This window comes from Alosa pseudoharengus, unplaced genomic scaffold (assembly GCF_046254945.1).
Source record: "Alosa pseudoharengus isolate Yale_2024_CS ecotype anadromous, Long Island Sound unplaced genomic scaffold, YU_APseudo_1.1 YU_APseudo_1.1_scf_16, whole genome shotgun sequence".
Classification (NCBI taxonomy): domain Eukaryota; kingdom Metazoa; phylum Chordata; class Actinopteri; order Clupeiformes; family Clupeidae; genus Alosa; species Alosa pseudoharengus.
The window spans coordinates 6,735,975-6,790,974 of NW_027468630.1; the positions used below are offsets into that span (position 1 = coordinate 6,735,975).

General features: G+C 44.4%; 3 protein-coding genes across 4 annotated transcripts; 2 read left to right on the plus strand and 1 right to left on the minus strand.

Annotated features, from left to right (window-relative positions):
* The first annotated feature begins 18,626 nt into the window (after positions 1–18,626).
* On the plus strand, positions 18,627–26,310 carry e2f8 (E2F transcription factor 8). Its single transcript, XM_076286889.1, has 14 exons — positions 18,627–19,061; positions 20,343–20,427; positions 20,594–20,839; positions 20,935–21,130; positions 21,275–21,601; positions 21,874–22,035; positions 22,149–22,286; positions 22,434–22,646; positions 22,737–22,821; positions 22,941–23,451; positions 23,768–24,082; positions 24,260–24,392; positions 24,582–24,934; positions 25,294–26,310. The coding sequence occupies exons 2-14, from the start codon at positions 20,350–20,352 to the stop codon at positions 25,453–25,455; spliced, it is 2,919 nt and encodes a 972-aa protein (XP_076143004.1). The 5' UTR covers positions 18,627–19,061; positions 20,343–20,349; the 3' UTR covers positions 25,456–26,310.
* Positions 26,311–26,706: 396 nt separating this feature from the next.
* On the plus strand, positions 26,707–35,735 carry csrp3 (cysteine and glycine-rich protein 3 (cardiac LIM protein)). 2 transcript variants are annotated; one of them, XM_076286890.1, is made up of 6 exons: positions 26,707–26,826; positions 27,751–27,882; positions 29,286–29,457; positions 30,065–30,194; positions 34,158–34,251; positions 35,210–35,735. In XM_076286890.1, the coding sequence occupies exons 2-6, from the start codon at positions 27,771–27,773 to the stop codon at positions 35,281–35,283; spliced, it is 582 nt and encodes a 193-aa protein (XP_076143005.1). In that variant the 5' UTR covers positions 26,707–26,826; positions 27,751–27,770; the 3' UTR covers positions 35,284–35,735. The 2 variants fall into 2 exon arrangements, with proteins under 2 accessions (XP_076143005.1, XP_076143006.1); XM_076286891.1 differs by lacking the exon at positions 26,707–26,826 and adding an exon at positions 26,892–27,135.
* A 451-nt stretch (positions 35,736–36,186) lies between these two features.
* Positions 36,187–50,123, minus strand: zdhhc13 (zDHHC palmitoyltransferase 13). Its single transcript, XM_076286892.1, has 17 exons — positions 49,963–50,123; positions 48,822–49,042; positions 48,377–48,499; positions 44,921–44,998; positions 44,347–44,491; positions 43,250–43,314; positions 42,859–43,021; positions 41,629–41,754; positions 40,662–40,795; positions 40,189–40,289; positions 39,056–39,180; positions 38,751–38,813; positions 38,431–38,524; positions 38,172–38,255; positions 37,725–37,882; positions 37,509–37,606; positions 36,187–37,289 (listed from the first exon to the last, which is right to left on the minus strand). The coding sequence occupies exons 1-17, from the start codon at positions 49,984–49,986 to the stop codon at positions 37,145–37,147; spliced, it is 1,947 nt and encodes a 648-aa protein (XP_076143007.1). The 5' UTR covers positions 49,987–50,123; the 3' UTR covers positions 36,187–37,144.
* Positions 50,124–55,000: the final 4,877 nt, after the last annotated feature.

Here is a 55,000-nt window from a genome sequence, read left to right on the forward strand (position 1 = left end):
CACCTTGGTGTTTTTATGAGAAAAAGATTACAAATGATGATATTTTAGTATGGTCTGATTCCACTGGCAAGCCCAGGGTAGATAGGCCCTGAGCTTATCCTTCCCCCTCATCTCGTTTGGCTTGACTGCAATCACGCCTCTGCACGAGGGAAGCTCCATCACGCGAAACGCAGTTAAGGCCCAAACATATTAGATTTCCTCACCGCCCCTCAGTAGATATAATCTTCAGTATGAAGTTATCTGCTCCTGACTATGGTGATGCTTCAGAGACCCTTACCGGCGTCATCAATACTACCCACCGTACCGCAGCGGACAACCGCTCTCATAGGCCATCCACGGGGGATGTCGCTTCAGAGAGGGGGGCGCTCTGATTGGCTGAGATGATGTTCCTCATTAGAGGACCACAAGGCGCACGGAAGGTTCTGGAACATTCGGTGATAAATGAGTTCCGACCGTGTGCGCTATACCCCCCCCCACACACACACACACACACATCCCCCCTCGATTGAACATCTCCAATCTCCTGCTACCAGGAAGGGGGTTTTGAGAAGAAGAGAACAAGGGAGACAGCCAGCGTCTGTGCCTACAAGCCTCCTGCTCCTCTGCTCATTGTGAGGCTGACAGAGAGGGGAGCGGGCTTCTTCAGGGACAAATTAGCCACTCCGGATGGCCAAGTGCTGGATTAGCATTCGGCACGAGGCTGCGCTCTGCTCCCTGGCACCTTCCACAGCACTGCGGCCTGACCTCCAAGGCAGACACACACACACACACACACACACACACACACACACACACACACACACACACACACACTCACACTCACACTCACACTCACACAGACTCACTGCACTGAGAGAAAAAGGCTCTGTTGCCAAACACACACACACAGCCTTGCTTCTGTAGCATTACCTGACCACAAAAAGAAAGAGAGAAAGAGAGAGAGAGAGAGAGACTGATGGAGAGAAAGAGGGAGACAGGGAGTGAGATATAAAGAAATAGGGAAAGACAAAAGAAGAAAATAGGAAAGTGAAAAGGGGAGAGCATGAGAGAGGTGGAGAGAGAGAAATACATTTAAAGATCTCCTGTGGCCCTCCAAGTTGCCTGTGAATCACCTCTCTCTGCAGGGAGTATAAATAGCTTCAGTGCCACCCCCTCACTTTCGGAGAGTTTCAGGTGAAGGAGTCTTACTGGCAGGAGACTTACCTGGGGTATTAGAAAATAGAGATGATTTCGCAGTTGTGCCAAAATCCTGCTAAGGCTGTTAGACCGCATGTGGTTTTTTCGCTCTCTATCTCCCCTTCTCTTTCTCTCTCTCTCTCTCCCTCTCTCTCTATCTCTTCCTCTCTTCCATTTTCTCTCTCTCTCTCTCTCTCTCTCTCTCTCTCTCTCTCTCTCTCTCTCTCTCTCCCATACAGCAGGGGAGGGCAGCAGCAGTAACCTTCCCACTAAAAAATGTACAGCATTGAATTTCATTCTTTCTCCCCCCATTTGTTTAAAGAATATATTTTATGCTGTTTGGAAGTGTGACGCAAAAGACAAAATCGAATCGAAAAGAATTTGGGGTTGGGGTTGGGGGGGCGAGAGATGTCGAGCGTGGGGAGCGATGGGAGCGAGGAGAGTGAGGAGGCGGCTCAGCTTATGGGAGGGAGGCGTAATGCAGCGGAGGGGCCGGAGCAGTGGAGGAGATCCATCACTTCACCAGGGTCTCCAGAGGAGGCTGTGGAGGCCATGAGCTTTCCCAGGACACCGAGCAGAGATATCGGGCTGTTTCTGCGCCTCCCCTCCCCCCTCAGGAACAATGAGAGGAGGAGGTGGAGGAGGAGGAGGACTCCTCTTCTATCTATCTCTCTCTCTCTCTCTCTCTCTCTCTCTCTCCGTCTGCCCTCCCTCTCTCGTTCCTGTGTACTCGCTGACCGGCCGTAGCCTGTAGGGATTGCAGTGTCCTTGTGTAGCCTACTGGGCTGGACAGCATCCTGGTGCAGGTGTATAGAATTACAGCCCTCTCTGCCGATCTGCAAAACCACAGCCATGCACAGACAAAGACTGCAGATATTACTCAGGTGGACCCACACCTGAGATTACATACACTCATCAACCCAAAGTAGTAGTTAAAGAACCACCAGCGATGGGTTTAAAAGCCATAGTTGAGGAGCTGCTCTGTTTGCATGCTGGGCTAAACAGTGAAAGAGCCCAGTGAAAGAAACGCTGTAATGGCCGTGTCCGAACACGCTCCCCTCGCTAAAGCCTCTCGGGAACGAGGGAGAACGCACCGAGAGAGAGAGAGAGAGAGAGAGAGAGAGAGGGAAGGATTTTTATTATCACTACTGTTATTATCAAAATTATGTCATGCTAATAACGCCAATTGAATTGAACTGAATTGAGAGACAGAGGGAGAGAGAGAAAGACAGAAACAGGGAGTAAAGAAATAGCAAGAGAGAGATAAGGGCACTTTCTGGGCCAGAAAGCACACACTGCCACACTGCTCCAGTAGGGCTTGCCAACTAGAGGCGGCAGGTCCTGTGGAGGGCTACATGGGTTAGCAGTAAATAATAGAAGAGCAGTGTGTAAAAAGGGTGACCGGAAAGGCACTGGGCATAAAAGTGCTAGACTGCACAGAGTCAAAGTCGAAAGGTGAGCGCCGGAGATCGGAAGTTTGCACATCGACGGGAGTGAAACTTTAGCCCCCGCGCACGAGTGTGATAGCCTCGGCCGGCCTTGATGAAAAATGACACAAATTCATTGGAGGAGACGAAGGCTGCCAAAGCCCTGCGGTTCGGTGAGAGGTGTCCTGAGGTAACCTCGGAGCCTGGCCTCGCTTCATCGTGCCTCTCCCCTCTCCCCCTCTTCTTCTCTATCCCCCTCTCCTTCTCCCCTCCTCTTCCCTATCCTCCTCTCCTTCTCTCCTCTCCCCTCCTCTCCCCTCCTCTTCCCTATCCTCCTCTCCTTCTCTCCTCTCCTCTCCCCTCCTCTCCTCCTCTCCCCTCCTCTTCCCTATCCTCCTCTCCTTCTCTCCTCTCCTCTCCCCTCCTCTTCCCTATCCTCCTCTCCTTCTCTCCTCTCCTCTCCCCTCCTCTCCTCCTCTCCCCTCCTCTTCTCTATCCCCCTCTCCTCCTCTCCCCTCCTCTTCCCTATCCTCCTCTCCTTCTCTCCTCTCCTCTCCCCTCCTCTCCTCGTGCTGCAGCGGATGGCTTGGGCGCTGTGGTACCAGAGAGCTCCCGCTGTGGCCAGGCTAAAGGCTCCATGAAACGGAATCACACGCGCAGGCCGTGACGCGCTATTCCCAGCCAGGGGAGTCCCGCGAGGGAGCTGAACGAATCGAGCAGAGCGCGAAGTGTGTTTGTTGGCGTGCCATTTGCACACCTCTCAGGAACAGATCAGATAGAGGACAGGTGGGAAAAGAGGAGGAGGAGGAGAACGAAGGAGGAAGGTAGAGACGAGGAAACGATTACAGAAGACATCCCAGTGAGAGGGGTCCGCTCAGCAGAGCTCGAAGGTGACCCCCAGGCTCTAATAACCACACACACCCCTCCCCGCCATGCCCCCCTTCCCCACCTCCTGTCTCTCTCCCCTAGCTCAACCCACTCCACTCAGGCCAAAGCCAGCCAACGTTACTAGGAGGCGCCTGGCTCTTAGCAGCAGTCAATAGGTCTCTCTGGGCCCCAGAGCAGGAACAGTGGCACCACCTGCCATTAGCGCTCATGTGCATGCTTTTTAGCTCCTTGGATTATCTGGCCTAGAAATGTATCAGATTTCTCAGATCTAGGGGCAAGGACTGGTGCAACCTGAGGACCAACACTGTTGGATAGTGAGAATGCAGCGTGGTCAGTAAACGTTACACGTGAGGCTTTGGAAACGAGTGGCCACCAATGTGTGGTCTCACTATGACGGCAGAAGAAAAAGGAAACAAATCAAGGACAACATCATTGCTGCCAGCACAGCTATGTTCTGTGTGTGTGTATGGGTGAGTGCAAGACAGAGAGAGAGAGACAGAGAGAGAGAGAGAAGACAAGAGCGAGGGAGGGAAGAAATCAGTACAGTGGGCAGTGGAGAGAGCAAAACAGAGGAGGCAGAGGGGACAGACAAGGAGAGAGAGAGAAAGAAAGAAAGAACGACAGAGAGGAAGAGGAGAATCAGTCCCTTATCAGGACCCAGCACGCAGCACCCAGCTGCCGCCGTCCACTGCAGCAGTCACAGACACTATCATTCCCTTATCAGCGCAGCTACAGGGGGCTTTTACCCAAACACAGTCCGGCCCTCCTCACACACACACACACACACGCTCACACTCACACACACACACACACACACACATGCACACACGCACGCAAACACACACACACGCACACACACACACACACACACACACACACACACACACACACACACACACACAGTAAACCTGGAGGGAAGGAGAGGGAGCGAGAGAGACGCAGAGAGTGTAAAAGAAAGGTAGAAGAGAGTGAGTGAAGAGGGAAGACCAGAAGGAGGGAGAGAGAGATGGAGGGATAGAGGGAGGGAGTCCTCTTATTTCTCACTCGTGGCCACGGGCCTGTGAGGAGATGTGAAATGAGCGGGAAAATCGAGGGAGCAGCAGGTTAACTCGCTAACGCGCTGGAGCTGTGATGGGTGTGTGGAGAGGGCCGCTCTCGAGCAGCAAGAGGGACCGTCACACCGCTCGCACGCTTCTGAGAGACCCGCTCTCGGGGTCATCCGGGTCGCCGACGACGGAATAAACATCTCTCTCCCTGATGAGCAGGCAGCTCACGCTCACAAATCCCATTTGTTTTCACTCGCTCGATTTCATATAGACATACTCTGAACACACTCTGCTTTACACACACACACACACACACACACACACACACACACACACACACACACACACACACACACACACACACACACACACACACACACACACACACACACACACACACACACACACACACACACACACACACACACACACACAGAGCATAGCAGAGAGTGAAGGAGACAGAGAAAGAGCCGTTACTAAAATAAGTTCATTGAACTGAACTCAGACAGTATAATCGGACGTCTCCTCCTGATTTCCCCATAATCGTCTGATAAATGTTTACAAAGACAAGACGGCGGCCCCGCTCCCAGCGGCCAATAAATTAACATGATTTTACATTCAATTAGCATGAATCATTGCAGGGCCTTGCTCCACAGAGCCGCACCACATTCTCACTGAGACCGGTCCGCCGTCTCCTGACAGAGTCGGCATTTGGTTTGAATTCATTTGAAATGAAAAGGGCTTGTAAGGCCCTCTTACAGCTCTCAGAAGCCTTAATCAACACTAGGAGCTCACAGACAGACAGACAGACAGACAGACAGACAGACAGGCAGGCAGACAGACAGACAGACAGACAGACAGACAGACAGGCAGACAGACAGACAAGCTGCTACTCAACGTTCCCCCCAAGCACCATACACACAAACGAACACCCACCGGCCCACTCTCTCAATAAATATTTGATTAGCACAAAACACGGCCAGTCGGTCCTGATGTCCCTGGCACACATTGATCGCCTCCATTATCCCTTCGTTATGGTATTGATTACGGACCCCTACCTCTCAGCCAATCGGCGCACTTAATCTGGATGGATCTCCGCCAGACGGCTTGTCAGTGTGAGTCCCGTGCGCGTGGAGGCTGGTGCCTTGGTTGCTATGGCGCATGCTGAGAAAAGGCATCATCAACGAGGTCTTTGCCGACACGAGCGGGCAGGTTGCGGGCAATAATGGACGTGTTTGGCCTGCCAGAGCACGGCCTTAAAAGCCCCACCTCTGATACCGGGGTAATTAAATGGGCATTTTGGCTGTGGTGGCTAACCCCTACACATGATTTCATTCATCGCTGGACTCCATATACACTAATGGAGATCAAGTTACAAGGCTTCCCGCATCCTCTGACCCCCTCCCTTCCCCTCCACAACTCATCTCTTACCCCCTCCATCTCTCTCTCTCCTCCACTCTCTCTCTCGCTTGCAGAGGGGCTATTAACAGTTACGATTACACCGCTGCAAAGTCCTTGAGCACCCCCCCACACACACACACCCCACCCCACCCCACCCCACCCCATCTCTCCCGTGCAGGACGGTCCTCCCCTTTTGTGCTAAGACAAGCACTTCTCTGTGGAAAATGGCCTGAGATTAAAGGGGGTAAGAAGAGGAGGAGGAATCTTGTTTTCCCAAATTGCTAGCACCCAAACCCATTGTTAGCAGCTCAAGAGGGAGGTGTAAAAAGACAAGAGAAAATGCATTTAACCTTTTAAAACCCTGACATCCCTCCTCCTCCTCCTCCTCCTCCGTCACCATCCTCCCTCCATCCTTATCAGCACAGAGGGGTGGCTGCTCAGAGAGCTAGGGGGGAGGAGGGAAGGCTAGAATAATGGCTGCTTTTGTGGAAGACGAGTAGCCTAGCGCTCCTTTTCCCCTCATCTCCAGACGGTATAGTGTGGAACTGCATCTCCTCCGTATAGTGTGGAACTGCTTGAGGAGCTGTGCTGGGTTGTGGAGTGCAGCCGTACTGGGGAAGGAGCTTTGGTCGGGTCCGGGGCGAGTCAGTGTGTGTGTGTGTGTGTGTGGGTGTGTGTGTGTGGGTGTGGGTGTGGGTGTGTGTGTGTGTGTGTGTGTGTGTGTGTGTGTGTGTGTGTGTATGTGTGTGTGTGTGTGTGTGTGTGCGCGCTGTGCTTGCAAGGCCTTCACTCAACATCAAAGCCATTCAGAAGTGTAAGGAGAGCAGGCTGCCTCGTCAGGCTGATGTTGCTATGATGAAACAACTCAGACACATTCAGACACACAGGCAGGCGCGCACACACACACACACACACACACACACTTAAGTCTTTCTTCCCCCTGGCTAGACATCAAGCATCAATCTCTCATCCCTCTCTTCCACCCTACCACATCCCCAGCACAGCTGAGAGAGAGAGAGAGAAAGAGAGAGAGAAGAGAGAAAGAGGGAGAGAAGGTGGCAGGATGTCAGCTGCAGTCGTGCAGTCCTCCATGAGGTTCTACGTGTAACACTGACCTAAGAACACGGTTCTGGACTCTCTCTGGCCATGCTGAGAAGGTGCTGTGAGTGCAGAGTAATGACACTACAGCACGGTCAGTTCAACACAGTGGACTTTATTTAAAGATCACCCTGACTTTCATTACATGTTAATCAGCAGTGATTATAAGCCATGGAAATCAAGCATTTAGGTCCTCTGCTTGGGTCTGGCTGTGGTGTCGTTGGGCAGCCAATAAAATACATAACCATGATTTCAATTAGAATAGTTTTATGTTGCATGAATTTACAACTGGCAACAATCTTTCAGCCTTAAAGGTACCAAAAACAGCTTCTCAAGGCATTGAAAACCAAACCTCTTCTGAGTATTTCCAGAAGGTTGCTGCAGTTAGGGGAAACCTTGTGTGGACATAAACCAGGCATGGAGACAGCAGCGAGACAGGGGGAGCATGTGAGAAACACACCCCAGGAAGAGCCACTCTCTCTGGGCAAGCAAGCGACTCATGGAGCTGGGATCAATAGCAGCAGAGCGCGGGTATTGATTACGTGTGTACGTTATATGAGACTGGTGAGTTTTATGGCAAGGGGGCCTTGGTGGTTTGGGATGGGAGGAGGGGTGGGGGGATGGATAGTGTGTTCAGGGAGAGGGAGGTTTGTGGGCTGTGGTGGGTTAATGAGAATATAGTGACAGTAGAGGCATGGAGGGGGGGGGGGGGGAGGATGGGAATAACTAATTAGTCCCCAGCGCAGGTAATTCCATATGTGAGGATAACCTCTTCCTCCCACTCCCCCATATGAGGTCACTGGCTGTCACCAGACTCCACAGACAACACAGACGAGAGCGTTCCTTCAGTGGGAAGAGCGGGAAGTCTGTCTTGAGGCGCTCTCATAATCCGCATCCATCCAGATGGAAAACCCCTGGGACACTGCCACCTGACAGGATCCAGCTCCGGCGTCTGATATCCGATATTAAAGCCCAGAGCCATTTAAACCACATGCTCATCCGCTGTAATGGATGCTTCTTGCTCATACCCAACCAAACACTGAGAGGAAAGCCTATTTAGCCTATATTCACATACATTGATCATGGAGATGTTTGCCTTGTGGGGATGCTCACAGCTACGGGAGCATTAATAACATATGTTCCTGCTAAAAGGTCCAATTACCCACATAGGAACTAAATAGTGCAATTAAAGAGCAGCTTTTAAAACATCTTCCTGAGGGGATCCTGAAACATGACATCCCATCAGAGGATAGAGCAGCTAACCTCACCTCACCTCACTCAGCCAGATACATCCAGCTAAACTAAATGCCTCGCAGGCATTTTCTGCTCAACAACATCATTTCACATTTCTTCCTTTCTCTCTCTGACCGCCCAATATTGCCTTCTGTGCTCAAGCAGGTTCACCACCTGCTCAGTTGAGACACGGAGACACACACACACACACACACACACACACACACACACACACACACACAATAACCTCCCCCACCGCCCACCAGACATAGCCACATTGAAATGCAGCATGCTCACCTGCACATTGCCGAGGCCAATGGGTGACAGGAAATCATTCAGTGATTCATTCCGGCTCATTCTCATCTGATTGCATTGCATTGTGGGGGAAAGCACATATGGAAATCCATGCACAGGACAAGGGGGGATAAAAAACACAACGGTTGGTTTCTATTCAGGGCAACCCAGTCGGAGAACTGGACTAAATTACTGCTCAAGTCGAAATCAGTTCAATCTTTAGGTCCGTTTAATAAAAACTAGGCCTATTTCTGTATATGAATACCTTGGTAAGGAATGGAAAAACTAGATTGAGGAGTTTTTTTTTTTTTCTATGCCATGTTTTACTAACTCTTTACTAAAGAAAAAATCTGTTTGTAAATGATACACAAACCGAAAAGTAGCATACATTCATTTATGTTTTCTGCACTGTCAAAATAGGCCTTACTGGAAACTACATGTTTGAGTGAGTCTTTGAGAGTGCACAATCAATATTTGTAACACTATATGGAAATCCATAAAAGCATTTGGGTGATGGGAAAACAACATTTATTTAATTCCCTACCCAAGCAAAAGGGCAAGAAACTAACATCATTCCTCTTGGTCACCTTGGCCTGCTCATTCCCACACTGCCACAAACACCAGCGATGACTAGTTTGTTTGCTTTTTTCCCTGTGACACCTGTCATAACACACACACACACACACACACACATTTCACATTTTCAAATGGCAAAAAGTTCATCGTGGGATTCCCTCAGGCTTGCCATGTTGCCCTCCAGCCTCTCCAGTCCTCTTTGTGTGGGAGCCATGTCTGGTGCCGTGGCGATTAAGCTTTCCTTTGGAGGCGTCCCGAAAACAGGGGCGGGGGGATCCGGGAAAACTCTCACCTCGCACTCCAGGGTACGAATGGAAAAAAAAATGAAAGAGAGAGAGAGAGGGAGAGAGAGAGAGAGAGAGAGGCCCATTTTCGCCTTATCCCAGCTTATCAGTGGAAGAATTCCTGGAGTGTAAAATTGAATTCTGGCGGGCTCTTGCTCGACAGTCGCATGGGGGGAAAACACGAGGAGGAAGAATGGGGAAGGCACACATTACATCTCCCCTCTCCCCAACACTGACTGGGGCCCGCAGATAAATACCACAGCTAGTTCTTAACAGCTCCAGGCAAAGTGGGAACTCACTTAATTATAACGAGAGAGCACAAAGCATCATGGGTACTGGGGTTGGGGCGAAGCTGAGGGTGATTCCGCTCCGTCTACAGTACACTTCCTAGTAATAAATGACTTGGAGGCGGGCTATTTGTCATTCTGAAAGCTTGACTTTTATCTGCTAATTTATGCATTTGTTTATTTATTTACATGCACACACTATCCCATAACTGACATGGAAAGCCCCAAGCAGCCCCCTTGGCAACTGCCCATTTTTCATCGTGTCACTGGGAAAATATGGCAATAATTAATAGAGGAGCAGAAAAATATGTGAAAATTGACTACATTAAATGAGCAAATCTGGCTTATCACCATGATAAGGTCCATAATGCAGAGTAGACAGGGCTATTAGAAGGAGACAGATTAAAATACATAATCTCTCCTTTCAAACCAAATTATTCAAATGACTCCCTGCCAGCTGGATTCTCATTTTCTAGCTGAAATGAAAGGTGATAATTGAAATGATTCACAAGTCAGTGCTCTCATTCAGCACTTCACAAATGCACTGTGAAACAGATGAGAAAATTCCAGAAGAAATGGAAGATAACGACGTAGGAGGTGAAACACCAAAGCAGAACATTTACTTCAATTAAAAATTCCTTTCCATCTTAGCCACATTATTTTTTATAATTCCCATTAAAGTGTAATTTGTCTCCATTTTGAGCAAAATGGACAGTATAGCCTATATGTGGTCAGCCTCCATCTAAAGGACCAACTGGAGATGGGACAGGGGCCAGTCATAAATCCCATCACTGCGGGAATGAGTCTTCGCACCTGCTCACTGCCAAACCATCTCCACCGATCCAGACACAACCGGATCAGGACCAATGACCCACAATGAGAGGAAACACCTCATAAATGTGGAGCGCATGCTAACGTGCGCTATAGAACAGAGGGACACACTAAGCACAGAATATACACGGCAAGCACACCCAAGCAGGTTAACACACATAGTCATGGGAAGACTTGTAGGATAACACAGCAAATAACATTTGGCTTTAGCTATTTAGTATAGTGATGGGCATTTGATTTGGCACCAACCACCAGATCCTGTCATCGATCCCTTCGGTCTTGGACACATTAAAGATGGAGGTTGAGCGAAGCCAAGGTGCTAAGAAAGCGAACTAGCAGCCCTGGTCTCCCATGGTCCAAGCATGGCCGTCCAGCCAGCCTGGCCACCTGTCCTCGGCCGGCCCCGGTGCTTGGGGACAGTGGGTCTGACAGATGGCGCTTGGAGCCTACCAGAGGCCTGGGCTGCCGGCCCCACCCTCTGACCCGTATACCCAAAACCCCCAAATCCACAGCTTATCAGTGCCGCCTGGGTGGACAGGCACAATCTCTGTAGCCCGCCGCCACCACCACCACCCCCCCCCTGCCCCCCACCTACTCCCCTCCTTCAAAAACTGCTCCTCTCCTTTGCTCAGTGCTTACGGGTCTGCAGATGCCGATTAGGCTACCTGCTTCACTGGGTTCAGATACGGGAGGCAATGTGGAGTGTCACAACTAAAGCCCATAATGAATACCCACGACTGAAAATGTACATTCATTCAATTACTGCAAATTTTAGAATAAGAAGATTTACCAGCTAAGCTATACAATAACACATTAGGCCAGCAAAAAGTGACATATCTACAATGTTCTCATGCGCTACCACACTCCTTTTTATAATCACAACAAGGCATTGGAGCCATTAAGTCTGAATCAATGCACTGGTTCATTGTAAATAATCAAAGGCCGAGGTGCACTGGTATTATGTTCAGCTAGTCCACAGATATGAGTAGTAGAGGCCTGTGGCATACAATCAATCAAAGTTGTCAACAACAAAACATAGCTCTCTTTCTCTCTGGGAAACATGCCAGGGTTGCATTATATTACTTACAGAGGAGAGGAGGGAGTGCATTGAAAAAGCGATTACTCTGTTTAATGGAGATCCTAAACTCCCGTTGATATTCAATGTCAGAGTAGCACTTCATCACTGAATACAAGACCTATCAGCGGTTCCCATCTATTAGTTCAATGTGATAAGACACAAGCGAGACAAGGCAAGCTCTAAATAACAAATTCATACTGTAACAATTACATTACTAATGTTGTTACGAGACAAAGTCGTGGGAAATCTCTAGTGTTTGAAGGGGTTAAAAGCACCATTAGCACAGCTGCTGTGCCCCAAATGAACAGCAGGTTTGAGAACCTGATGAGTGCAAACAGCCTAAATGACCTTAGCCATATGCTAGCATAAAGAGACGACTGTCCTGTCACAAAGAACAGCAGCAGCAGCACACTGTAAAAGGGACGCTTCACACTAGAATGCAGCAGAAGCTAAAACCATGGCATGCAATTGTATCTACAATGCTCCTTGTCAATGCACCAAAGGTGTTTTAATGGAAGTTGTGCTACTGCAGTGAGAGCTGTTCACAAATGAATAGGAGTAGCAGTCTATGAAATTAGTGGTTGCTCTCAGACAAAAGCACTAAGCTTGCATGATCTAAATAGTCCTCATTAAGCCTATTTCAGGAGGTGCTTCAATTACACATTCATGCTTACACACTACACATACATACCATGGGATCCACCCCAATTTTAATGAGGGAATGGTTATGGCTTCATTCCAAAAAAGAAAATCATTCATTTTTTTGTTAATCTTCTACTGGACCCTAAGCATTTACATTTCCCAGGATAACAGAAGGAGCTCTCACTTGTAGGTAATAGCCTTCAGAAAACAGGAAGTGCTTCTCTCAGTATGTACCGGTACCTCATTTTTTATCTTTAAACAATTTGCATTATTTTCCTCCTTTTGAACTGTATGCAAACCAAAGGCAACAGTTTCTCTGCAGCACCTATGACAGGCAATATTTTTCAAACTGTATCCATGGCAACCTGGTAAGAGGTCAAATCATAGCTCAAACCATACATTCACACATCCTTGTCTTTAAAATTCCTTTTTTTTTTGGCTGGAAACAATCCATTATCCCTGGTGAGAGACCAGCATATATTTAATCGAATGGCTTCCTATGGTCTGAAAAAACATCGCCTTAGCAAAGACTGCACAGCTCATACTGGACTTCCTATGACCCTCCGACAGCCCTGTTCAATTGTCAGCACCTCATGAAGACAGGACTTGAGCTTCGGCACCAGGGGCTGTACCAAAAATAGACGACGATGGCGGCGCAAAGTGCAAAGTTAGTTGGAGGGATGTGTCAGTTCAAAGGCTTTTAGCGGCTGACGCTTGCACTGAGGTAGAGCCTTCATTTACACATTTGGGGCTGACTGCTGAGCTGCAATCACAAGGTGCAGAGTGAGAAGCAAGGGTATTTTTATTACCTGCGACCCCATTTTCATATCCTAGTTGAACCCCATCAAAATTCATGTGCAAGTACTGAGCAAATAAACCAAAAAATTTGGCAACTGCACATGGGTACTCAGACATCGAGCAACTCCATTGTGACAGGCCAAGTATAATATCCCCGTTGGCATCTCACTGGGTCCTCTTAAAAAGCCATCCACTAAGTGAAAAAACACTCCTGAATAGGGTATCAAACCAACCCACTCTAGGCTACACATACATAAATATACATAGCTCTGGATATCTTCCACATTATCGTAAGAGATATTTGCCATAGACTGAGGTTACTGGGGTAAAGTCTCTGTAGAAAACACACAATGGTATCTCAATAGCACTGATCGGGCTATCTGAGCGTTAGTCCTGACGGGAAAAGAGGGTCTGGAGTAAGAGGGGTTCTCCCTCACATAGCACAATTTGCTCATTTCATTTGTAGGGAATCTATAACTGATTCCACTGTGTTGGAGAGAATGCAATATTACATTGAATTTCAATTGACCAATGACAATACCCCATAGGGGTTTGTGAATTTCAAAAGCTAAGGCTGTGTATCACGCTATCAGACAAACACATGCTAGACTCGCTGCTTCAGCAAATGGATTTCTATTCATCACAGTGTTTTGATAGTCTATACCCTTCATCATATTAGTGCTCACTGAATGACAATCACCAGAACATCTGAGGAAAATAAATTCCAAACAGTAGGATTAGGGAAAAATCCAATTACATCTGCGACCCAGACAATGCGTGGGGACCAGGAGTATCTGGAAAACCTATCCAAAGCCTATCCAATTAGGGAGCGGCGCCTACCACCTATTCCACGGAAGGCAACACTGTTTTACAATGGCCCACCCCTCCAGTCTCATCGCCACCTCAAGAGTGCCCCAGTTTACTAAGGATCAACGGCAACGCGGAGCAGCAGAGACTACAGTCTCACTGTCTCCCTCCCCTGAGCATTGGAAGCCTCCCACGGTAATGATGTCAAAGTTGGAAACCGATGCTGACTTGAAAGGCTAAGCCCCCCATATGAGAGGAAGGAGATGGTACCTTGAGCTCCACACAGCTGAAGACTGCTGTAGCTATTAAAGTGGAGTCTGTGCACTGGGAGGAAGCTGCAGAAGCGTGCTGGGGCTCCTTTGCTTGTGTAGAGAGACTTTATTGATCTTCAATCACAACACAGGGAAGAGAATTCAAATGCCCTCAGATATATGCATTGTCGATATGCATAGCCTATGTAATTACACTACATTTCACATAGCATCAGTATTACTATTTGTATACACAAGAGAAGGAGCACACCACAGAACTTCTTCAGAAACATGTCATCAAGCCAAAAAAAACGCAACATAAGTTTGCTCAGCCACCAAATCTTAATTACTACTCATCACTTCTACCTTTCAGTAGCTTTCGCCTTAGGTGGCTACATCCTCTGAAGGAATCCCGTCTTCGCCTTAGGTGGCTACATCCTCTGAAGGAATCCCGTCTTTGGAAAACTAGAAAACAGCAGCTGGGATGTTTGTTACACCAATTAATATTCATGCTTTAGGAAATCCCAGGTGATCAATTTAGGCTACCTGATCAAATCAATAATTTAGCAAAGAGATGGCAAAATATGGGGGGGGGGGAGATGGCAAAATATGGGGGGGGGGGGGGGGGCATTCCTCTGAACATCCCCAATGAGCCAAAAAGTGTCTCCGTGTATCAGATTAACAGGGGGGGAAATAACAGCTTTTCCCAGTTTGGCAAACAGCCCAGTTTGCCTACAGTGATAGCACACAGGCAACGGCTCTCCCAAACCATCCCCTCCGCATGGCTTACATGCTTAGTCTGAGGAAAACACGTCAGTGTTTAAGAGGCATTCAAGTCGCATGGGGAGATCCACTTACTCAACAAATTCATCCCACGGAACCCAAGACGCAAAAGGAAAAATACTCCACAAAGACAGCAAGTCTGCTATATACAATAAGACTCCGGCCACGAGTGCCAAGTCTGGAGACGGAAGCTTATCAGAAAATGATCAGATAATATATTGCTTTTGGCACAGTTTGCCTTCTCCTCAAACACTGTACAAGAACATTTTGTTGGGAATCATAAGTAGGTAAATAACTATGAGATACTTTTTACAGATCCCGTTACTGTATCAAATTTGCAATTCCAAATAGAGGTCCCATATGGTACAAATTCATGATGCTTTAGCACTCTAGTAGCCATGATTTTGAGGAATGCATACTCCACCATTATGAAATCATGCCACCCCAGATGCCATCCTCTCCCGCTGGTCCAAGGCCAGAACAGATGGGCTCCCACCGCAACCCCTGAAACCCCTGACAACCACTGCATACTAATGTCACTCACTGCCAACCTCCTCCCAGTGACCATCCACACAATCATCTATCATAATGCCTGTCTAGACCAGCACCCCTAGCTTATTTTGACCTCACAGTTCCTAACACCCAGTGTAAATCAAACAAATCATACAAACAAACTCATTCTTGTGCAGTCTAATGTAAGCCTTTTGGTGCAATCAATGAAGTCCCCTGATGCATCTGAGAGAGCCCATGAATGATACACACATTCTCACCAGACAAGTCAATTATGCATCCACTGCACCTGATACCTCACCACTGGCCCATATGGCACAGGATACACCACACCACAACCAATCATTAATCAGAGCACTAATGAGAGGAGCCTAGGACACTTCAGCATGTAGCAATGGCAAGAGAACACTGAATTGGATAAAAGATAACCCTAGAGGTGATTGTTTTCTGAAGTTATGTACCACAACTGTGCAATAATTATCAAAGGGTAAATTAAACTATTGGCACAAGGTTCTGTGTAAGCAATGTGAGTTTTTGACATGGTTCTTTATTATTATTTGAAAGGCATGAGAACAATGCCAAACACAATGTCAAGCAAATGTAAAAAGATGGTTGTTCAACAAAAGATAAAAAACTTTATTTGAAATCCAGACCAGGACTGACCTTTTTCTGGTCCTCCAAGCCATGCATCACTGGCTTCCTCCTCTGCTGCTGTGGTGGTGGGGCCTCTGCTCCTGACTCCATCTTCTTCATTGGCCTCCTTTATTATCCACACGTCCCTTCTTCGGAAAACAAATATCCAACCAGGCAGAAAAAAACACCCTCTCTTAAATAAACTAAATGTCCTCCAAACCAAAGTCCTTCAGGCCCCCATACTCTTTCTTCCAAAACTTTCAAAGCATCACCGTTCCAAACACAGGCACCTGACCCACTGAGTAGCTGTGTGTTGAGACTCAGTCAGAGGTGAGGTCAGACCATGGTGCTTCTCTTCAGCTATGGTCCAGAGAGGCAGACGTGTCACAGACATCAGGGGGAGATGGGGTCACTAAGACCAGCAGGGCCTGCTTCATGATGGCCCATGATCCATCGCCTTCATGTGGAGTGGGAGTTTCTTAACCATGCGGGACACACAGCCAACATGACTCCATTTACTTTGATATTCTACATCGCTGACCTTTCTTGGCTGCCACAAAAATCAGGATACAGAAGACACAGTGTTCCTTTCTCACGACTTGTGCCTTCTTATCACCACCACCACCAATATGCCTGTACAGAAAAAATGCAGGGCAGTTGAATAGCTTTGCCACTTAAGAGATAACTTCAATGCTGACTATCTTAGAATGACATCAGCTAAACTATTAGAGATGATATTCTGTGCTAAAGTCATCTCCCGGTTGGGTTAGACAGAAAATTAATATGGTATATCCATGTATAGCTGATCTTGCCTTCAACACTATTTCATTGTCCATACAGGTTTATTATTGCATACGCCCAGATAAATAAGTAGACCTACAACCTGTGTAAAAAGGAACATTTGCCCGCATAACTTATAATGACGAAGTGATCACACATCACATCGGAACCCCTAAAGCACTGCAGAGCTATTTTAGCGACGAGTTGCCTTCAAGCAGGTGCACGCCACTGCGCCACTGAGTTATTATTGCCGTTTTGAAAACCTTAACCCAAACTGATTGCAAGCCAACGTTGACAACGGCTGTCTACTTTCAAATGATTCAAATAAACGTCTGATCTTAATTCAATTTACCAATTATCTTAGTCATTCTTCTTTTTGGTTATTCAGCGTTTGGTAAAGAGAGACCGCACTCCTGCAAGCGCAAGAATCCAAATACGCTTGGGGTAGCTGAAGCAATTGCTTCTTCTCTGACTAAATGTCAACGACTCTCCAAAACACAGTTATTATCTTGCAACCACTGTGGTTGTTGAAGACTATGCTTAAAATGTAAACCGTTTTCGTAAAACCAGATTGTGTAGCTTACTTACCCCAAAACAACTGTTTAGGATCTACGCGCGCATGGGATGCTCCTCCACACTCCTTCCTCTCGCTCTCTCTCTATCTGTTCCCTAGTTGAGTCGTGCAGCAGACGCAGCCAGCGCATGCGATTCTGTCTCACCACTAGAGCCCCACCACTTTCAATCGATCACATTACGTCACTGCCCCGCGCTCCGTCTCTCCCAATTTTTTCCGCGTTCCGTTTCCATGACAACTTGCTACGAGAATGCATTTGTTGCCATCTAGTGTCGAATTTTCGAATTCCACTGCTCTTCCACCAACCAAGAATTCGATGCATTCCATAGCCTACTCTGCAACAAAGTTTTCATTTGCATATGTGATCCACCCACCACGCCTTCTTCTCATTTGCCCAGACATGTTAAATCTGAAGGAACCTCCCAACATAGCTTGCAAGTTTGGTTCGTGGTAGAGAGTGATGATATGGTCTGAGGAGCTATCGATTGCGTTTCGTAAGGGGATTGCATTAGGCCTACTGCAAATACTGCGAAACATTTTGGTAGCCTCAATATTTTACATAGCCTGGTCTGGACTTATTCCGTTGTCGAACTATGCCCGAACCAGAGCGGTTCGGACCAGACAAAAATGCAACTGTGCAACTGTGTTTGACAGAAAATGCAACTGTGTCTGACAGAGGACAAAGTGTAGTTAGCTAGTGACAAAATATTGGCTTTCAGTATGGCATGATGTCTTTGTAAATGACGGTTAATTGCAAAGTGTTTCATTCATCCCGGTTCTCCCTAACACAAACTTGCTAGAATAGACATTTCGCCATAACGTCTAGAAGATATTGACAGTGCAATAACTTTTTTTTTTAAACGACCATACAACAATGTTAAAGCAATTGTGTAGAAGAGGGGTGGTTGGGTGTTCTTCTACAGGATTTGCAATGATTTGTCGTTGTACATATTATTAATTTACTTCTTATGTGCCTCATTGTATGTGGCATGCTCATTCTCTGTAATCTGATCATCTGTAATTGTTGATGAGTCATTGTTAAAACAAATAGTAACAGTTACAATTGCCTGACCCCTCCTCTGTTAATCTCGGCTATCCTCTGGTTGGCTGGGGGGCAAGCAAAGGTGGGGCAGATTAAGGCGCGCTGTATGTAGGCCTACACAGTACTGGGCGGGACCAGGGCGGTAAAGAAAACATTGGTCTCTCTCTATGGCTCTAGGCGGGACAAATGGTCAAAGTTGGTCGTATAAACTTACATCTGTCTCACTGGAATACATGAGAACCACTGGTCGATGAACAGATCAGAGCAATGAATGCCATTAGGTTTTAAGAATATATTGACACGAATGAATATGCAATGATACATTGCAACTTTAGGCTGACCAGTAGTGTAACTTGCTACTTGTGGATACCATGAAATGATGTTCAAGTTTCCACTTGAATTACTGAAGATATCTGCTTTGATACTATGTTTTGACTTCTAACTAAGTTAATTTCGACTCGATGAGTGTCGTATATGTTCCGATTTATGTTTGTCGGTACCCCTAAGTAAGTCTTTGGGAGCTTAATATTAGAGGTTCCGTGGTCTGTTTAGGCCTGTCCATGTCATGCCTGAATGTTAAATCAGAGTTGGAGAGAAGTTGAAGATATTTTGACTCGAATAGGTAAGTTTTTTTTTGTACCACTGCATGCATGGACATGATGTTGAAAATGCGAATGTCGTGATATTTTATTAAATCAGTTTTAAACGACCTGGCGGGCTAAAAGAAAGCCCGGGTAACGTCAGCCAGCTAGCTAATTCAACTAACGTTGACCCAGGGAAGGCTAGCGCGCAAGCTAATTCAATGTAATGTTAACGTTGAAGTAAAGATCACAACTGCTGATTGGAAGAATCAAATACTTAACATATCACTCTTTTAAGGAGACGATGTTGTTTGAATGCCCATAACTGCATTCTGAATATGGTTAGGATAGTGCATCACAAGCTAACGTTAAATGTTTACAGTTAACCTGGAGCATACCGCTAAATTCAAACTAGCACTGAAGCAGTTAATTCGCGCTCACTTTCTCAGACTAGTTAGCGATATATAAATACACTGTGTTAGTCTAGTACATAGTTCTATGATTACGGAAACAATAGACAGCAGTACCATGCTAATGTTAACGTTAGTGAGTTTAGACTGCACATAAAATGAATTATTTGGTCGCATAGGTCAACCTAGTAGCACGTATCATCAAAGCATTTCCTTAGGTACACTAATTTGAATGGCTTTTAGGATTGTTGGTCGTTTGTTCTACGCATCATCTATTTAACTAAAATGCCTTTAGAAATAATACTGCATTTATCCGAGTCCTAAATTCAGTTTTCGCTGTATTAATAACGTTTCTTATTTCCGGCTTGTGTCATTTGGAATTTACGTCGGGGGTTCCGCGCCAAGATTTTAAAAAATATGGTACCTGCGCGGGATCGTCTACACTTCCGTGAAATCTTCTCCCGCTTCGCTATTATTGGTTGATAATGGTAGGGGGCGTGGCTATCCTTACGTTCTACAGTAGTTCCATAGAATAGTTGGCAGTTACCGCCAAACGTTGGAAGTGAAGTTTGAAATATCTTGTTTCTTTATACAGCCTATGCTTTTAACAATGGTTTAGTACTAAATGTAGTAAAGCTATTATGGAATATTTACAGAGCAGTATCTTAAAATGTATGCCACACTGGTAGATCAACAACAATGCTTTCTCCGCGAATGTACAATGCCGTGAAGAAAAGGTGTATTTATCTGTATGATGACCTACAGATTTTAACCTTTTTTACCTATTTTGTTTACCTAGCTAAAGTTGGTTAGCAAGATGTCTTTTGAGATCAGTAGCCATTTGTAGTAACCTTTATGGGCAGTGTTTTCAATAGCTATTTGAAATTTGACAGGTTGTTTGTTTTTTGAAAGGTGGAAAATGACCAGTGCTTTGCAAGATATCCAAAATCTGAGCCAAAATCTACAAACTCGTGTGCAACCAGCACCAGATCATAAGGTCAGTGTGTTACCATGTTTTTGGATGAATTAATTAATTAGGCCTAACTCTCAAAGTATTTTGCAACTCATTCCACCCAGTTGCATATATTTGTTATTATTTCATCACACCATTTGAAAATGCCTGTGAAGGAATATTCTGAAAGAGATTGTGTGTCTGTTTTTAGGGGGATGTGTTTGCTGAGCCAAACTTGCTGACTAAAACACCGGGAAAGGTCTCATATTCTGAGTGCCAGCAGAACATGGGGCCCCTCACAACCCCCACTAAAGGCAAAGGATCCCTAAGTGAGCCCTGGACTCCTACCTCAAACCTGAAGATGCTCATAAGTGCGGCGAGCCCAGAAATCCGCAACCGTGAAAGAGAGCTTTGCAAGGAGGGCACTGAAGGAGGAGACACAGAAAATGTAGCACAGGTTAGAATCACCGATTACCATGTGGTCTTTGCTATTATGAGCGCTCTGCTCATGTAGATGTTTATGTCTATCCTCTGTTCATTTTTCACGTACAGGGTGAAACCGAAAGGTCAATCACTGATCAGACTGAACAGGAGCCAGGAATAGGTGAAGAAGCTGAGAAGCTTCAGATCAGTCGAAAAGAGAAGAGCTTGGGACTCCTCTGTCACAAATTCCTTGCTCGCTATCCCGACTACCCAAACCCTGCAGTCAACAATGATATCTGCCTTGACGATGTAGCTGGTGAACTGAGTAGGTCACAGTCTCTTCTTCTGAAATTAGTTTGGATTAAATATTCACTCAAATAATAATAATATGTAAACGCTATGCATTCATGCCCATCTGTAATGTGACTATATACTTGATACGTTTGATAACACATAACCTGTCTTTCAGATGTGGAACGGCGGCGCATCTATGACATCATGAATGTTCTGGAAAGCCTTCACATGGTGAGCCGCCTGGCAAAGAACCGGTACACGTGGCACGGGCGATCCAACCTGCCCCAGACGCTGGCCAGGTTGCGGAGAGCGGGCAAGGAGCAACGTTACAGTCAGCAGATGCAGCAGATCCGCCAGTGGAGCCTGGAGCAGGAGGACCGCGAGTTTGACTTGGAAGGCGAGGAGAAGGAGAACGACGAGGCCTTCCTGCAAGACGCAGACACTGAGAATGGCCAAAAGGACATGTGCTTCGTTGAACTCCCAGGATTGGAGTTCAGAGGTGGTGAGTTGACTAAAATATGTTCTATAGTCTGTATCAGTTCCTATACATTCCTATACATCCTATATATTCTTGAATTTCCCCTAGGGATCAATAAAGTATCTATCCATCTATCTATCTATACATTTGCAAAGCTTTTACATGCATGTTGAACAGTACAGTTGTGGAAATGATTAAATACGTCTGACAAAGGAGTGAATGTTTTACACTGAAAGTTATGTTATAGGTTATACTTTTGAATGTTGAGCAGCATCATTTCTTCTCCCCTTGCCCAGCCTCTGTCAACAGTCGCAAAGACAAGTCTCTGAGGGTGATGAGTCAGAAGTTTGTCATGTTGTTCCTCGTGTCCACTCCGCGCGTGGTCAGTTTGGAGGTGGCTGCCAAAATTCTTATCGGGGAGGACCCGGTTGAGGACATCAACAAATGCAAGTTTAAGAGTGAGTATCACAATCACCAGCTATCTTTTTTTAGTGCTTGTTTACACGCTTGGGTACTTTGGTAAAAGACCTAGTTTAAATCTGACCTTCATTGTGTTGATATGTATTTTTAGCCAAGATCCGGAGGCTGTATGACATTGCCAACGTTCTGAGCAGCCTGGAGCTGATCAAGAAAGTCCACGTGACGGAGGAGAGGGGGAGGAAGCCTGCTTTCAAATGGACTGGGCCTGAGGACTTGCCATCTCCAAAGGGTGAGCAACCATAGGAACCTGAGCGTCTGATTCAGTGTTTTTATTTGTTTAAGCTTTGGGGCGGAGGCCAAAATATCATGCTGTGTCATATTTGGAATACAATTTGTCATTATTGTGACCTCCATTTGAATTTGTTCCCTAATTTAGAAGTGCCCAGAACCATGTCATCCACCACTGCAACAACGAAAACTCTGGAGTCTCGGTCATCCGTTGAGAACTGTGCCAAAAACCTCTTCTCGTCCCCTGGTGGGAAGAGGGGGTTCACCCGGCACCCCTCCCTGATGAAAATGGTGAAGAGCATCCAGGAGGACCGCCGCAAGATCAACTCTGCGCCTTCCAGCCCCACCAGGGTCACCTCAAGTGAGTCAAGGACCCCGGTGATGCAGATGGAACACTTGAGTTTATTCATAGACAGAGTGAGCTCATCTTTTGACATTTGTTGTTTTGTAGGTGAGTCATTAAGCTCAGAGTTCCTCCCGAGTAAGATGGCCCAGCTAGCTGCTATCTGCAAAATCCAGTTGGACCAACAATCAAAGTGAGTTTGCTAGTTTTACTATGGGCAGTCCATCAGTAAGAGTAAACATTTGTAATTAAACAATGCCACAGAAGCAATGTTGTATGGTAAGTGAAGTGTCAATTATATGATTGTTTTAGGAAACCTAACAAGGAATCAAAGGGATCTTCCAAAGAGGACTTCAGTAGTAAGAAATCAGAAGAAACCAAACCTGCTGAAGAGAAAGCATCATCAATTTCAACACCCGTGTCCTCCGAGGCTCATGTGAAAGACAGCAGCGGGGTGTCTCTGCCTCTTCTCACCCCAACGACGCTGTCCCATCTCCCGGCCGCGTGCTCGCCCCTCTTCCCCGTCCTACTACCTCAGCACCAGGTGGGAGGCCCCATCGCCGTCTACATGCACCCGGCTTCCCTCCGGCCACACGCCTCCAACAGGCCAGCACCGACCAGCCTGGCCGTGCGCTCCATGACGTTCGAGAGTCCCGGAGATGGCGCCAGCCGATCACCGTTGACGGTCACTTCGGGCAGTCAGGGGGTCGGTGTGTCCAGCGGTGAATCGGGCAGTCCATCTGCACTGAAGCGAAAATGTGGGGACAAGTCCTCTTCGGAAAACAGTCCATCAAAGGTCAAGAAAGCCAACGGTACATCAGAGGTGAGTGCGCCTGAGAATAAGTACTCACAAGCAGTCATGTCAATGAGGAGGGCTTTGTATGAGGTGTTTGCTTACCGGAAGTGTGGGTAGGCATTTCATATGAACCGTACGTACAATAGGTCACTTCACGCAGCTAAACCCAATGAAAGAACAGGAGCTCACAAGGAATTTTTACAAATCTGTCCAGGGTGCAAATAACTGAACACTGCATTTCAGAGTCAAACATAAACATATAATGTGTTTGTTTGCTTGTGGGATTCATGTACCCTATGACATGCTGTGGTGCTCACCGTCTGCCCCTTGGCTGTTTGGTTAGGACGTGTCCCCTAAGCTGTGCGAGATCCTCCAGGCCAGGCTGAAGGCCCGTCGCGGGGGTCTGGTGTCCAGCCGGCCCTCCCCCAGAGCACTGCACCTGGACCCAGAGTTCACCAAACCCCAGGAGCACCAGAGTCCAGCCTCGGCGAGTGCCCAGCCCCTGGAGCACAGCGTGGAGACCTTCCTGGAGAAGGAGGAGAGGGCGGCGGCCTCGGACAGTGAGGCCGGTCTCACCCCACTTCACCCCACTCAGGTCCAGAGCCACAGCGTCCCACTGCAGGAGCTGGTGGTACAGGCCGGACACTTACACCCTGAGGTGAGCGTTGGGACCGGGAACAGTCATGAAACATACGTCTCTCCTAACAGGATTACATTAATCCTTCTATTGTTCTGTTAATCCTAATCTGACATTGATGTGATCCTGGGAGTTTTGATGTAGTCATGGAGGGGGGAAAAAGTCATGACTCATGGTGTTTTCCTCTCTGTGTTCTAGACTCTGATACCCACAGGCTACCTGATTCCTATTACACCCCAGTCCTTCTTCAGCTACAAGGACCCCCATGGAATCAACGGAGAGACTGGCAAAGTCTCCACACCTACAAATATCTACAAAACCCCCACAGCCGGTACGCAACTCATGTTGACTCAAAGTGCCTTTTAGAGCTTAAGAACACCTGAGCAATGGCACTATTGGTAGTAATGCCTCTTATATAGTACGGATCACCCCAAAATCCACAGGCTATTATTGGATATTGTATGTTGAATGAATGTGTAATCTGTAGTCTCACTGCCAAATGTGTCCATTCCTCTGTCAGGTTCCAGACCCCTCCAGCCTCAGGAGTTCACCCCCACCAGCCTGTCTCTCCACGTGGCCTCCTCGGTCTCGCCCTTCCCCGCGCACATGCAGCGCACCCACAGCCCCAGCCCCAGCCCGGCCATCCTCAACTTCACCCTGCAGAACATCGGGCTCATCCCTGCGGCTGGCGCCGTCGCGGGCGGCACCTCCATGCCCAGCCCCGCGCCCACCGGCGAGCACGCCAGCCCACTGCCCGCGGCCCACATTGGGCTCCCTCATCGGGGCATGATCTTCATCAAGCCCATGTCCCCTGCCGGAGTGCTCCAGTCTGCACCGTCCAACCAGCCCCTGACTCTCATTAGCTTACCACAGGTAAGACCCACATGTCTCACAGACCAGCAGGAGCATCTAGAGAGCATGAGGTTAATTAAATGACTTTCTGTCTCCTTTGGCCAATGGTTAGCAATCAAATCAAATCATACAGTAATGGCTTAACAGTTATATAACCAATTGGAATTCCATCAGGGTTCACTTTTAAAGTAACAGTTTCAGTAGTCACACTAAACAACTGATCTCTTCTCAGTCATCTTGTCACTGATCCCTTTAGAAGTACTTCTTTTGTTTTTGGTCTCTTTGAAAGAGGATCTTTTACGGGTGGGGTTAATGTAAGTAATGGAGTCCATTTGGGTGTGGTTTTCACGCTGTCTTTGTTCTCCCCACCCCCTCCCTAGTCCCTCATGGCCACACCAAAAGGCTCCCCGTCCGTCCAGCACAGTCTCTTCCACACGCCCGTGTCCTCGCTGTCCACCCTGACCACCGTGACCGCTGGAGTGCCCACCAAAACCCTCTACATCCCCCAGAGGAAACTGGACGTCAGTCCTGAAGATGCCTGAAAGACATAACCCTCTTGGCCAGGGTCAGACGTCTCTGCTGCTAAACACCCTTGCACCCCTGAGCCTGTGTGTGTGCGTGTTTGAGTGTATGGATGGAGGATGTTTGGTAGTGGTTTTGTACTGTGGCGTTGATTATTCTTGAAAGTGGTGCTTTTAGATATGCATTAATTCCATACTGTGGGTGTCAAGTGCTTTTATCGTGTACTAGTGCTCAGGGTATGTAGCTGTTTCGACGCTACGAAGCATTTGGACATGGTGCTATTCAGAGTATTCACATGCATGCCTCTCGCCCTGGGGGAGAGGGGAGAAACCGTTTCAGGTTGAATGCGGAAACAAGCCTTCTTTCAACCAATTTCAGTCAGCTGGAGAGCTGACATGAGGACAGTTTTATTCTGAAATGTTTTTTGAAACATTTTACTTTGTGAAGATGCAAGTGTTATAATGTGGTATAACTTGAATTTAATTGGTCAAAGGGTTTTGTATACAGAGGAATCTTAATGGAGGTCATGAAATGACAGCTGTATCTGATGAATATAAAAGTGTTGAAGTTGATGTCAAGAAGGGAAGGAAACCTTATGTCATCCATCTCAAAGTGCCATAGAACTGTAATGAACCAAAACCTTGGTCTGGGGTTGTTTCTGTTTCAAGAAAAGGACCATCTGACTGAAAAAAAGTAAAATTAAAGTATTGTAGATAATACTGTAATGTATGTATTAATAAACCATAGGATAATACTACAACTTTGCACACTGTATATTTTGACTTTTACCCCTTAAAAATTGTGATAGAACTGCAAGCTAATGTCAAAAAATTACCCTTGTTTTAGATGGAATCAGGCAACTCTAATAGTGATATAGTAAAACTTATTTTCATTCAGAAATGTAATAAATATACTTATTTGGAGAATTACTTGTCTGAAGCTTTTGTCTCCAATTCTTCAGTTGTACATACATATACACCCTTGTGGAACAAAAGCAATGTTGTGATAGTTGCCCCTCTACCATAAACAGCAGCACATTTACACCCCTTCACCCATCATAAAAGAACTACAGCTTCCAGTCCTACTGGAACCTTCCTCCATGCCAGCGTAAAAGACCGATATAAGTCATGAGCAAATGGATTGATGGGAACCCTGCCGCCCCGGCTCAGGGCCACAGACTAGTGGCGCTTGCCCCCCCTGCCCCCTCGCTCCTGTCAGGGGCTATTTTGGGAGGATGGTTTAACTGGAAAGCCTGTGGTCCAGCAGCGCAGCATGAGGAGGTGGCTGAAAGATGGGCTCTATTTAAGGGCCCGCATCCTGTGTGCATATCGAGGCTAGGTTCCACGGGAGGAGAGGGAAGGACGACGGGATATATAAAAAAGGCCATAAAGGTAAGTGATACAGTAGATCTTGTGCCCGTAATACGGACTGGGATATTTGTTCATCCACCTTGGTGTAGGTAGATGACAAGCAGGTAAAACAACAAGAAAGGAGAAGGAAGTAACAATATTCTACTTTCCACAACATTTTTTTATCGATGCATGTTTCTAGAAAGATACCTAGTGGTGTAGTGTCTGACCTTTTGCTGAGCTGATGCCATTTTTTCCTGAAATGAATACTGGACGGACTGGTATGTGGAGAGATTACTGGATAGTCTGTATTAAAATGCTATTCCTGGACCCTTATCACATTCCAGCACGGTGAGGCAAGCGCTTCCTCGAACACTGTCAGAATTACAGATTGGGAATAGACCTGCCTCTTTACTGTGTGGAAAATGATCCCAGACATTAATGTCCTACTTTTTACATAGGGTATGTGACTGACAAATGGCTCTCCTGATTTATTTCTGATAGAAAGTACATCTGTGGATCATAGATAGTATGGATCAAAGTATTTTGTAGCACATGTTGCAGATGTTTAAACAACCTAGAGACATTTTATGCTGTCAGATTTTATTTGGAGATCACTGAATTCGGACCTGTTTCTCCTAAACCTCTTTTAGGAGAAACTAAGAGCAAAAGAATAGATCAATCTAAGATCAATGCAGTGTAAAAAAAGTATTTTAAGATCTTAAGTTAAACTTTAAATGGGATGTGGGCTTTTTTTAGAGGTTGAAATTATGAAATATTCAAAATCTTACTCTGATGTTAAATTGAGCTCAATTATGTCTGGTATAAATAGGCTAGACAAAACAAGACCTCATTTTGAAATGTTCTTTCCTCTGGGAAAACATAAAAACTTATCAGCTCCTAAATTTAAGTCAGAAAAACTCTCTGTGGCAGTTGATTTACATTGGGTGGTTTATTATGTTGAAGAGTAAACTTGAGCACTAAGGATGCCAAACTGGGGCGGGGGAGCCAAGTGTCCAGCCTGTGACAAGACAGTGTACCACGCTGAGGAGATCCAGTGTAATGGACGGAGCTTCCACAAAACCTGCTTCATTTGTAGTAAGTGTACAAATTATAATAAATTATAGATGTTTAAATTAAAGATGTTTTTTTAAAAATGACCACTGACTATTACGTGCATAGTGTCAATCAGCAGGCTACAGCATAAATACTCTATACGCTATTGATACCATTTTGCTTGATATATTGTTTGCATATTCAGTTCTATACTAATTGTAATATAGACAATATTAGATATACTGATTGTAATATGGATACAATATCAGTTCTTCCCATAGGAAAATAATAGTTCTCAAATCTTTGATGGCTAAATAGACCTATGTGACATTATTATTGTTTCATTGACAAATGTAATTTTAGATATTACTAATAAACTTCCTCACAAGAAACAGTTGACAGATGGTGGGTAAAAATCTACCTTAACAATGACAGAAAATCCCATCTCATTCACCACAATGGCTTTGAATAGTCTTCTTGTCATACACAAGTTGTAGGCTACTTTATATACTAAGATAATATGTGGCCCACTCCAAAACACTTTTAGTTTATTCCTGTTCCTGATTGGCTTCAGATATTATTTCACTGTTTGGCTAGGGCTTGCCTAATATCACTCATGTTAAGCCTGTTTACAGCTGCCACAGCTGACAAATGTCTGGCAACAGAGATTGTTTTCCTTCTTCAAGTTGACCACTGAACCGTACAGCAGTAGAAACACAATGAGGAAAGATTTCAAAGATCGAGCCAAGCCAAAGCTAGATGGGGATGCACTCTGACTACAAACCCAGTCTTATCCTCCTGTGCCAAAAACAACCCTGATACTTCTGTTTCAGACAAATAACTATATGTCAACCCCACCTCATTAATAGTGTGAGTGTCCTGTCCTAGTGGGGGCTGCTGATAGGTGGATAGTGCCACAGGGACCCTTAACAACCATGTAATTAGCTGCAATTCAGAGGCTGCTACTCCCATCTGCTGCAGTTGGCTGAGGAGCTCCCCCGTTAAGTCCTCCTCCAACCTCCCAAAAATACGGGGAGACATCATGGAGCGTCCAGTGTTCCTGGTATAGCGGATGTGGAGTCCGGACAGCTGGTGGGCCACTGGGAGGGGATGAAAGGGCTCGGATGATGGACACATGAGGTCATCGTCCCACCAGGGGTATAGGCTGCTCTTGACCGCAACCAAAACATCTTCTGTAGCATAAGCTGTTCCAAGAGTTAAAATGCTAGGAATTCAACCAATCAAATAAATGAAATGTAAATGTATCGCTTTTCATTCAAAACATTAAGTAAAACAAATGGCTGGCTATTTAACAAATCCATTATCTAAAAAACAGACAATAGGCTACCCGTCACATACAGATTCGATTTCACTTTCCAGTCTTTGTTTTCTCTGTCCACGTATTCTACAAAGTGTCTCACATTTCTTTTGATTTGGCATCTTAGTGGCCTGCAGGAAGGGTCTGGACAGCACCACCATGGCTGCGCACGAATCAGAGATCTACTGTAAATCTTGCTACGGCAAGAAGTATGGCCCAAAAGGCTACGGCTATGGGCAGGGAGCAGGAGCACTAAGCTCAGATCCAGTTGATCCAGGCCTGAACGCCCGATCTCAACAGTAAGCTAACACCGGCATACCACACATTCACATAATGTTGACTACACTTCACTAAACCTTAGGCAACTTTAGCGATGTAAAGACTGGCAACACAAATAATGTGGGATGAGTAGTGACAGTCACAAACATGAAAATGCAGATGATTGAATGAGCTGGTTAAACTGATAATAAACATTAGGACAAATATGATGAGGGAAAAAAAACTAACATATGGCTACGACTGCTGAAATGGAATATTCTATGGGTGGCTACATCAGCTTGAAGTAGCTATCATCATAATTACTGTCAGCAGTGATGTGGAATAAAAGGGCTTTAATTAAAATGCCTGAAACAAATGAGTCTATATGCCAAAATGGAGTAGAGAGAGGGAGGGAGAGAGAGAGAGAGAAGATACTGTAATTAGTTGCAGTACAATTAACACAAACAGAAAAGCACAAATGCCCTTGATATCACCAAATACCACCACATGCAGAACTCAAGCATCATTACATTTTCAAAATGATTGTGTATCTGCCTTCAATTAACCATTTTTGTTGTTGTTGGTTGTTTTATTTATGGGTTCTTTTGTTTGTTGGTGATGGGGTTTTGTCCTCATCCTTTTCCATAGCTCCCAGTCTCGGCTGGCGTCCACCGACTCCAACTCCAACAAGTTTGCCCAAAAATTTGGCAGCGCTGACCGCTGCCCTCGATGCTCCAAAGCTGTGTATGCTGCAGAGAAGGTCATGTGTGCAGGAAAGGTCAGAGCTCCGCAACCCACAGCACTGAAATTATTTTTAATATAGGCCTACATAAACAAGGATAGACTGAGACGCAATCAGAAAGGGAGATTAGGTTATTTAAAAATGTCATACTTTTGCTAGCATAAGAAAGACCTTCCTCAGCCAGCCAAATGCACATTAGCACCATAGACTGTAAAAAGATTAGCACCCAGTAGAGGGTTGAAAAGGTTACAGGAGCACGTCTACCCCCACCACTGTTTCCAGTATCATCCTAATGGATGAGGGAGGGGAGAAGGCAAGGTGACAAATGTGTTAATTTGCTTTAACACCTCCACCCAGGGGCCGTGTACACGACGCCGGTTTTTGTGAAACCGGTGAGGTTTTGTTAACGGTTACGCCTTGCATTCACGACGCCGGCAGTTTAGGAGACTGAAACCGATAGCTTTTGAAACCGGCTTCCGAAGTGGGAACTTTTGAAACCGCCGGCTAACTTTCGCCGTGTAGACGCCTGTAGGTGCGAAGCCGGTGTTACCGGATATACGGTTTCTGAGATTCTGAGTTTCCAGGGCGGAGTTTAGCGTGAGTGCCGGAGGATGTCGTGCGCGAGTGCCTAGACGCCCATTGCTGAAGCGTGAATGAAATGGAACTGAAAATGTTGTCAAAGAAAGTAGAAGACCACAGCGTTTTAACACGTTTTTGGATGTTGTCATGTGTTATTAATGGAAAGTATGACTATGTCGTGTTCGAGTTTAGATGCAATTTGGCGTCAATGTTGTTATCTTGTGTCGCAGCCAGTCAAACAAAATTGTGTCAGATTCAGCAAAGTCCTTTTAGGCAAGTCCCTCCACTCAGCGACCATATACCAACGTTTTATGGGCACTCATCGGGCACAGTCTTTGGGTCGAACTGCGCGTGCGCAAGGCTTCACGATTCCAATCTTGCTCCAGCGGCGAGATCACAACACATGATTGGCACGATGTCTTCACAACACACCATATGATTGGCTCAATGTATTCACATGTCGACGTTTTGCCGAGGAAGGGGTGGGATATATGTAGCCCCATGCATTTCTATGGAGTATTTTTTGAGTGCTGTGTCTCTACATTAGAAAGTCTCTGGATTCAGTGGGTCGTCGCTTACCATTAAGGATATTGGCGATTTTTACACAGTAGGCCTTGATGGTAGTCCTAGCCTAGCTAGGCTATTATGTTTTTATCGTTTTGATTGTAGCCTAGCCTCTGTGCATCTGATGTTAGCCCAGGCAGCAACACAGCCTACATCAGATTGACCCACTGTATAGCCTTACAACACAAATGTCTGTGCAATAAATAGCCCATGTTACACGCCTGTGTATGTCCTAACTCTGAACAAATGGCATCCTGTCATTGCCCTCATGCACATGTGATATGTTATTCTGAGACATAATCTATAGGAATTACTACACATAACTAAACACACAAAAAGTTGTAAAAACAATTTTATTTTTAGTTTATTTAGTTATTTACAGCCAGGGCAAATAAACTGTCCTTCAGTGTCAGGCCAGTTTACACATTCAGTGGTAGGCCTACCAGCCCTGGCAGCAATCACATTTTATCTTCAAGACAAAAAACATTGGCTTGACATCAGTATTAACTCAAAGTTAAACAATATTATCATACCAAAATACTCACAGAGTATTGTGTGCAAGGATAAGGATATACAAAATAAAGTTTGGGTAATCAGCCTTCAAAGGGCAGAAATGGGGTGCCCTGTCTATCTATTGTACAGCAGTTTATTCTTTTCAATTTCAATTTTACATTGTAAGAGGGAGTCTGGCCAAGTTAGCCTAATATTCAAAGGGAATAGAACATAAGAGCAGATTTGGTCGAAAATGTAAATTCATAGGCATATAGAACAGCATGTGATATGAGCCTGTCTGGCATCAAATACACAAGTGGAGTGGTGTGTTTTGGTGAGTGCTGGTGAACATATTTTCATCACAGCAGGCAACTAAGTAACTTGTCATCTTGATGATGCACTACAATAAGAAATCAATAATTCATATTATAATGAACATAAACATAATTCTGTTGTCTGTTTCTCTGTTCCTACCTGAAGGACCTAACTGTTCCTACCTAAACTTTCAAAGCGATAAGACCTGCTCAAAATGCCATTAACTCCATTAAGAGTGTATGGGCTTTCAAAATGATTTTGGAAACGTTATTTTAAGGTAAAAACTCTTCAGGGGTCCTTTATGCATCACATTGGGGTTTTGAAGGGTCAGATTACCTGTTATAATCAGCCCATATGTAGTCATTCACCTCAATCTGATGAACTTTACGTTATAGTCCCCCCCTCCCCATCATCCTCATTGAGCACATAGGTTCTTGTAAAGTACTACTTAATTGCATTTGTAACCATTACCTTTTGAATATACAGATTCTATATGACCATACCCCACATTAATAACATTAACCCATTCATCTTGTGTATCTGAAGGACTTCTGTAAGTAGGCATCATCCATGTAAAGCTAGACAGTGTTTGTAAGGTAATAAAGCATATTGACTTAATGTAGTTATGACCTTTATGGATAAACATAACCAATATACTGTAAGTGCATGGCCCATATTGATGCCCTGCTTCCCTAATGGTACAATAACAACATGATTGTATGAAACAAGTTTTATTATTTTACAAGACTCCCAAGATATCAGAATGTCCAATAAAGCATGCCTTAATGATCTGTTTTGGCAACAGAGGTAGCTGGGCATTGTAATGCAGCACAAGTAAATTTGTCAAACTAGGCTAACATGTTTGTGTAGGCAAGCATGCATGACCAAACCTCGAAACTCATTGGACATCACACACAAAAAAAACAGATGATGTACTGACACTTAAAAGACATCTACCATGATGTCCCACTGTCATTACAACTTTAAGTGCTAAATAGCCCATTTAAACAGGGCTAAATGAAAGTAATGACAATTTGATAGGCTGTAGGATAGCCTGCCTGTCTAGGCTACACAAGATCAAAACATATACGCCAAATTGCATAATCGTACACTTACTCGACCACCAGTGGTCGTCGAAATTGTCACGTTTTTCCACAATAACCCATATCAACATTCAAAAACGTGTTAAAATTGCTGTAGTCTTCTAGCTTCTTTACCAACATTTTCAGTTCCATTTGAGTCACGCTTCATGAATGCTCTCTAGGCGCGCGCGCACGACAACCTCCGTTTATAAATATTCACGCTAAACTCCACCTGACTCCACCCATGGAAACCCAGAATCTCAGAAACCATATATCTGGTAACACCGGCAACTTTATGACGACATAGCCATGGCACTCGACCTTACGTGTTGCTTGTCAAAACAAACCAAACCATTTATTTATCATATTAAAATGTGTTTCTTTCCCCTGTCATGATTTATGTGCACAATGTAGCCTATCAGCCTTTAGTGGCTAAGTACACGTTAGCTTAACTTAGCTTAACATTAGCTTACTGCATGTTAATGTTTTTCCAGTGGTGCTCAGACCTAATGCAATGCGTAGGCTAAGCATTTGAAATTTCACATAGCAGTCACATACCTTGAAAATTAACTTTATTAGTTTAACAGTTGAATTAAAACCGAATTGTCTGTAGTCTCCTTATTTCATGCGACTACTTAACCAGAGCACTTGTTAGACATTCTCTGGCTTAAACTGTTTCAACAATGTTTTCTTCTACGCGATTCACGCGAAATTATCGTGAAGCTTCTGCACAGCGGCGCCATCGACTGGTCTGGCATATGCACTACAGCACATTTAGCCGGTTACACCTCTGTGTGTACACGCGAGGTTTTTTCTTGCCGGAGTCGTTAAAGGTGTGGAAGCGGTAAGAGAAAATCCACCCGGCGGTGTCGTGTAAACGGCCTCTTATAATGTCTTAAGGCTTTTCCAACAAACACCTTCAGTGCTGCTAACATAATGTGACGATGTTGTTGTTGTGACCGTATAGCCCTGGCATAAAACCTGCTTCCGCTGTGCTATGTGTGGGAAGAGTCTGGAGTCCACAACAGTGACTGATAAAGAAGGAGAGATCTACTGCAAAGGTAACATATGGGCAACTGTGTAATGCCTGTAATACACATGTACTATATATCCATGCATACACATACAGATCTGTTACAAAGGTCTTCTCAGTAACGTTCCATGTTTTTCGGAGTAGATATCTATCAAAGATTACAGCAAAGCGCTCCATCATCTTTGGTCCCTATGCTCTGGCAGCGTCCTCGCCACTCATCCTCCATCCAGATCCAATCAGCCCGGTCCCTGTCATATCGGCCTCTCTGAGGACTGATTGCCACTGATTGCACTCTAGATGCACCCCAGACTAATGGTTCCACTGAGGGCTCTGTGTGCTGATTACCCTCTCAGCATCTGATCAGGGCTGCAGTGAATCTGCACCCACTTTGACATTGTTCTGGCAGATAGTGCAGGTTCATTCTCTCGGCGCATGCCATCTTTAGATCTGAAGACAGCACATGGTCATCCCCAACATAGAGGACAGAGACAGAAATGACTCTGCTCACCCAGAGTCAAGCTAGATGCTTTTAAGTGTGGCCAGGTCCAAATAAATGACAAACTACATACAGGAGGGTATGAGACAGTAAATAGTGCGCAATTCTAAAAGAAAGATTTGAAGACAAAATTCTTGACTAGCCTACTCATAGACTTTATACAGTCTATAAGCCTAGGTTATAGGCTAATCAGATGTGGGCTTTCAAAGCTGATCATTCCAAGGAGGTAAATCAAATGCAAAGTCTATGTGGCACAGAATCAACTGTTCGCAATATCATCTCTATTTCATGTCCCCTACAGGACCAGGAGGCATTAAGATAGCAATCAAATCACCACGGAACCAGTGATACTCTATTGATTTTGTTCGCAGAAACCCCCACCATTGTGCCATTGATATTCCACTGTTTTTCTTGAAAGCTAAGCTTTGCACAAATGTGGATAAATCCATGCACAGATGCTGACATGTTTTTTTCTTTCTGATCTTTCTAGTGTGCTACGCCAAAAACTTTGGCCCAAAAGGGAGAGGGCTGGGAAACATGGGAGTCACGGAGGACAGGGACTGAGGCTCTCCTCTGGCTGCTGGGAAGACATGTTGAAATGTTTTTACTTATGTTTTTAATCAAATAGCCTTATTTTAAATGATACTGATGCCAAATACAAATGAAATGGCCTAGTGGATGATCTGGGTAGGATACTACAACAGCTTGACAGGAAAGTAAGAAAGGTGTGAAGAGAAATAAAGCGTGCCGGAATGTGCAAACCTGTAATCGGGAAACAAGACGTCCAAAGAACATCTATATCAACAGAAATCACTTATGGGAATAGAGTGCACTTGACAAGTCCCTATCAAAGAGACATGAAACAATGTGAACAAAGCATTGCCTCAAAGCTCTAATCAGGGGTTGTTGAAGATGATTTGCATTTGTGTCCCATCTGGGTTCATTCTTAATTAATACCAGTGTGTGCTCATAACTCAGCCTGTGAACAATTTAAATAAACAAACTCCTTCTCATTACCGTTGCATCTGTCGGTCTCCATCTTAAACCATTTCATTTTTCTCAATCATTCCCTGTGTGACCAAGCAGGAGTGTGTTGTAATTAAAACATGAAAAAACAGAAGGATAAGAATGGCATTTGCATCAACTTCACCAATATTTTTGGGGAGTCCTTAAAAAATTGAATACATGCTTGGTAGTGGGACCAATGGAAGGGATATCAAGAATCGACATCGACAATGCAGAGTAAAAACAGCACAATGTAGCACAGGGGCATAACATGAACAAGCACACGATCAACAAACACTAGGTAAATGTACCGCTACTTCAAATCAAACTGTAGTGCACTTCTTTGATTAGTTGGAGCAAAACATATCTGGCAGTGCAAGACCATGCAGTTGACCACCACAAGATCTTTACCTCCGGTACCAGACCAATCACCTTATATCTCAGCACAAGGCTTACCACAGGTTTAAAACAAGACATCTTTATTTCAAACCTCCCACTTGACTGAGACACAAACAGTTCTGAGAAGAGATGCTAAAAAGATGTGTTCATGACAGCAATTCACACCATGACAAACCGAAAAATAATCGCTGAAGTAAGCACTGTATTGCCTACCAGCACGAGCTGAAGATACAATGGCAGATGATGAACTTGTTAATAAGTGCAGCAGGTAAACACAGGAGGCATAGGGAATGTGCAAAAAGAGAATGCTGAACAGAAGCTGATATACACCAGTAGGTGAGAGTAGTGGTTTATATTGGCAGCGTATGCATTGCTCGTCTACAATATTGTAACTGAATGAGCTCAGCTCCTTCATAAACATGCAGTGGAATGTGGAGGAGAAGGCATTCTTCTGAACACGATGTGGAGACACACACACACACACACACACACACACACACACATCCCCAAACACTGTGCAGCGTGTGCGCAAATTTCAACAGGCAAGATTAAAAAAAAGCATTACAATGCCATTCAATTTGTATACAATAAAAAAGAATTTCAAAAAAGCTGTAAAATATATACCATTTCAAGATTGTTCATCTTACAAAGATCAAAATAGAACTGTCAATACATATAAAAACAATAATCAATTTGTATATTTCAAATATATTCAAAGCCGTTATAAGGCAACTTAAGATTATATACCCTTGATGTGTATGTACATTTTTCCTTTACATTTTACAGCATAAGGCAGATATCCACATAAAATACCATATATGGTCAGTCATTGTGTTCCCTTTACTCTCCATTTTGTTTTGTTTTTCTTTTAGAGTTCTCTCCCAATTGTTTACCAAAAAAGGTCAAAGATCAAATAAAAAATAAATAAATCCAACAGATCCACAGGTTGAAAGGCTCCTAGTCTTCTACGAGTCTTGGACCAGTCTTGACCAGTTAGCTTGGTGAAGGAGGGACATCAGCTTCAGACTGAGTCCGAACCGTTGAACATGGGGCTGTCCCTCCCCAGGCCCAGAGCATACTGCTGGGTCCAGTCCACCACCACGGGCTTGCACAGCCCACAGCAGCGCACCTGGAAGAAGTTCACCAGGTTCCGCAACACCCCGAAACTACACACAGAAAAGGGAGAAGGACAGACACACACACACACACACACACACACACACACACACGTCATGATAGTTAGTAAACATTTGCTAAATGGTTTGGGAATGGGACTTAAAAAGGCCATATGTGTGAAAGCAAGCCATGCTTATGAGCTCCAAGCGTCCTCATCAGTAGCATGAGCTGGTGGGGAGTTGGGTTCATCTGTGCCTGCGGAGTCTTACTTGTAGGGGTTCTGTCTCAGGGACATGGCTTGCGGGAGCTTCCTCTGTCGCATCATGAGGTTGGCTCTCTCCGCAGTGGTCAGCCCCAAGTAAGCCACCTGCATCGGACAGAGCACGTGGAGAAATGAGGTTACTGAAACGTCACACTTTCCTCTGGACCTCCAATGGCAGCCATGATATGACATGCAGGGGGGCTATTTCTGCAGCGTGGCGTACCTGGAAGACCTGCACGATGAAGAGGATGGAGGCCCAGGTGAGGTGGAAGAAGGCCACGCTGAACATGTAGAGCACCCAGGGGGAGCAGCCCACCAGACCCGTGATGGCCGCCCACAGCCCCTCCTCCGAGTAGTGCAGCGGGCAGTTCTTGGAGTAGTCTGACCGCACAGACACAACAACACTGCTTAATCAAACATACAAAAAACCCCACCGGGGCAGTGGACTAAGCCTAGTCTTAGACTAAAAGGGTTTTGTTTCAATGGAGTTCTCTGGAGTTAGTCTAGGACTAGGCTTAACCTACGTACAGGAAATCGGCTCACTGAGCTTTAAAAACCCAACCGGTGCTGGTATGCTGTTACTTGCGCTGGGTTCACATTTGACAGATCTTGTGGATTTGCTGTTGAAACTAAGTTGACTTGCGCTGGTTAGAATTCAGTCAATACTTACAAACGAGACTTCCGTAGAACATCCACACACACAGGAGACTGAGGGTTAGCAGGAAGAGGACAAAGAAGTGATGGTTCCTGGCACCTACACACACACACACACACACACACACACACACACACACACACACACACACACACACACACACACACACACACACACACACACACACGGGACAGAAACAGAGGGCACAGTAGCTGTTAATGCTGTTCAACTGCAGGAGGTGTGTATTAGAGAGCCGTCCCTGACCGGAGCTCACCAATGCAGCCGTTAATCCAGACGGAGTGGTGGTCTTGCTTAGCGATGCAGGCATCACAGTCAAAACAGTGATTGGCTCTCATTGGCTTTCTCATCTGTGATGCAAAACACAATGATCTCTGGTTAATTTGGCATGGGTGGGTATGACTATATCCGTCAGTCCCTGATCGCAATTTCAGGAAATAGAAGAATCATTGTTCTACAAGAATAGCTAGGAACCTTTCTAAAGGCCTGTCCTAAGACATTACCATCGGAACAGTACCAAAACATCCACAAAGACTGAAACGTTTGAAAAGAGTGATTTTGATTGGTCCCACTCACCATGCAGGAAGTGCAGAAGATTCTGGGGTCCAGGCAGCCAGCCTCAGCCAACACCACCACATTCTGCAGGGAACACCAAACACACACTCAACGGCCATTCATCATCTACGGGTCACCATACATATGAACCAAACATGCAGATCCAAAACCATTATCTCTCTCTCTCTCTCTCTGTGTCTGTCTCTCTGTCTGTCTGTCTGTCTCTGTCTGTCTGTCTGTGTGTGTGTGTGTGTGGTCTGTCTGTCTCTGTGTGTGTGTGTGTGGTCTGTCTGTCTCTGTGTGTGTGTGTGTGTGTGTGTGGTCACCTTCTTCTTCTCCTCCTCTGTGGCTTTGACGATGCCTGGGTCGGTCCTGGCACAGCGGAGGTAGTAGTACAGCAGGGCGGTCACGTTGAGCGTAAACAGCACCTGCACCGTAGCACTCGGCCCATGTGAGGACTACAGGTTAAGGAATATTACGCTCTTTCTTTCTCTCGCACACACTCTTTTGCTCACACACACACACACACACACACACACACACACCTCTGTATTAGCAGCAGTTAGTCTAATATAATACAAATCATATCTGAACCACAACATGCCCCCCCACCCCCCCAGACACACACACACACACACACACACAAAATGGAAAAATAACAAATTAATCGAAATGAAAACAATTCGCATGCCAACACCACTTTAGTATAATACTACATGGCTCAGTATATGCCTATGTTTCAGGCCAGTGAATTAACATGATGTTATTGGTCATGTTTTCCTCATTTGCATAAAAATGGCACGTATCTTTTGTATAGTATAATTTGTCACATGAGGCGTACATAAAAGGCCTGCTTATCACTTCATCTCCAACGGCAAATGGAGAAGTGCCTGAGCAATAAGGCTCCTGACATCTTCTAATGCAGATCACACCAGCCCCCACTACCATGCAGACTACTGAGGGGACTGCTCGTTTCAGAGATGAAATGGTGAAATTAAATGACACAGTGGGTTAATAAAGAAGGAGGGGGGCGGAAGTTAAAGCTTTCTCCTATCATCAGTATATCAGCTGGCTCATTTCCATTTCAGAACAAAGGCCATACGCAAAACCTGCATGCTGGTCAAGTCCATGCCAATCAAAATTGTGGATATCATACCTTTATCCCTCTGGAAATACCTCTGTTTAGCAGTGGTGGGCAAAATCAAATGAACATGTAATTGTTTAGATAGTATAATATCTATAGTCTATATCTATATAATATCTAATAGTAACAATATTGCTTTAAATAATTTTCTTTGTCTTCTTTTGTGTGTGCAACTGAAACCAAAACACCAGCCCAACCATTAACACAGCTGTAAATGAATACAAGTCTTCAGCGTACAAGACAGCTATTAATCTGACTAGAAGCACATGTCTTTGTAATTAGCCCAACTGGGCCACTGGACATGGGAAAGGATATCGGGAATGAAATACAAAAACCATGTGAAGAGCATCCAGAAGATGGATGCAATGAGAGCCATTGAGGGGATCTGGTTTCGGAGGCTGAAGCTCGATGTTTGTCTGGACAGGTAAACAAAACATAGCAGAGCACAGACTGTTAACATGCTTGGCACAACAGTGCCACCCTATGGTGGTTGTGAGTATTACAACAGATTTAACAAAATAAATCTAATGCACACACGATTCACAGGCCTGACAATAATTTTTAACATCTTCTCAGTCAGTATATCAGTCAGTAAAGGATTGAAGGATTGTACTCTAATAAAAACAAAGTGTACGCTGATGATAACTAGTTTCAGAATGAGTAGTTTAACGGCATCCTACAGGTCCTGTTCATCACTACTCTCTGTCGCAGATTTATTGTAAAGGAGTGTGTGTGTGTGTGTGTGTGTGTGTGTGTGTGTGTGTGTGTGTGTGTGTGTGTGTAATTACCGTGAGGCGAGGTTGACCACTGCGAGCACACATACCAGCAGCACTCCCTTGAGCAGCCAGGACTCAGAGCTCATGTCCATGATGGCCCCAACAGCCCACAAGACCAGCACACAGAAGAGCATCTGCAGGGGCACCTATAGGGGGCGCCACCACCACAACACCAGCAACACCAGACATGAGCACCCATACACCGGATCCCACTCAGACACAGAACCTGTGAACCTGCACAGAAAACCAGACTGCGTAGTCTGCTGCATCCTGTGTGCATCAACTTCCACTTCCCCCCCTCTAACAACTAGTTTCACTTCCCAAAATGACTGTAAATAAAACATTAAGAGGGCTAAACTGGGGTGAATACTCGGCAGGAAAAGACTCCGCGTTGTAGGTCAAAGAATAATTGAAGGCCATTAGCTGAACTAAATAAAACAGCGTAAGCTGTGGGTGCTTTTCCTCTCTCTCTCTCTCTCTCTCTCTCTCTCTTCTCTCTCTCTTCTCTCTCTCTTCTCTCTCTCTCTCTCTTCTCTCTCTCTCTTCTCTCTCGCTCCCTCTCTCACCTTATTTTTTTCATTGCTCTCTCAAGGGGTCCACAAACAAAGTGTGTGAAAATGGCTTCTGCTTTACTGCTTTAATACAAGGTTAATTATTCCCCAATGCCTTCGCTCGGCAGCAGTGCATTATCACACCCCCTGCTGGGATATATTTTCTATTTACTGCCTGAAATTAGACTAAGAAAAATGCCTTTACGGTGGTACGGTACTTAGTGAAGGACACGGGTAATCAAAGTTTTAATTTTGTAGAGGCATTAGAGAGGAAGATTTAGTGTGAATATGAGTGTGTGTGTGTGTGTGTGTGTGTGTGTGTGTGTGTGTGTGTGTGTGTGTGTGTGTGTGTGCGCGCGTGCGTCCAAATACACGGTGCATTCCTGGGTATCGATGTGTGAGGAGGATCAGCAGGATGCCATCCATACCCTGTACTTGCTGACGACTTTGAGGCACGCGGAGTTGGATTTGATCCTCTCTTGCTTGATGTGGTTGAGCATGTGAATGAGCAGAGGGCTGTGCACCTGGTGTGCCAGGTCGATCGGCGTGTGACCCTGCAAGAGCACACAGACACAAGAACAAGGTACATAACTCACAAGGCATATAGACAAATGCAGTGACGCTCCCATAGAAATGATCTACCATACACTACAGCATCTCCATTACACCAACTAAACTCTTGTGTTGGTATAGAAATAAAATAGGCTTGGCTTTTCCACACCAATTGTTTTTCAGAAGCCAGTAAAATTGGGCCAACGAATTTCACCATCAATGCCACTGACTAGGGGTGTAACGGTACTCAAAAATGTGTGTGTACTCAAAAGTCATGTCATGTCAAGTTTGAAGTCAGGGTTCGGTAAATTTTCGGTGCAGTAAGCCTGTAGGTACTGCGAACCTAAAATTCACTGAAAATATTGCTGATGCACAATGGGAATAGTATTTTGAAAAGGTGTCAAATGTTTTTTGAACATTAATTGAACACGGACATATGGTCCGCTTACTTAATATGTTTGTGTGGGAACTCGAATTTGAAACATGGTCCACAAGCAAAACATCTGGTGCACATCTGTATTGAACCCAACATCCTGTACCTAAATGGTTCAGTACGAATACGTGTACCTCTACACCCCTACCACTGACTATTCAATCTATACAAACTGGAAATACAGGTTAAGCTGTAGAGGCAGCTACACACACCTGTTCAGCAAGTCCTCTGATTTACAACTGAAACATTTTTTCAGAGCCAAACACAACAAACAAACAAAAATCCAACAACAAACAACACATGAATGTTTACGTCTGTGCCTGCAAATTCAGTCAGTTTTAGAAGTGTAACCATGACAGAAAACCAAAACAATTCCCATTTGCCAGTTTTCACAGGTTTCACACCATCACATCCTGTATATAAGATCAGACATACCTGTCTCATGGCAACTATACGGCCCAAGATAACAGACAGTAGGGCACATTTACACATTCCTTGTTCTCAGTGAAAGGTGAACACACAGACAGATACAGGTAGGGGAAACCAAAGAGTCAGTTATCCAATCAGCCGGTCAGCTAGCCAGCTAGTCTAAGGAGCCCCATCAACCAGTCAGGTAGCATTTGTCTGGGCCAGATAGGTGGCGGCAGATGTCTGCGTAGGCATGAGTACTTACGTTGCCATTCTCTAGGTCCACACTGGCCCCGGCCTCCAGTAAGATGTGGGCAGAGTCCACATTCCCGGCCAGCACAGCGCAGTGCAGTGGTGAGTTCCTGTTCACCTTATCCACAGCGTTCACAGAGGCATTACACTTCAGGAGGAAATTAGTGGGCTCGGGCCTACCATTGGGAAGATGGCACACATGGACACAAGAGTGTGAATTAATTCAATATACAACAACACACAACATAAACCTTTCTTCACAGCACACGCAGCTGCATATCATTTATACATGAACAAGTTCATTTCATTAGAGAAAAGCTCATCATAACAGTGGCCTTTCCTACTGTAATCAAGCTTATTTTCACATATGATCAGGAAAATGTAACAAGAATGCAATTACATACCCAATGATTTTCTGAGCAGCCAACATCAAAGAGGTTTGTCCATTTAGGTCGGGTACATCTACTTCCTAAAGCAAAACAATCAAGCACACGTGTTTTATTACAATGCCTCTCGTAAGATGAGCAACAAGACTCGAGACTGGTTTCCCATATATGGATTAAGCATAGCCTTTGACTAAAAGCTTTTTTAAGTGAAAATCTCCACTCAAATTCTCTTTTAGTCCAGAGCTTAATCCTTGTATGGGAAACTGGCCCTTTGAGTAACAGATTGTGTAGGGCCTATTCTGTGTGGGTGCGAGTTTGACAGCGTATTTTGACGATAGTGCATGCGCACTGTGGCTAGAGTGAAGTCAGAAGCACAAGTGGGCAGAGTCAGGCCTAAGTTAATTAATAATAGCTGGATTGAATCAGAATTTACCACTGGTTGCATGTGATTGGTTTATTCAGTTTCACTTCACCGGAAAATTCTCGCCCATTGCTCCCACCTTGACCTAGCATCCTACTACCTATAGACTTCATCATAGTTGGCCCCACAAGACTTCCGTTTTAACATTCCATATGTTATCTTGTTATCTTAATGCAGAGGAAGTAGATTGGGAACCAAATAGAACGTTCAAGGATACAAGGATACAAGGAAGTTTATTGTCACATGCATATAGTTACTGGAAGTAAGAAATGCAGTGAAATTATGTCTGGTGTCAGCCTATTTATGGGGGGGGGGGTAAAAAGTGCAGTAGAAGAGGGGTTTAGTAGATTAAGTGGCAAGGGCTGCATAAAAAAGGTGGGGGAAGATTGGGATTGGGGGGGGGGGGGGGGGGGGGGGCACCAACAAGGAGCACACAAGCACAGGGGCAAGGAAAAACTCCCTTACCAAGGAAGAAACCTTGGGCAGATCCACGGCTCAAGGGGCTAACCCAACAGCCAGGGGTCTTGGTGTGTGTGTTGGGGAGATGACAAGGAAGATGGGATAGTGTGCTGTGTATGTAGGGGAGAGGGGGGGGGGGGGGGCAGTGTACTGCAAGTATGGTGAAGGGACTTACTATTCAAGCATTGTTTTTGTTTTTATTGTTGAAAGGGTCTATATCGCTGCAGGGTCTCACCTGTCCTTTGGCCATGAGGTAAGCAGCGATGGGCATGTGCTGGAAGAGCACGGCCAGATGCAGGCTCCGGTAGCCCTCCCCGTCGGCCAGGGTGGGGTCAGCTCCATACCGCATCAGCTGGATCACCATGGCCAGGTGGCCCTGCCTGAGAGGGGTCAAGTGATATGAACATGTCACATGACCAAACAGGAAGAATAATAAAAGATTGCAAGAACACGTTTCATAAGCAAATAACACAAATATTATACAAATATTCCACACACCCCTCTCCGGCCATCCTTACAGACACAACCGCTTGAGGTCTCAATGCAACAAAGCTCTTTTTTTTATTATTTCACAATAAACATTACAACACACGTAAATCACAAAATGATTGCTCTATTTCACAGTTTCCACCAACATTGCGGTACCACTACATTTAAATCTTTGCCACTACCCTTCAGAAACTGCCAGTATGCTTGATGAACATGATTTTATGTATGCTTTCATCATGAAGTGCATCAAAGACGGTCAAAAACTGATCAAATCAACTTAAGATATGTTGAGGTGTTATAAAGCTGATTCAATAAATTACCTTATGGCCCAATGCAGTGGTGTTGAGTTTAGATCACCCCCAAGCTGGTCGATGACAGATCCTTTAGAGATGTAGTACCTTAAAAACAAATGGGCTTTAACTCTAGAAATCACATGTACTCTACACTAAAATGCCCAGACATTGGCATGGCATTGGGATTTGATGGCTGAGAATTTAAAAATGACTTGTTCAGGCCAACTTTTGCTTTTGAGACATATGTATTCTGCATATTGAGCCAAAGTTCATGTCATAACATTCTTAGAGGTAAGGCTGGTAAGGAAGGCTGGCTCTGTAGTGGGAGCTGAACTGGAGTGCATCACTTCAATATCTGACAAAAGGACCCTGAACAAACTGATCAACATCTTGGACAATGAATGTCATCCACTCTACAGCACTATTAAAAAGCAAAAGAGCTTGATCAGCTGGAGACTTCGCTCACTGCCATGCACAACTGAAAGGCTGAGGAAGTCATTTGTCCCCAGGGCCACTGAACTGTTCAATGCCTCACTAAAGGGAAGAGGAGAGATAGACTTCTCTGCTTAGTCTGTCTGCCACTCCACCCTCCCCATTTTTGAGTACTGACTGCCCACTACTGCTTTACTACTGTTTTACTAATGTCCACAGCCTAATGTTTTCACTACTGTTTTACTGCTATACTGTTTTTCATGCTATATTTACACACATGATCAATGGCTGCGGTCAGGCTTCTGCTACAATACTGAATGAATGAATGGCTATAACCCTATTACCTCAACCTGTTCTTGCACTGACATAGTTTTTTATATTACCTTGTCTACATTATACTTTACTCTCCTATTTGTCCATATTATTTATGCTGGTCTCTAGACCTTATTCTTGCACTGTTGCACTGTTGGACTAATGTTTGACTACTTTTTGCACCTTCACCATGACACTCACTCTCTTGAGCACCTTACCATGCACACATAACTAAAGGACTATGGTTGGACTACTTTTTGCACCTTCACCATGACACTCACTCCCTTGAGCACCTTACCAGTCCCGGCCCTGTCACTACAGCGTCTTATGCTTGATCACCCTCAAGCACATTGGACTTTTTACTTTTTAAATTTAATTTATATAGTATATTTAGTATTTAGTTTTGTTAGTTTTCTTATCTTCTACTGTCTTTATTGTACAGTGGAGTTTAGTTATATGTTTATACTTATACTTATGTTTACCATTTCTGCTGTAAGTGCATGTTGTGTGTGATGTCTGTATGCTACTGAGACCCTTGAATTTCCCCTTGGGGATCAATAAAGTATCTATCTATCTATCTATCTATCTATCTATCGAACCTACACACACGATGCCGCTGTAGATCACAGCATTGTTTTCGCAAGGTGTAGCCTAACATAGCCAGTAAGCCTAAAGCAAGTCTGATCACTAACATTGTAAACGTGCATTAAGAAAATAGCCTATATCGATCTATTTTGTGGCAAAGGCATGTGGTCATGATGCTGTGTGCATGATCGAGATAATGAAAGGCATCTAGCCCTACAACAACACAGCACAGCAAGAGATGAAAACCTCTGCTAAATGGATGCTCATCAGCTGAACCACAAAGATATTTGTCAACGTTGCAGTTAGAAAAACGTATCGGTCTACAAGCCAGGTCAGTTAACAAGTAAGATGAAGTGCAATATGATGCATTCAATCAGATACGTCCAAACGACCATTAGCTACAGTCGCCAGACTCACCACCATAAGTTAGGCCTACTCAACCGATCTGTCTGGCTATAGGCTACGTTATCCTGCCGTCCTAGCCAGGCTACCTTAACTGTTGATATTCCCTCTTAAGTTTTTGAAATTAGCCTACATGTCAGCAATCAGAGAAAGAAATTACGCTGCCCATGCCCACCTACCTCTTTAAAGTTTGGTTTTAACCAGGCTAGAAAGAAAAAGGCCAAGGATAATTGTATATCTTTTTAATAATTCGAATGGATTGATGATTGCTCTCACTCAGTTAGCCTAGTTCATATTATTGTAGCCTATACATTAAACTTAACATGTTGATCTGAAAGGATGCTTTTCACGAACATGAGTTAGCTACATAGTTCTCAGTACAAATTTCAAGTTTTTGCCTGAAATTGCACTGTGCCTATTTACAAGGGCATTGTTCCCACCTCTTTTGGGGTCAACCATCAAGTGCTGGACCTCTATAGAAAGCTGAGAACCTGTAGCTTTCGTAGGAAGCAGTCAAGATAACTGTGTGATGTACTGACAAAGAGCTACAGAGGCTAGAATATAGTTTTTTCTTTCTGCCGGATTACAAGCATATCTGAACTGACCACATTTCAGCCCTCTAGGTCACTTGATATCCCTTAGAAACACAACTGAGCCCTAGCACCAGGTCTTGTGAAGCTGTGTGCAAAAGTTGATCAATATAGAATGAAAATATGAGTGCTTTAGACTATTATTTGCCAAGGTATGCCCATGCGTTTTGTAAAATGCCTATGGATACTCCCCATAGGACTTTTTGTTATCCAAAATGCATACTGACAATCAAATGCTTACTGCACATGAACCCCTTTGTGTAGAAGCATAATCCTGGTCTCAAATGAAAGGTAACACTTTGAGGTTTCTTGTGGACTATTTAGATTGTATGCCAGGTGTTCTGATATAGACTGACTACACAAAATATGGAATAATTACAAAAAAGTCTCTATTTTTGCATTTACTTTGTTGGTTCAATGAGTGTAGATAGACTATACATCTGTACAACTAATATTGGATAATACAACATGAAGATTCAATTTCTATGGATTCTTGTGAATATTTCAGTACCCAATATGAGGCATCTACTTATTGTGCTGCAGCTACACTGCAGCCAGAAGTCAGGGTATCACCAAAAGCGGAGGAGGGGGAGGGGGGCATTTTGGATCAAATTTAATTGAGACATAATAAAATTAATCTGAGAATGTAAAGCACTATACAGATTGTACATGAAAAAAGTCATTTTTGGATTCCCAAGAGTCAAAGCTTTGAAATGGTGTATAACATTACTATGCTACATAGCAATATGGTGCATACAATTGATTTAGAATGATGGGGGGAGGTGGGGGAGGGGGGGTAACCGTCCCGCCGGCGGGACACTGAAAGTTATTTGGTTAGAAAGATCAGTAGGCCTACTTGGGCTCATGACGTAACAGGGCATTCTTTTGGGCTAGACCGTCCCATTTAAAACGTTGGTCCAGCCAGGTCCGGTCTATGCGGTCACAGAAGACCAGTGCTAGGTAGCACGAATGCTTCGAAGCATCCGGCCCCTGAAATGAGACACGCCCAATTAAGTTCTTGAAGATGTGACCAAACAGGTTTCATGAGATTGATCCAGAGATTATGCACAAGCACGGGCGGATATTAGTGTCTTTCTTTCCCCTTTTCATACATCAATGATGACAAAATCAAGACGTGTATAAACACAATAAATATACATACTTGACCAATTCTAAGCGGTTGTTGATGGCCGCCCAATGCAGCAATGTGACATTCTCTTTGTCTGGTTGTCTCACATCATACCCAGCTTCAATGAGTTCTTTACACCTGTCCAGGATTCCAAACCTGCAAAACAGAACATATCATGCTTACTTCCTGGTATCTTAAAAGTTCTGGTTAAATAATGAAATTTTAAATTGTGTACATAACTGATAAGAACAACACTTTAAGTTCTTTCTAAAAACCTCAACAGTTACAATGTGTGGGATGGTGATGTGGAATGTAACCTTTGTAACAAAACCCTCCCACCAGTATGTAAACAGCACCATGAAAACAAACCAAAAAAAAAAAGGAACGTCCTTTCACTATTTGTCATGTATGTGAAATTTGACAGCCTGATAACAAAGGCAAAGACTGAGTGCTCTACAAATCACACAATGTAACTTACTGGGTAGCTTTGACTATATCCCAACTGCTGCTGTCGTCCATGTGGGAACGCTTCTTGGGCTGTTGAGTTGGGTCAGTCATGGCCTCTCCCCTCTGCGAAAACTGACCAGGAAGGCCAGGCATGAAGGCCATGCCACCAAAACCATGCCCTCCCGGACCATGACTGTGGCCATGTCCGTGCCCACCGTGACTGTGGCAGCCATCACTCATGTGGCCATGTGACTGTATGAAATTAAATCAATCTTTTAGACATAGTCTCTACACATAGATCTCTATCAGAGCAACAATGTGTATTCAAATGATAGTTACACAAAAAGATTATTTATCATGCTCAGCGTTGTGTTAACAATACATTAGGCTATCTACACTAAAATATAGCCAAGATCTTATGTCACCATCTTGCTGTACATAAAGTGATCCCACTACATCAATTGCCTATGGTTCATCTATTACCCGGCAAGAATGTTTACTTCGTGGACAAGGGTTTATTCTGCTCTTGTATAGTGTAGAATACTATCGTGGTGTGGTTTCGAACAAGATACCTAATGTCGACAGCCCTTGTTTTTCACAGTGCTTGCACAATAACAGTGATGGACGGGCCAAAAAAGCTGTTATTCAGCCAAATGATTGTTACTTATTTAGCATGCTAATCCAGACAGCTAGCTATCAGTATCAGCAATTATGGTATCGTTGACGTGTGGAACTCTTACCACTGATAAAATGAAATTAGGTAGACTTCACAGAGCCATTTGCAATCTGTCACACCCATTAAGTGAATATTAAGAAGTTGTGTGATATTAGCGTAAATAACAAGTGGCTAAGGGAGAACGGGAGTTGATTTACTTATCCAGTTAGCATTACTAGCTTTAGCACTCATCTCATGGTTAGCAAACCATCCTAACTGTCCAGACTAGCGGCTTATTCATGTCAGAAAACATGTAAGTATGTGAGGTTAGCAAACAGCGATTCCATCATACAACCTAATTAGCTGGTTAGCTACCTAGCACATATGCAAAAGAATTCACTTTAACAGACAGTCAATTCTACATCCTGTTAGCTAGCTAGCTAGTAGCTAGACACCAGTTAACGTTACAGGATGCAACGACTGCAACGCCGACATTGGAAAATTTACAAAGACTTACTTCACTGTTCCCTTCCCAATCCATTGCGAAGATCTGTCAGATGAGGTATGTAATGTAACGTTTGTTGGCTGACACGACCAGCCTTATCTGTTGTTGGAACTATCTTCACCTTTACTTTGGCACCAGCATGCAGCTCCTTTCCCCTGAACTTCCTGGATACTTCCAACCCCATCCGTCCGCTGATTGGCTTAGAATATCCAAACAGTTAGCGTAGCAGTGATCCAGCTTGAAGCAGTTTCCTTGGCAACGGCCCGATGACCAAATGTATGGAATTGTGAGGATGCCAACAAACATCAACAATGCAGTTACAGCAAAGATCCTTGATTACTAGCTCCGCTTTAACCCTCTCTGGTTACAGTGCAAGAATAGAATTGTGTCTACAATAAAATACAAAAAGGTAAACAGCAATCAAAAATACTTACAAACTAAAGATTTACAAATTACTACAACATAATTCTTAATAAGCTAACAAACACAACAATAAAAATGTTAAAAGAATATTAAGTTAGGATACAAGGAAGTTTATTGTCATATGCATAGAGTTACTGGAAGTAAGAAATGCAGTGAAATTATGTCTGGTGTCAGCCTATTTGTGCATTAATGTGGGGGGGTAAAAAGTGCAGTATAGAAGAGGGGTTTAGTCAAGGGCTGCATAAGAAAGGGGGGATTGGGATGGGGGGGGGGCACCAACAAGGAGCACCCAAGTGCAACAGGGGCAAGGAAAAACTCCCTTGGGTAGATCCACGGCTCAAGGGGCTAACCCAACTGCTAGGGGTCTTGGTGTGTGTGTTGGGGGGATGACAAGAGAGATGGGATAGTGTGCTGTGTATGTGGTGAGAGGGCAGTGTGCAATATGTTGGAGAAGCTTCCTCATGAGACAATGTGCTGTGTATTGGGGGGGGGGGGGGTGTGCAGTGTGCTGTAAGTATGTTGGGGATGTGTGTTGGAGAAGCTTCCTGGGGCCTGTACTACGAAGCGGGGTTACTGGCTTATCTGGGTAACTTCGAGAGTAACTTGATCACGTGTGGCGTAACTTCCCGATTAACCCGTACTACTACGAAAGGTAGATAGGTTTTAACCGAGGTATGCTGCCATGGCAATTTACGCTGCATCTCAAACCTGCTCCGAGCAGGTTGTTCTTGGTTAACCCGAGGTTTCCGTTAACCACACCCTTTATAAGCAGGCTACCACCCCTCCACTAACAATTCGAGATATGTCGGCGTACCTGGATGATCCATACGACATCTCTTCGAGGGGTTTTAGAGACCGCCTATATATATATATATATATATATATATATTCTCTATGAAGATATAGATTGTCAGTCGAGGGAATTCGTTATCTTTGTCAGATGATCTAGGCAGAAGTCTCTAATGTCACCCGTCATAGCAATGCCCTTACGTGGACATTCATGTTTTCCATCTAATCGGTGATGCTGAACATCTGAGCAAGAATACTGTAGGCCTATGTCCGAAAATAAATCGCACATAGGCCTAGCCTAGCCTACAGTAGCCTATATGCTGAACATCTGAGCAAGAATAGCCTAAAATAAATCGGACATAGGCCTAATAAATTGAAATGACCATTTTAACAAATGTCATATTACTGTACCCTGCACATAAAGGCTACACATTTCCACAGCACCAGAATCCGACCGAATGCCTCCCTCAACCCCTTCCACAATCGGCCTTCCACTAAGCTATTATTTGCGATGGCCTCTACTGTAAAACACTCCTTACAGTAGTGTTCAAAGACACCCTTTTCTTGTTAACTGTAAAACAGAGGCCAAGTGAAGGCTATAAGCATACTAGGCCTACATGTTTTCATAATCAAGAAATATTAATGCAAGCTATAATAAACCTACTATTCTGAATAATGTGTTTGTGTTTCATTTTCACCTGCTGTCATGTGCGTTTGGCAATGGTGTTGCATCTGTTCACAGGATTAGGCATACACTAAATCAGTCAATGGGGGCTACTTAAACATTCAATTATCCTATTACTGTAATCTATATGCCCACTTCTAAATTGTGTTGCATCTGTAGGCATTTCTATGAACTCAAAATAGGCAATTTAATTATTTAAACTCATTTCAGACATTCCGCAAGCTAATCCTCCGTAACACATATTTGAAGAACATGTGGAAATAAAACTTTTTTAGGCATTAAGGCTACCCGATCTGCAATACGTTGCCAACAGCCTTGCTTTGTTCACTGCCGACGTATTTGATTTTTGTCGTATAGTGGGTTTTAATTCCTCATAACTTGGCATAATAATTGTGCATTCCTCATCCGTAAAAGGTGATCGCGTCATCATTGAAAGTGGTGACTTGCGCTGCAACACGCCCCTTTTATGTGAACGCGCACAAACTCCAATTAGGTTAACCCTGGCTCAACAAATCAACTTCATAATCAGCGTCGTAGTACCGATTAACACCACTTAAGATAACCAGGTTTTGTCAACCCCGGTTTAACAAAGTAACCCTGGGTTACATCTGGGTAGGTTAAGCTCCCTTCGTAGTACAGGCCCCTGATGAAATAATGTGCTGTGTATGTAGGGGAGAGGGGGGGGCAGTGTACTGCAAGTATGGTGAAGGGACTTACTATTGCAAGCAGAGTACTGTATGTATGATGTATGTGAGTGATGACAGTGAAGATGTGTGTGTGGACGGGAGGGGAGTGGAGCAGTGACTGTGTGTGTGTGTGTGCAGTGTGTGTGTGGGTAGGTGGGGCAGTGTGCTGTAAAGTATGTAGAGGATGTTTTTTGGAGAAGATCCAAAGAGGGGGGGGGGGGGGCAGTGTGCAGCAAGTATGTAGAGGAGGCTTACTGTAGCAAGCAGTGTGCTGTATGTATGTGTGGTGATGACAGTGATGATGTAAGTGTGTGTGTTTTGTGTGTGTGTGTGTCTCATGCCCAATACAACCTTTCTCCTCTATGAGGAGTTCAACACCTCCTCAGCCTGTCAGCAGTATTGAGCAATGGGTTTGAGGTCAATCATTTCTTCTATTAGTACGGTGTCGTGTAATCCCGCTGGATTTTCTTGTGATTTATTTTTTTTTTTTTGCATATTTTGCTAGTGGAGTCTAATGAACAACATTTGTTTTGTCTTCAAATTTTCACGATCCATTTTCACACTTTCATTTATAATGCATAATTGAGACTGGGACTACTATCACAGGGTCAAATGTGAGAAAATGTTGGTAACGAGGGTATTTTGCCTCTAATCAGCTTTTTTTTTATCCCAAACATTTAGGCTATTAAAACTCGAATAAGACTACCGGTACATATGAAATATCACACACCAGGAATTGCAAAGAGTTTCAAACAGGCAAACTTAAGAGCAGGGATGGATTACTGAACGGGCCTAATGGACCCAGGTCCAGGGGCCCAAGTGTTCAGGGATCCCTGAAGCCCAAACCTCTGCGTGAAGTCACTACTATGTTCTCCAGCCCTGATATTGGAATAGAGCCCCTCAGTCAAATAACATAGGTTATGTTATGTGATATGTCTTAATAGGGCCCCTCAATCATATGACATAGGTTATGGTATGTGATATGTCTTAATAGGGCCCCTCAATCATATAACATAGGTTATATTATTCACCCTGATATTTAAACAGGGCCCCTCATTCAAATAACATGGGTCACGCTATATGTGATAATCATGCTTTGCAATTGCCATCTTTTTTCACAGCAAGATGCCTTAAATGTGTTGATGGTTATATTATAAGTCTCAATCTGTCATTTATTTGTACAAAACTTGCCAGAAGTCATAATTTAAGGGGTTATTGCCTTTTAGCACACCCAACTGCGACCCAGAATAAAATGGACGCCTATTTTTCCACTTCATGTGAGTGGTTCTGTGCAGAAATACAAGACCAGTTGATAGTCATAATTTGTGTTTAAATGGGGAAGTATAAGGCTACATGTGTGCTATAATGTAGCAAAAGGGTGACCACCAACCAGACTCTGAAAAGGAGGACAAGTTATCTATAAAGTGAGGACAAATTGGCCAAAACGAGGACACCCCCAAATGTCTGCTCATAGGCCTATTCTTGTTGAGTACCATGTAGCTAGCTGGTACATATATTTTTGTGTTTTGGAAGGCTTCCAAAAGTCGTGGTGCGTTGTTGCTGTTACCCCATTGCTTCTCTCGCATGCCCGGCCTGTTGGCTGTGGACAACCCATTGCTTTTAAAGAGAGCAAATGCACATGGTTTAGTGTCTTTTTAGTGTTGTTTTTTGTATTAGTGTAGGCTGTGAGAGGGCCATCCGTGGTTTGTCTGTTGATTGAATGATTGAATTATTACTTGCTGATAAGACAATTGGCTTCTCCAATTCCCATTGCTGTCTAACATACAGTAACTTGGTCTAAGTAATGGCCATCTATTTTGTGTTCAGCTTAAAATTTACTTCCAAGTACAGTCCGGAAATCAGTGTAATTGGCTTTTCCAATGTTGGATATGTTGCTATGCTCAAAGTTATTTGTCAATCAAATTTCAGGGTGGGCCCATAATGATGCTATTTCTAATGTCTTCTGATGTTAAGATCCAATCTCAACCAAATTTAACACATACCATCAATTCAATATTAAAGGAGCACTAAGCGATGCTGGGTAATGTCACTTCTGTTGACGTTCAAACAAAACAGAAAGTGAGCTCGCTACTTTTTCCCCCTCCGCACATCTTGTCTGTGATTTGCTGGAATAGTTTGTTATGTTTTTAAGGGCAAGGTTTGACCAAATTGTTTTGTGCCCGTTTTAGGAGCCTGGGTTGTCAACAGAGAGCTTTTTTTCCCAGTGATTTAGGACACAGGCAGCTAGCAGATGGTGAGGTGATGTTTGCTGTAAGTGACAAAAAAATGTTTTAGCCTAAAAAACGTATGACATCGCTTAGAGCACCTTTAAGTAGAGGCTCATTCTGTCACAGTCAATTGGCTCACACTTCAAAAAGGCTGACAGCAGTAAATACAATTTGAGCTGACACAATACATGCCAGTGTTAGAAGGAGTTATGTAAAAATAAGTTATGTAAAAATATGTT

Excerpts from the sequence above, each read along its gene's own strand:
- e2f8 (XM_076286889.1), top strand. The coding sequence starts at position 20,350 with ATGACCAGTGCTTTGCAAGATATCCAAAATCTGAGCCAAAATCTACAA. Across the intron at positions 21,131-21,274 it reads CGATGTAGCTGGTGAACTGA|ATGTGGAACGGCGGCGCATC; the intron begins GTAGGTCACAGT and ends CCTGTCTTTCAG. Across the intron at positions 24,393-24,581 it reads CTACAAAACCCCCACAGCCG|GTTCCAGACCCCTCCAGCCT; the intron begins GTACGCAACTCA and ends TTCCTCTGTCAG.
- csrp3 (XM_076286890.1), top strand. The coding sequence starts at position 27,771 with ATGCCAAACTGGGGCGGGGGAGCCAAGTGTCCAGCCTGTGACAAGACA. Across the intron at positions 27,883-29,285 it reads CAAAACCTGCTTCATTTGTA|TGGCCTGCAGGAAGGGTCTG; the intron begins GTAAGTGTACAA and ends TTGGCATCTTAG. Across the intron at positions 34,252-35,209 it reads AGGAGAGATCTACTGCAAAG|TGTGCTACGCCAAAAACTTT; the intron begins GTAACATATGGG and ends TGATCTTTCTAG.
- zdhhc13 (XM_076286892.1), bottom strand. The coding sequence starts at position 49,986 with ATGGATTGGGAAGGGAACAGTGAA. Across the intron at positions 44,492-44,920 it reads CCACTGCATTGGGCCATAAG|GCAGGGCCACCTGGCCATGG; the intron begins GTAATTTATTGA and ends GACCCCTCTCAG. Across the intron at positions 40,796-41,628 it reads AAGTCGTCAGCAAGTACAGG|GTGCCCCTGCAGATGCTCTT; the intron begins GTATGGATGGCA and ends CGCCCCCTATAG.